At 39.1% G+C, this 72,089-nt stretch overlaps 3 protein-coding genes across 3 annotated transcripts; 2 read left to right on the plus strand and 1 right to left on the minus strand.

The window, feature by feature from the left end:
* Positions 1–800: 800 nt before the first annotated feature.
* LOC309381506 (large ribosomal subunit protein bL32m-like) lies at positions 801–5,591 on the minus strand. The gene is made up of 3 exons (XM_081932576.1): positions 5,459–5,591; positions 4,981–5,162; positions 801–1,435 (listed from the first exon to the last, which is right to left on the minus strand). The coding sequence occupies exons 1-3, from the start codon at positions 5,553–5,555 to the stop codon at positions 1,181–1,183; spliced, it is 534 nt and encodes a 177-aa protein (XP_081788702.1). The 5' UTR covers positions 5,556–5,591; the 3' UTR covers positions 801–1,180.
* Positions 5,592–5,866: 275 nt separating this feature from the next.
* PSMA2 (proteasome 20S subunit alpha 2) lies at positions 5,867–17,580 on the plus strand. Its single transcript, XM_081932575.1, has 8 exons — positions 5,867–6,006; positions 7,932–8,008; positions 8,978–9,110; positions 12,176–12,298; positions 13,124–13,205; positions 15,817–15,890; positions 17,068–17,125; positions 17,220–17,580. Exons 1-8 carry the CDS (start codon positions 5,966–5,968, stop codon positions 17,334–17,336), a joined length of 705 nt encoding a protein of 234 aa, XP_081788701.1. The 5' UTR covers positions 5,867–5,965; the 3' UTR covers positions 17,337–17,580.
* Positions 17,581–21,888: 4,308 nt separating this feature from the next.
* On the plus strand, positions 21,889–25,829 carry LOC309401843 (UPF0415 protein C7orf25). The gene is made up of 2 exons (XM_081971131.1): positions 21,889–22,020; positions 24,356–25,829. The coding sequence occupies exon 2, from the start codon at positions 24,369–24,371 to the stop codon at positions 25,611–25,613; it is 1,245 nt and encodes a 414-aa protein (XP_081827257.1). The 5' UTR covers positions 21,889–22,020; positions 24,356–24,368; the 3' UTR covers positions 25,614–25,829.
* Positions 25,830–72,089: the final 46,260 nt, after the last annotated feature.

Raw genomic sequence — 72,089 nt, forward strand, 5'->3', positions numbered from 1 at the left:
CCCCATGGCCTTCCCCACCTTGAGATACCTCATGTGCACTTAACGAAAGGCGCATTAGATTAGCAAATGCGTGTACATTGGTATTCTTTAATTGTGAGTTCTTAGGAAAGTATCCCATCCTTGTGTGTTGCAAACAGCCATTTCCAGCAGGGAAACAGGACAAAGCAGAGTAGGGAAAGGATTGGATCATGGCAGGGTCTCTACAGAAGAGCTCTTTTAAGGATTGTGTATTCATAGAAAAGCAAATAACTTACCTCTGTTCCTAAGTGCTAAAGCTGTTGCACATAGAAAGCAGAGCTCTGATCAACTATCACAGTTACCATTTTGACAGTTTTGCTGTATTGTTGTCTGGACGCACCCACAAAATGCAAGCATTGGATAAACTTAACGTGGTTTGTTCTCAAAGTGGCTACAAACTACTAGCAAAAAGGAGGCTTCGAGAAATGTTTTCCCTTTTACATTTGAGCATCCAAGAAGGGACAGGAAAGGAGAAAGAGGAAAGACAAAAATAAGGAAAGGGGAAGAGAGCAAGGGGAAAAAATAAGGAAAGAGGGGAAGAAAAAAATGAAGAGGGAAAGAAAAAGAAAAGGGAAAAAGGCACCAGCCCCGCTCAGGCATACTCCTTACACCAAGCGATGTTGAGTCTTACTTAAGTTGGAAAACTTGCTGCATATGAGCTTTATCACAATATTCTCCACAGCTCGAAAAATTGCCCACAAAATGGTAAGTCCCTTCGGGGAGAGGGGGCGGTTTATAAATTTAATAAACTGAAACTGAAAAATGAAACAATAGAGGACTCATGAAATTGAATATGCTTTAATTGCAAACACATTTTAAATTCATGTTGAAATAACATACAACACATCTTTGTATGCAGTTACACATTACTTCTGCAAATGATAAGTTATTTACCATATGTTACTATAAGGTTATGTTATCACTAGTTAACAGCCAATTCCCTATGCCATATAAATTCCAAATGTAGAATTAAATTCTGGGCAAATGTTAAAAGACAAAACAAAACCCAGACTCTTTAAAAAGTACAATGCACACTCACACAAGGTGCTGCAAATAGTATACTTAAGCAACTACCGTATAAAGTACAGTGCAGTCTTCTGGATGTATATTATCCAAAGTAGGATTTGTATAAGGGAATCAGTTATTCCATTGCAATGTCTGTTTAGTCCAGTGTGAACCAAGATGGACGTTTTCTGTTTCTTTCAATAATTCGCTTGTCTTCATCTTCATTTCTGGGTTTTTCTCCTGTATAGAGCACAACACTTTCTACAGTGGGAGCCTTATGTGGTCCATTTTCCAATAATCTAATTTGATTTTTTATGGCATAGGTTTCCTGTTTAACTTTTTCATAACAATAGCCACAAAGAACATGCTTCTCTTTCAGGTTGCCACATTCAGGACAAATATCTATGTTTCTCTAAAAGGAAAAAAAAATTCTTAAGATGCAGTAGTGAGAGAATATTTAACTATTTATAAAAATTCTGAACTTTTTTCATTAACGTAACAATGAAGTGGAGTACAAAATGGGATTAAGCCATATATCAAAATAGTAAAACCAACACAGCAAAAATAGTATTGCCCAATGCTATGCAGAAATCAATGTATATCTCCAGTTTAATATTTTAATATTTATTATAATATTTAATATTTATTCAATATATAATATTTAATAATATTATTTAGTAGGGATAGGCACTATTTGAAGGGTTGAATCTGGATCTCAGACCCCTGATGTGCTACAGGGCTGAAGGAGACTGTTTGGTCAAGAAACAGGAGTAAATTTATTTTAGCCTGTTTTTTCACTTTTGAGACAGCATGTGAAGGGAACTTTTAAACTTTCTAAGGGCAAAAATTCAAGAGTGACTGTAATTGATTCATTTGCTAGGAATTTCTTGTTCCTACTTTTAAGAAAAACCAGCCTGAAACAAGGCAGAAAAAAGTTGCCATGGTAATTAGATGAGTAGTTGTCTAGCTGAAACAATTTGTTTTCCATGGTGTTAGAAATTAGGGAAAACAAAATAAAAACGAAACCACAATTTTGGTTCCACATTTGCAGTTGGCAGGAATTTCATGCAGCCCACAGACTGCATAGATTTATATTCACAGCAAAACCGGGGATTGACTTCCGGTTAGCGCTGCAACGAGACAGACTGGGAAATGGCTCCCGAGGAACCCGTGGAATCCAGGCTGACAAACCATTGCCTGGGGGTCTTTTAGATCAGAACCTTCTTGGAGTGAAGGTGAAAAAAGAACAGCGTCTCAAACGGCCAAGAGGGAAGAAACTGGTTCCTCGAAAACCAGAGACTAGCTCTATGACCAGGCAATGGGGGAGGCAGACATGGCAAAATGTCTGTCATAAAGTTGGAGGTAACCGGGCTAAGCATGAGAACAGGAGTGATGGTTGGACAAAGCGACAAGATCGGGTGAGAAGATTTAAAAAACCCATCGATAGAATAAGAGTGGAGTTGTGATTAGGAGAGAATTCAAATGTAAACTAGCATAAATGGAGGAATTGGGAACTGCATGGAAAAATAAAGAGAAAGGAAAAAAGATGGCGGTTTAAAAACATTACAGCCCTAAAAGAATACGGAACATTTATCCAGCTTAGGAGGTGGAATTAAAAGGATTGAATATTTTAATAATAGAGAGAAAAAAAACTTCTCTCTAGTTGAACTTGAAACCTGGAAAGATTTTGGATTAATAGCAGGTAATTGGTAACTGATAAACCTCAAATCCCACGGAAACGTTATGAATGAGTTTAAGAATGGGGGGGGGGGACGACAACAACAACTCAATTTAAAACTGAATAATACCGCCCTCCCGCTTCTCTGCTGCAACTTGTATTCTGTGCTCCCATGGAGTTAAATATTAAAGATTAAAGTTTACATTTAAAACCTAAGATATTTCACTGGGAAAAAAAAGAAGTGGAAGCACTTACCACAAAACAACCATTACCAGGCAGAGACGAAATTGGGAACTGAAGGAGTGGGCAGCCAGAGTTTAACAATAAAAGCCAAGAGACTTGCTTTCAAAATGATTTCAACAGGATTTAGAATCTAAAGAAGAAATCCCCTCCCCTCTCTTACTCCTTTGTTATAATTTTCATTTTGTGTCTGAGTGGAGTTAAAGGTTACATTTACATTTCTACTAGAAAGATTCATTCGGAAGAATAAAAGAAAACGAAAGAACTGATTTTGACGGGGAATTGAACTGAGCACAAGCAGTTTAACTACTTTCTTTTACAATGAAACCCTCTTCCTTTTTTGTTTGAAGGGGGGAGGTTTGAAATGTAAAGAATCGGGAAACGACTTGAAGAAGGAAAATAGCAAATTAAAAGTCGGGCACTATGGAGGGGTGGGATCTTAAAGAAATATGCGAAATGTTGAAAAATATGCATGAATCATTTAGGTTGAGAAAGAATGATAGCCTGGATATTATGGAAAGAATTGAAAATGAAAAAAAAGCAGGAGAGTCAGGGAAATAATAAGCAAATAAAGGATATCATTGGACTTAATAGGGGCACAAAGAAAAGGGAAGAGCGTGTCCCAATAAAAAAACAAAAGAAAAGAAAAGAATGGAGCAGACAGGCAGCATGATAAAAGAAAGAAAAGAGTTTATTACAGGGGGAAAATATAATAAGAAAAGAAAAAGGGAAACTAGACTGAGGAGACAAAAGGAAATCCTGAAGAGGGCACGATGAATGGTACAACAAAAAGCTATAAAAATATTGGGAAGAAAAGATATATAAATAGCAGAGAGAGAAAGGAGAAGTTCAGAGATTGGGATTTAAGATTTTTAAAAAATAAATGGAAGGGGAAATAAAAATTGGTAGATGAGAGGGAGGGAAGGTGGAGAATGTTTGTAAAGCATATGCTATTGTGAACTTTAATTAACTGTAACACTGAAATGTAATATGTGTGTATGGTATAGAAAGGATTGCAAGCAAAAGAGAATCAAAGGTAAACTAATTAAGGTGAATAAAGATAGTAGATTAGCCGATATGTATTAATAGAGGAGGGGGAAAAATGGAGGGAAAAGATGAAAATACGCCTAATAATATACAGTTAAAATCATAAGATGAGATAAAATAGGGGTGCTTAATGATGTAAAAGTATGCAACAGCATTATGAGGATAGCGGGAAATTTGAATCCATCTTGCAATGAGTCCAAAAAAAGGTTGTTACCAGGGGGATGACGACGACAAATGGAATTCATATAAAGGTATACCTCTAAAAGAAAAACTAGCAATATGGAAAATATTTTTTTCCTTTTTCTTTGAGAATACAATTATTAATGCCGTTGACATTAAATGGGGTTTGCTAAAAGGCGGAAATACACTATGTAAAATAGAGAATGGAAGGGCAACAAAGAGAGGGAAAGAGAGAGAAAGGAGACAGGAGAGAGAAATAGAAGGGAGGGAAAGAGTAGGAGAGTGAAGGTGTGGAAGAAAAGGAGAGTAGAGGGAGAGAGCAAGGGGAAGTAGAGAAGAGAGAGAGGGTAGAGGGAAGAAAGAAGGTAGGGAGGAGAAGAGGAGATCTGAAGATGAAATAGACTATAATATGGAGTATGGAATGCAGAAGAGCAAATAAAAACTGAAGAGGCTTAATGGCAAAAGGAATTGATATATTATTGAATAATCCAAAAATGCTTATTAAGATACACTGGTATACTTTGGATTATATTATATGTATCATTAAAAAATATATTTTTTAATAAAAATAGCTACAAAGAACATGCTTCTCTTTCAGGTTGCCATATTCAGGACAAATATCTATGTTTCTCCAAAAGAAAAAACAGTCTTAAGGTGAGACATTCACAGTAAACCCACTATGAAACAAATGTTCAATTATATTTCTGAACTTGCTTGCAATTTACTCCTATTGATAGTGAAGAACGAAACATATAAAGCAAGGCAAGGGAAACAAAATCCAATTTTCTGCACAGGGAAATTTAACAAGTTACCTTTATTTTTATAAGATGGCCAGAATTCCTTCGTCTGCTGCGATTAACTTCAATTGTCCGCCTGGACTTTGGAGCTGGCATCCAAAGTATGCTGTCTAAAAAGCTGGGGTTTTCAAAATACTCAGTTTTCTCTTCCGCAGGATTGAATAAAGAATCTGGAGCTGGTATTGCTAAAGCAGGAGCTTAAAGAAAAGATATGAATTCAAATAGTGTCACATCTTAATCTAATTTAAAATAGTTTAAATTCAATATGGAATAGTAACTCCTTTTTTAATGGGATTCATTCTGAACTGACTAGCATTTATATTTTAAACCAACATCGGAAGCTGGATTGGTGCTGGAGCCCATCCGCAGGGAACTTCAACATATTTCTAAAAAGGCTTCAATTCCGTCCTTGGATTGAGCACTTCCAACGAGTAGAAATTTCCCACTGAGCTCTTGAGGGCTATCGGGATGGACAGCACTTTAGAAATCTTACCCCATGGCCCCGCGTGGCCGCCAAGTTGCCCCCAACAGCTTCGGAGAAGACGACGGAGTTTGGGGAAAGGTGATGAGAACATCAACACAGCAGCCATGCTCCTTCCTTTCCCGGGATCTCTCGCGGCTCCGCCCACAGGTTTTCTACGAAATCCGGGTGGTGGCCACCGCAAGGAATCCTGGGAAACCGAGTCAAACTACCCGCATCGTCATGTCACCGTCACACGTTTTTGGTGAACTACCGTTCTCGTTGTTCCACTTTTGACTTTCAAACTGCACCAGAGGCTACCCCTGAGAACACCTGTAGCCCTTCTCGCAAATTCACCATAATTAACGGCACTCCTAGAAATTCAGGGCCACGTGCTGCTTTCGGGAATTATCCGGCGAACTTCATTCGTCATAAAACTGCGGAAATCACGTGCCAGAAAGAAACCTTTCTCTGCGCACGCGTTAGACTCCCAGCGCAGTTAACCTGACGCGGCTGTGAGGATCGGTGGCGCGAGTTAAAATGGCGGAACGTGGCTACAGTTTTTCTCTCACCACTTTCAGGTAGCTGCTTTTCTTGAAAGGGAAACTGAGGCGAATCGTTTGAACGGCCAACTCACCCTATATGGGTTGTATCAGGAGTGAAAAAATCTATTTGCTTGATTGCTTGCTCTTTCTGGAATAATAGAAGGGGAAGTGATTTTGTGGAGTCACGGTTACTGCTGTTTGTTGCGCATTGTTGTAGAAAGAAATGGCAGGCAGGTACAATAATGAACTATGTTACAAACGAAAGGGGGAATTTGAGTTTATGGGGCTCTTTAAATGGACTTGATCAGTCTTTAGGGGTAAGATCATCTTTTTCCCCCTGTAATGCAAGACCGCATTGACTTTGGCAGATTGATTATTGGTGCTTGGTAATATATCAAATTAAGTAACGTTGCTACTTAATAGGGAAAATATAACAGGACTGCGATAAACTCTACTGTCGCTTTTTTTCTTCCTAAAATATGCAATCCGAGTTATAAAATGGCTCCGAGATACAGTTCTATGACTTTATTGTAATAACTAGGCCATCTACGGTATGACCCTTTGGGTCATTGATTCTGAGATAATTCTTACCAGATTCGTCAGTGCCTTTAATAATAGTTTCTAATATACAGGGGGGGAAATTTAAACTTCAGGGAGATATTCGGAGATAACTTGGTTGAAAAGGTTTTTCCCTTTGATGTCATTTTGCCCTGTTAACATTTATAGACATGATATTTTTTCAGGATATAAATAAGTTCATTTGTGATTGGCAATAAAAAGGATTGCACAGTTCATTGGTACATTGCTACAATGCTACATTAATGATACAGTATTAAAATTATGAAACATGACTACACTGAAGTCAGAATAACTTGTCACTATTTTGTGACAATAATCTTGGACTGGGCTACACATTTCAGTTTTATATAATTAAAGACTGAATATATTATAATTATGTTTTGTATGCCACTTAATAATTTCTCAATATGTTTTTTTCTATGATAGACTATAATGCAAAAATTAAATCCATATTTTTAAATATATATGGAACTTGGTTGAAGAATATGCCTCTCAGGTTTTTATTAGAAAAACACAAAACTAATCAGGGTTCATTCTTCAAATTAAGTGAACTTTGATTTCAGTCCTTCAAAAAAAAAAGTTGATACACAATATTCAATATGGTTTCATTCAGAAATATATATATATATGGAAAATATATATATATATATATATATATATATTGTTTTGTAAAGGCACTTGGTAACCCCAAATATGGGAGGGAGCATACTGTTTCTCTTTTGCCTTTCAGCTCTACCCTAGGAGCCTTCCAGGCCGAAACCATTTTGTATTGAATTTTTTTTGCTGATAAATAAATGTGTGTGTGTGTAATATTTATATGTATGTATATGTATGTATGTGTGTATGGTTGTATTAACCTCACATGTGTGAAGATTTTATGGAAAAATATATTGTTAGATTTTGTGAGGGATTCAGTGGAGATTACAATTAATTCAGATTATTTTTTTGAGGATTTGATCTTGGCAACTATACCTGATATTATGTTTATTCAACATCCTTTAGCATATGTAGGCATTTTGAGCTGTTAGTTGCATAGAACTTTGTAAAGAATCCCCCCCCCCCCAAATTTAAAAAATGAAATGACATCTTTTATTTAAAGCTTCCACTTAGGAATTAAAATGTCTGTGACTTTTCCTAAACATTACTATGTGTGAATTTGTTCCAGAGTAAATTATACTGAATTTATTAATTTCTATGAGAAAATTGTCTAACATTTTAGCTCTAGGCAAGTATTTTGCGGAAGGTAAGTTTTAATTTCTCGTATGTATTCTAATATACTATGCAATGTGCTCAGTATGTTTTTGTTTAAAATAAATTGTTGTTTTACAAACAAAATATTTTCTCCACAATATCCCATGAATGAATTGTATATATATTTTCAGTCCTTCTGGAAAGCTTGTTCAAATTGAATATGCTTTGGCAGCTGTTGCAGCAGGAGCTCCATCAGTTGGAATTAAAGGTATTAAATATGTTTTTTTAATTAATGTTTACTAACTTTTTTTTAGCATAAATGCTTTTTTCCCAAGCCCTTAATTGAGATATGAAGTAAGAAAAAAAATGATAAAATTTTGTTGTCTGCCTAAAAAAAGCTTTTGCTTGGCCCTGTGAAAACAGATTGCTAGAATAAATATTTGGCCCAATCACGCACAATTAAAATTTTGATAATTCATGCAAACTACTCAAGTTTCTAACATAAAGTGCATTACTCTTTTATGAGAGAGTAGTCCCTAATTTTAGAAGGACATTATGTCTGTATTATCACGTAGATATAAAGGGTATTTCCAGTGTTTTAAAATATGTATTTAAAACAAGTCAGAAAAACTGATGATTTAGCTGAACATTTATTTTCTATTTAAATAAACATTTCTAAGGAAATTAAAAAACAGTTATTACTTCATTTAATCCAGGATATTTTCTGGTTTATTTAAATATTTATATTCCACATTTCAGTTGGAAAGTTACTTAATCTTAGATAAATTAAATTTCTTTTTTTAATATATTCATTTATAAAATATATCAACATGTATACATTTAAAACAAAAGAAATGTAGTATTTAGGCACTGGATAATCTAAGAATTATAAGATGATATAATTAATGAATAGTAAATACAGAGAAAAAGCAACTACAACATGCATGAAAATCTGATGAGTCATTTTACACTGAGTCTTATTAAAGGGACCATACACTGTAGTTTGACTGGGAAAAGAAAAAGGATGAAATAGAATTTATAATGATTGCTTTTTTTGATATAATCTATTGAAATGGCAGTTGAATGGTTATAGAAAATATCTGATAAAATGTCTAGAGTATGAGACATAAAAATCGATCAGTTTATTGATTTATGTACTGAATATTTGAAATGTCACAAGGGAAGCAGTAGGAAGATTTTCTAATAGTATTAATTTAGTGCATTCTTTTTTATGTAGCTGCAAATGGTGTGGTACTAGCAACAGAGAAAAAGCAGAAATCTATACTGTATGAGGAACGGAGTGTACACAAAGTGGAACCTATTACTAAACACATAGGTTTGGTATATAGTGGCATGGGCCCTGATTACAGGTAAATGAGAAAAAATATTTAAAAATAATATTAAATGGAAATATTACCTTTGGCCTTTGAGCAGATTTGAGATAGGTGAAATCAAGTTGGTTAAAAATTATCTACAATTCAACAGGTTTTATACACTATGTTGTTTAGAAGGTATATTTGCTAAAAAGCTACATTTTTAGCCGCCTTTTAAAGATATATATTAGCAACCTGGCTTTGCATGATACTATTCTGGATTCCTCTGTACTCTGCAACAATGAATAAGTTGTTAACTGCCAAGGCTGTAATCCCAGATGTATTTCTTAATGTGAAAATTCAAACCCTTCATTAATAACAGCTAAGCCTTTTTCTGAAAACTGCATGTCATATATGTGTGTGTACATACATATATCAGCATTGTGAGACTGACCTGGTAGCCCAATCCATAAAGCTAATGAATTAGTCAATGTCTTTTTAAAAATAATTCTTGGAGATTTGTGGCGTATCACTTCTTAGAATAGTATAAAAATAATTGCTCTCCTACAGAAAATTTGTAAGTACTTATAAATGAACAAAGGAATTATTAGAAGCCAGCATTATTTTGGTTTGTTAACAAATCATGCTAAATAAACTTTGCATCCTCTTTTAATAAAGTGATTAAATTAGTGACCAGCAACATGTGGGGACATAGTATACTTGGACTTCAGTAAAGTATTTGACAAAGTAGATCACAGCTCATTTCTTGATAAATAGTATCATCACCAGATGGATTTGCAATTGATTGACCAACCACACTCAGTGGGTACTGCTCAGTGGAACTACATATACATGGAGGGAAGCATTTGTTGGGAGTTCCTCAAGTTTCTGTCTAGGGCCCAGTACTCTTCAACATCTTTATAAATGATCCAGATAAAGGATAGAAGGGAATTCATCAAATTTGCAGATGACACCAATCTGAGGTGAATTTCTAACAGTTTAGAAGATAGATTCAAGATTCAGAGGAATCTTGACAGAGGTGAGCACTGGCCCATATTATCCAACAAGATGCAGTTCATTGGTGACAAAAAGATGCAGAAAAAAATAAATGTAAAGATACAGAATAGCTGATACCTGGCTAAACAATAGTGACTATGAGAGAGATCTACTTGTCCTAGTGCAGTGATGGCGAACCTATGGCACGCGTGCCACAAGTGGCACGCGGAGCCATTTGTCAGGGCACACGGGGCGCTGCCCTGTTAGCTGGCCAGCGCGCATGTGCACGCTGGCCAGCTGAGTTCACCTTTTCAAAAGCTATTTTTCGCCTTCCCCAGGCTCCAGAGGCTTTATAGGAGTCTGGGGAGGGCGAAAAGAGCCTCCCCTGCCCCCCCCCCGGAGGCTTCAGGGACCGTCCCTGAAGCCTTCGGAACGCTTAAAACCACCCTCCGAGCAATCCAGAAGTGACTTCCGGTTTGCTCAGAGGGTCGTTTTAAGCGCTCCGAAGGCTTCAGGGACCGTCTGAGGCTTCCCTGATGCCTTTGGAGCACTTAAAACGACCTTACGAGCAACCCGGAAGTCACTTCCGGTTTGCTCGGAGGGTGGTTTTAAGTGCTCCAACGGCTTCAGGGAAGCCTCCAGACGGTCCCTGAAGCCTCTGGAGGGCCTCCGGGGGGGTGGGGGAGGCTCTTTTCGCCCTCCCCAGGCTCCTATAAAGCCCCTGGAGCCTGGGGAGGGCGAAAAAAGCATGTAAAAATGGGGGGGTGTCGCGCGTTGTGTGCGCATGCGCACTGGGGGGGATCGCGCGTTGCATTATGGGTGCGGCACACCCGCACACGACCCCCCTGTGCTCCCCCCACTTGTGGCACATGAGCCAAAAAAGGTTCGCCATCACTGTCCTAGTGGATTACTTAATTATGAACTAGCAGTGTGTGCTGCAGCTGCCAAAAAGCCAATACAGTCCTGAGCTGCATCAACAGAGGGATAATATCATGATTATGAGAAGAGATAATACCGCTTTATACTGCATTGGTAAGACCACATTTAGAATACTGCATAATAGTTTTGGTCACCATGATATGAAAAATGCTACAGCCCTAGAAAGTATACCGAGAAGAACAACAACAATAAAAGGTCTGGAGCTAGATATGTCTAGTCCAGGGATCAGCAAACTGTGGCTTGGAGCCGCATTTGACTCTTTCTTCCCTCTGCTGCGCCTCCGTCACTGGTCGGCGCCACAATTTTGAGAGGAGCATCGGGCGGGGGGGGGTGGACACAATGCGCCAGGAGAAGACTCTATGGCCAGGGGAGGGTTTTCCAGTTGTGTCCACAATTGATAGGGCTTTCGGTTATGACAGGTAGAGGAAAAAGTACGCCGTGCTTGGAGGAGAGACTATGGTGGGGGAACTGAACTTCCGGTCAGCTCCAGAATTGAACAGGGCGCTTCTGGTTAGGACCTTTGTGGCTCCCGGTGTTTTCTGTGGGAAATGGGTCCAAATGGCTCTTTGACTGTTTAAGTTTGCCGACCCCTGGTCTAGTCTATCAAAGAGAAGGATTAGGTGAGAAATGATAATTTCCAATACTAGGGCTATCATAGAAAAGAGGGGATTGACTTATTCTCCAAAGAACCAGAGGGGATGACAAGTAATGGGTGGAAGCTTGTTAAAGAGAAATCCAGTCTAGAAGTAAAAAAAATTCAACAACGAGAACAATTGATGAATAGAATAGCTTGTATCCCAAAGTTGGTGCTCCCTCACTAGAGGTTGCCAAAAGCAGACTATTTGACTGGAATAATATAAGATCTGCCTTGAGGTGCAGGTTGGACTAAAACATCTCAGATCCTTTCCACACTATGATTCTGTGTTCTATTATTCAGTAGGTTATACTGATGAAGAAGGTAAGTACCAAAGGCAAGCTAAACATGGTAAAACACACAGCCTGTTTTACTTTCTGCCAGAGTTATTTCTGGGTGATATGGCGGGCCTATTGATTTTACACATTATTTTTCTCCCTGTAACTTCAGTTTCTCCACCAACAATAAGTGCATACCAAAACCATGAAACAGATTTCCACTGTAATTTAATAATTTTTTTGCTTGTGTGTGTGTGTTTACTTTGTTTTGTTAGAGTACTTGTTCATAGAGCTCGTAAATTGGCTCAGCAGTACTACTTGGTTTATCAAGAGCCTATTCCAACAGCTCAGCTAGTGCAGAGGATCGCTTCTGTGATGCAAGAATACACTCAATCTGGGTATGTTACTTGCTTTTAAATATAATGCACTCATTTCTTTATTCTTCAAGTTATGCAGGTGGTGACTACACATTTTTTCTGATATACCAGAGAATAATTTTGTAGAGATTACTTAATAAGCATAACCTTGCCATATATAGGAATATGCAAACTCTTCCACTTGCTCTTTTCTAGTTCACAAGGAAACTATAAAAGAGCACCCTCATAAATAAACAAAAAAGAGGCTGCCTGATTATTAATATTGACAGGTATCTGCAGACCACATAATAAGTTTAATTTTTTTAAAGACATTTTTCATTTAGAGCATTTTAGTGGGTGGCAATCAATAGGGAATGACCAGGCACATTACATTGTAACTGCTCAGCTGTATCTACAGATAGTCCATGATTGTGGTAAAACTTGGTCATGTGATCAACCTGGTTTTATGATTTGTTTGCTCATAAGTGTGAACACTATAGTTGTTAAGCAAACTCATTTTTTCTTAGAATATGTTTCCTGACAAAGCAGTGAGTGCTGGATTTTTGCAAAACTGACATAAAAGATTATTGCAAATGGCCATAATTGCAGCAGTATTACCCAAAGTTCAGTAATGTGATTGCAGGGGGGGGGGGGGGAGGGCAATCCTTAATTTCTGCCTGAAAAGCTACTGCTAAAAATGGAGGAGCAGTATCAGCAGTGATAAATTTAAAATTATTAACTACATAATGTAAATCACATAGTGCTTTAAATTATAAATTGATAGGACTGTACAAAATAAATAAAAACAAATACCTCAACATCTTATTAAATCCTGCCTTTGTGTATTTCTGATGTCTTCCTTAATAGAGGTGTACGTCCATTTGGAGTGTCACTATTGATATGTGGATGGAATGAGGGGCGACCATATTTATTTCAGTCTGATCCATCTGTAAGTATTTAAAATGGAATTTCTTCATATCTTTGTATAAAAACCTGGTCTAGCTATTTGATTGAAGAACTTATGAACTGTTTTTCTGCAGTAAGTTTTAAGGAAGATATATGTATAATTGATGGTTAAAATTTCAGGCTAGAATGTTCACCGCTATTACACAGCTTGGGTGATGAGCTTTAAAATCTTATGAGGAGACTACTAGATCTGGGTAATGAGGTAGCATGTTCGATACCTTTGGTTCTGAGTTCCTAGATTATAAAAAAGCCAGACTTCTTTTTATTTTGTCAAGATTATTTGTAACTTCGTAGCCACAGGTGATTCAAATGATAATCTGTTATAAAATATATTTGTCCTGTCTAAGTCTCCTGTTTTTGATGATCTCTATTTATATGTATAGTGACATAAGAATGCTGCCACATATACTCATAAATAAGTCGATAATTTTTAAGTATCAGAATTCCCTCTCAAAATTGGGTTTGGCTTATCCACTGACAGGTTTTAAGTGCCCATACATCCAATATGTATTCTTGGATAAACACATCTGCAGATAAGCTAAGTCATAATGAAAAATAAACCAATGGATAAACTAATTATGAAAAATAAAATATACAAAAATTTTGATAATCATCTTATCCACAGATAGGCTTATATGTGACTATGTATGCTACTTTCTATGCCCATATTTTCAGAATCTTAGTACAGCTAGTCCTTGACTTTTTAAAGTTTAATTTAATTTATTATTTATTACATTTATTTGTCATATCTCATTTTGAAGCGACTCTGGATGGCTTTGCAGCATTAGAAGCATTAAAATAAAAGAAATATTTCTAAAACAATAAAAATGGAAACTAAAATGAAAAAACGGAATTATAGAAAGAAAATGGGGAGGGAAGGAGAAGGCTGTTCTGAGGGGAGGATGAATTGCCTTTCTATTCATCAACCACCTCCAGTGTGATCCCTCTCTGTTGGAGCGCCATGCCATCTGTCAGAGCCACGTCTTCAGGCTCTTGCAGAAGGACAGGAGGGTGGGAGCAAATTTTTTCCACAGGATATAATATTTCATAGAGCCGGTGCCATAGCAGAAAAGGTCCTTCTGGACCCTATCAGCCAAATTTCCTTGACTGATGGAGCCCACAGCATGCCTCTTTGCCAGCACAGGTGGGAAGAGATGGTTCCTCAAGTAACCTGGACCCATGCCATGCAGGGCTTTAAAGGTAATAAAGGATGCTTCAAAAATAATGGTCTGGGATGAGTGTTTTACAGCCTGTAAACACATCTGATCATCGCAAAACACTGCATACCCCAAAAGTCACATAGTTACAATCTGGGTACTTGAGAACCTGTTCATATGATGTTTGCTAAGTGATACATTATGTGATTGTCATTTGCAATCTGCATATTCTGCACAAAATAACTGCCTGTCCAAGGATTTCAACCCCAAACCCTCCTCCTGTGTGGGGGTGGGGGAGCAGGTGGTGGCAGGCTCCCACCAGTAGTCAGAATAATCCTGAGATAAAATTCCTTTTCTAGACTGTCAGAATGTTTATTACATTAGCCCATTATTATATCATTCATTTCACAACTGGAGAATACTAGTATTTTGCATAAAACATGTTTTTTATTTCAGACTTAAATCAAATTTGTTGCATTTTGGAAATTCTGCTGTAACAAAATCTGAAGGGGTCTTTCTAGATAGTAGAACAAGGCTGGTACACTTAAAGTACAGGATTTTGTCATTGATAGGATCTAAGTTGACTTCAAGTATGGCATATCCAATGACCTACTTACCTCTTCTGATTTTCATGCCTTTTCTGTATTTGTCTTTATCTGCTACTGTCGCTTTTTCTGTTCCTCTCTCCCCATTACGCCAATGCTTCTGCTTGGTGTATATGTCTATATCAGAACCAAATACATAATCTGGATTCAGAATGACTGCTCTGTGAGTAGAATGTTTGCAGATCTCCAGTGAATACTATTTCTCAAAAGCTTAAAAAATAAGTACAGATAGTCCTTGACCTATAACCACAATCAACCCCAAAATTCTGTTGCTAAGTAAGATAATTGTTAAGTGAGTTTTGCTCCATTTTACAATTCTTGCCACATTAAGTGAATTATTGAGATTGTTAAATTAGTAATATGGTCATTAAGTGAATTTGGTTTCCCCATTGATTTTGCTGCAAAAGGTAATCACATGACCTCAGGATGTTACAACCATCATAACTATGAGTCAATTGCCAAGCATCTAAATTATGAGCATGTGACCATGGGGATGCCACAACAATAATTTGTGTGAAAAAATATTGTCACTTTTTTTAGTGCATTGTAACTTTGAATAGTCCCTAAATGAATTGTTGTAGGAAGAGAACTACCTTTATTTGCCTGGTAGTATCATATGCCTCTCATCTCCTTGCATTCTGCTTTTATAACTTTTGTGTATGAATTTGCAGAGTTAGGAAGTTTCCAAGGAATTTCTAGTAATATAAGGTTATTTTTTTCTTTTCTCACTAAGTAGTAAATAATGTATATTATACATTATTTTTATACCTTATTATTAAGAAGATGGCTAGAATTTGAATATTTCTAATTTGCTGTACTTTTCACCTTCCAGGGAGCATACTTTGCATGGAAAGCAACTGCAATGGGGAAAAATTATGTAAATGGAAAGACATTTCTGGAGAAAAGGTAATGCAAAATAGAAATTCCGTAATCTAGTAAATTGTTACACACATTCTTATTTTAATTTTCCATTTCTGGATTGTTCTTTTTTAAGTTCTTGGATGGTTTATAGTTAAATGTTAGTAGTGTTATAAACTCATATACAACTGACTTTATCAAAATTCATCTTGATAGTGAATTTGGTCCACCAGCATCTTGGTTATTCTATAAGATAGGAATAAGCATCCCTTTCACTCTTAAAAAACAACAACAAAAAATTAAGTACTTTTATTTAAGAGAGGAAGCTATCATGCTAAAAGGAAAACCAGGGGTCACATTTTTCTTGTATTCTGTTAATATATTTACCATACTTCCTCTACTGAAATATCTTGAAGTGATTTACAATGCACAATGTAGCTATGTAAATAATATTTTAAAACAATGTTTGCTTTCTAGACATCAGTGTGGTCATTGCTGGTGATAGTAAGACATTACTAGAGCAGGGCAAGCAATTGTTTTGATTTTTAAAGTCAATTTTTAGAAGGAATAGAAGGGGTGTTCAGCAGCAAAATGATATCTCAGGACCATTTTGATCCTCGCCCAATCCTAGGGAAAAAACTGTAAGGTTTAATGTATCCATTCTGCCTCTTCAATCCAGTAATTCATACATAAAAAGGGAAGGTTGTAAACTGTTGAATTTGCCATTTTGCAGAAACTGAGGTCTATAAATGGAAATTAGGAGAAATATGCAACAGGTTTTCTACCATGCTGTAACAAAATATGAGTCTAGCACTCTCCTACTTTACAAGTATGACTTTAGACTGCACATGGTGTTTTTGAAAATAACAATAGTGATAGCAGGCCTGCACTTTGGATGCTGGTCCAGAACCAATGAGGGGGTCATAGGAAAATGTAGCAACTTTATCAGATTGTTTTCTAGTAAATTAATATTTTGTAATATTCTAATGAAAAGTCAATTTGTCACATTATATGGATTAGCAGGCTCTTCCAATTCAGTTACAGTTATATCTTCATGGCAGTCCCTGGTATAGTTTGAAAATTTCAAATATGTTTATTGGCACAACAATGACTGAAGAAATCTAAAAAAAATAATTCCTGAATTTATGGGGTAATTTTGCACATGTGCAATTTTAGTTATGGAGGGATATTTTAAATTTCTTAGAAAATGTCTGTTCTTTTGCAGATACAATGAAGACTTAGAGCTTGAAGATGCTATTCATACTGCTATCTTAACATTAAAGGTGAAAAATATTCATTTTAAATTTGATAAAATTTTCAAAGTTGATATTTTAATATTTAATTATTTAACAAAATTGTGCATCTTTTCATTATTAGGAAAGTTTTGAAGGACAGATGACTGAAGATAACATAGAAGTTGGAATCTGTAATGAGACAGGATTTAGAAGACTCACTCCAACTGAAGTTAAGGATTATCTGGCTGCAATTGCCTAATCTTGATTGACGAAAACATGCAACTGCTCTCACTTTTTAACTTCATTTATATTAGTGGCTTTGGATTTTAATTTCTACTTTATTAAACCTGTAGATTTTTTTTAAAGAAATATGGATTCATATGCCACTGAAATATAAAGCTAATTAAAACATTAAACAATGTACAAGAATATTTACACAATCTAAAAAAAATAAAAATTGGTATAACTTCTGATTAAATTTACAAAATACTTCATTATACTAACTTCAAGTGCTGCTATGATTATTTCAAAATTCAGATTTTGAGTCCACAAAGCTATTCAGATAACAAGTGGTTATTGTTCTGTAAAGTTTTATACCCATAGGGCTGCTTGAGTAAATCTAGGGTGCAAGGTTTTCCTAACAGAAATTATATTGGGAAGAATTTGTAAAAAAGAGCCAATGACATGTTTATACTGAAGGATTTTTTGAAATTTTTTTTTTAAATCTTGAACATTAAAAGGGGGAGGGACAAGAACCTGCTAAGCATCTAGACAACTATCTGTGAGTACATTGGGTATCCCAGGTTTACTTTGGTGATAGTTCTTCCATGTTTCAGTGGATTCTTTACCTTGAAGTGGCCAGAGACTGTATTTGCAACCACCTGTATGCAAATCAGAAGGCTGATTACCATATTTTTCAGAGTATAATACGCACCTTTTTACCCCCAAAAAGAGGGTGAAATTCTGGGTGAGTCTTATACTCTGAATGTAGCCCCACCCATCCGATCCACGCATCACATTTTTGGGTGGTTCCAGGTGGTTCTCCCCCCCCCCCCCCATACTTCCCATTACAAAGTTTCCTGGTAGGAGAACCACACGGATCGCTTCCCTGACAGCTTGCCTGCAAGGACTGGTGGGGATGGATCTAACACATTCTCTTTCCCCCTCGAACTCGAGCTCCCCTCTGAGCTGTTCCCCACCACGCGTGGACAAAGGCAAAGCAGCCAGTGGCAGGGGAGAGTGGGGAGCCCAGCGGTGGCAGCTTCCCCATCCAGGTGGAACACAATCAGAAGTGGAGGTAGTTTACTGTCCGCTCAAACAGGTCATGATAATAAAGCTATCCTATTGTATGAATATGTATGGAAGAGGGTTGTGGATCTTCAACCGGGCGTGCAGAAGGCAATGGATCTGAAACTAAGGCGTTCCAGACGTTGGAGATCACGGCAACTGCCTTACGCCTTCTGCGCAGTGCCTGCTTTGCCAACCGAATCCCGAGCCTCATGCTTCCCAGGGCCGCTTTGGGAAGCAGCAAAGATGGTGTGGGCTTGCTGGGAAGCCCGGCAACATGTTTATGAGATGGCAGCGCCCAGAAGGACTAATGTGCTTGCTGCAAGAAAGCCAGGCTTTCAATGCCTATAGTTATAGGTAGGAAGATGGGCGTCTTGTGAATGGAGCCTTCGGTGCCAAGTTCCTCCTCTTCCCCCATGAAAATCATACCCCACCCCATCCACCCTCTCCAGTTAAATAGCATAGAGTGATAGGGTTTGTTTTAAATGGATAAAAAGATTGTTATCAAAATCCGAGTGGAATTGAAGATGCCCACTGCCTGGAACCACTTGAAAATGCGAGGCACAAAGGCGGCGATGGTGTTTGGCAATCCCTGCAGCCTGGAACAGTTGATTGGGGGTATTCCACGCACTGCAGTTTGCTGCAAGGACCCTAGCCAGATTAATACTGATGGATGCTGGTAGGCAGAGGCAGAAACTTTTTTTCTTGTCCTCCAAAATGAAGGTGCGTCTTATATTCTGGTGCATCTTATACTCCGAAAAATATGGCAAGTATTCCCCTTTATTTTAATTTGGAAATCTGGGACGAGCATTCTGAACAGGGCAGCAACAGGGAATGGGGATCCCAGTGGGGATGGATAAAAATAAATATTGGCAATGATCTGGAACATCCTTTTTTTTAAAAAAAAAAACCTAGGTCATTCACCTTTAAAAAAAATAATACTTTGTTTGATTTGTTTTTATAATACATAGATGCTCTCAGAACTGCATGTATTATCCTGATGTTGCACATATTGTGCTTAGTTGCACATTTAATTTAAAAAATCTCAAATCACTTCTTCCCACCTGCTTAGATATAGCACTATTAAATTACTTTGCAGAATAGGCATGACTAAAACCTCCCAACTCTGCTGGGTTTTGGAGCATATGTATAACAGTTGGGCTTTCACTGTAATACACAAATATTTATTTTATATATTTTAATTTTTACATAATGTTTTAAAATTTAAATATTTATATGTTATATATTTAGTAATATATAAAGAGTTGTATTTATGAATCATTCTGTATAAAGTTGCTGGGTTTGGGTGGTCCTTGTACACGTTGTTGGGTATTTGGTTCATTTACAAAAACAATATAATTCTCTATACTCCAGACAAATTATTTGTGAAGGAATAGTAAAAAACAAAGGATGCTGGCAGCTGGGATAGAAAGGAAATGCTCTGCAGGATTTGTGGAAATGGCAAGTTGAGGGGATATAGTACGCTAACACCTTGATGGCCATATCTGAAGACAGAAAAATACTGGAAAAGTTGGTCAGCTCCAGGATATATTGCATGGGAGGGATGGGAAGATGGGGAGACTGATGGAATCTGCTGCTCTGAGAGCTAGAAAAGAAAAGAGCAGTTGAATTGAAAATCTGTACCTTAACTTGTCCTGTCTGAATTGCATTTTGTATGAATCCCAGAATAATCCAAACATCCAGGTTTGAGTTTTTTCACACTGTAGTTGACCCAAAATGGATTGTTAATACTTTAGGAACAATATTGTTTATATGGATTTGAATATATTCATTTTACGTGCACCCCTAATTAATAGACTGTTTTTAGAGTTAAAAGTCAATTTTTTAAAACCACGTTTACAGATAAAAAGGTAAAAAAATTACTGTTCAACCACAGCTCTACCAAAAGTCTGGATTTCTGAAACTTCATGTCTAACTAGAGCAGGAGTGTCAAATAAGGCCCATGGGCCAAATCTGGCCTGTTGAGCCATCCTGCAAATGTAAGGGGTTGGCCGGCATCGCTTCAGCCTGGTCTAGCTGTGTCACCTTGGCCCAGTCTACCCGCGTTGCTACAGCCTGGTCTACCCAATGTGAAGAAGAAATATTGGCCAGTGTGGCTTTGCCCGTCTACCCAGTGTCAAGAAATATCAGGCCAGCATGACTTCAGCCTGATCTACCCAATGCAGTGTTTATGTAAATCATAGTCTGATTTCTTTATATATTATTTTAGCACTAAGAAGCAGAAGGAGCCTTTAGAGAAGCTTGTAAGGCTGCATATAACTTCTACAATAGCTGTAGCTGTGTTTTAAAGGGAAGGTTAAGAATGAATATCATGATTGACTTGATAGGAGGAAAGTCCTTGCGAACATCTATGAATATGATAGCAGATGTTATGCTCTGAAACATTGCTTTTCCCTGAATTTAGTATGCTACCAACAACCCAAATATAAACAATTATTTTTATTTTATTTAAAATATAAACAATTATATTTTATTAATATACGGAAATTTGTAACAATTTATTCTAGAAAATGGAAACCATTTCCACTTTATATGTTTTTTTCTTTATTATTTTTATACTGTAAATAATGTAACAAGCATACTTAATATCCCTTCGTGCTCCTTTTTTTCCACAACAACACTGTGAGGTGGGCAGGGAGAAAATGACTGGCCAACAGTCACCCATCTGACTTTCATGCCTTATGCAGGACTAAAATTCACTGTCTCCTGATTTCTAGCCAGATGCCTTAGCCACTAAACCAAACTGGGTCTAATATACCATTATGTATACACAGTATGAGAGTGTATGTATCTAACGTACAATAACATAATAAGCTGTTGTTGGACATTTACACACTGATAAAATTCCTGCTTTTGATCTGATACAATTGTTAAAGAGATTTAAACTCATGCCACTATCTACTTCCTGCAAACATCTGGTTGAACTGGAATACATATGAATATAAAACTGCTGAGAGATGTACATAAATGTGAGATCCTCACTAAAGCAGGATGGAGAAAAATATGATGAATTCACAACTATTAATGATATCTTCAAGAGATTGGATATCACTAGATGGAGGATGCTGTTAATGAAAAATGGGAGTCAAGAAAAGGGATGGTTAAAAGAATGAAAATAACAGTGGTCAATAAAATAGAATGGCAAATAAACATCTAAAAATTGCCAATAAAAATCCAATCTCTATTGGGAGCATCTGCACTCACTGTTAAACAATAGTCTATTTTATTGGATTGGGTAGCATTGTATCTCGAGAAAAACCGGTGAAATCACATTCACTCATATACTGTATTTATAGCACTTATTGCAAGTGCATTATTGGGAGACTGATTATCTCGACCCATTGAATTATTCTAAACCCAGAGTTTATCCCAGCAAAAAGCAACATAATAATGAAGGCTGAAGATGTGACCATCTCAGTAATCACCATAGTAAAAGGGAGGTTCCCATCTTACAGATCTTTCAGACTGTTGCCCCGCATCCCCGCATATGGCGGCTTCTTAGCTAAACCGGAAGCGAGGCTGGCTGGAAAGCGTCCTTCGGAATGATTCACTGCTGTTTTTCGTGAGATAGAGAGGAAACCGAGGAAACTGCAGTCGGGCTCCTGCCGTAAAGGTCCTATTCTCCTGCCTTACTCGTGAGTATTGGTCACTCTTGAAACGTACAGGACGCGATGCGAATGAGGGCTTTGAAGCCCAAACGGCGGAAGTCTTACTGTAATTGGGAACGAGAGGTCAACCGTGGGATGTTTCTTTTCTGCTGATATTAGAAAGCCAGGATTCCAATCAGGGAAGCCTTGGTCAGGGCATAAATGTGAAACAGCTAAGTATCTTGCAATAACGAGTCAAATTTTTGAACAATTTGCAGCATCACGAAAGCAGGAATTGAGGTTTTGTTGTACCCCTCCCCCCAAAGCTGAGAAGGACGCCTGCTATTGCATCACATAAAACTGTGGCCTATATCAAACTCTCCCAATCATCTTTAAAATATAATTGAAAGAGCTTTTAAAATTCTGTGGGGTCTTTGGTGGGGTGAGTGGACACTGAGTGTTAGGAAGAAACAGTCTTGGCCAGTGATCGCAAACCTTTTTGGCATCGCGTGCCAAAAGCGGGAGGGGGCGGAGCACAGGGGGGTCGTGGGTGGGCGTGCCACACCCATATTCCTATGCGTGTGATCCCATGCACATGTGCATGCAGCCCCCACCCACCCATGCATGTGCATGTAACCCCCACCCTCTTTTGAGTCTGCAATGATCTCATTTTTCACCCTCTCCAGGCTCCAGAGGCTTTCTAGGAATCTGGGGAGGGCGAAAATGGCCTTCCTGAACCCCCCCCCAGGCCCTCCAAAGGCTTCCAGCACCTTCCACTTGCACCCACAGCACCCGCCGCTCCCCGCTGCCTTAAGAGGCAACAGAGGCAAACGCTACTCTTGGTGGGGCGGCTGTGCTCTCGCGGTCCTGGCCCGAAGCCTCATGACCACCACCACCCGCTGAGCCAAGCACGGCTCAACTGCGGCAGGAGGCATCTGGCAACACCAGCGGTCTCCCTGGTAGCCAGCAGGCAGTTGCAAGTGCAATGCCCCTGATGTCCAGTGTCTTCCACCAGCGCAGAAAGTGTGTGCTTTCTCTGCCTTTCTCCCATGGAGGAGGACATTCTGCCTCCTAGCTCAGGAACCAGTGGAGTTGGGGGGCGAGCCAGGCAGATGCAATGGTAATGGGGAGAAGGTTAGCACGCACCCATCCGCACCCACCACCTCTGCCAGTTCAGGGCAGCTGACTCATGTATGAGCTGCGTGTTGCAGAGGGGGTCCAGCCTTTGTCCGCATGACAAAGCATTCCCTGTCACTAAGGGGGAATGGGAGTACCCCAACAAGCAAAGGACCTGACACCAAACCGCCCGCCTGCACTCAAGTCAGGCTGCCTCTGTCCCTGCATGGGCTCTCTGGTCTCTGGCAAGACCGGATTCTTTCCTGCCCTGCTGCATCATCTCTCCGCACCCAGAGGTGGCTGGGGCAACAGTTCCGCCTCCCCTCTCCTCAAGCCCAGCAAGAAAGCCTGATCATCCCACCAGGAGAGAGAGCCGGTCTCAGCCAATCTGCTCTCCCCGATCTAGAAGCAGCAGTTAAGGGCCAAAAGGGCCAGAAACGAAGCAGCTGGCCAGCGCACGCATGTGCGCTGGAGCTGACAGGGCAAAGCCACGCGTGCCCTGACAAATGGCTGTGCATGCCACCTGCATAGGTTTGCCATCACTGGTATAGGCTCTTTAGATAACACTGAAATGGCATGAGGAATTCCTTTCTTCTATCAGTTGTGCTAGGGTATTATTTAAAAAGTGATCATACTGGTGCAACACAATTGCAGCATAGAAAATGTAATATATAGAGCAGAACTCTTAGAGATTAACAAATATTCCCAAACAAACACACTATTGGAGTTTGAACTCTCTTGGAAGTCTTGTTATGTAGAGATCTATAGAACAAAGCCTTCCTTGAACAGATGCTCATACCTGCCGTTCTCTGGCAGCCTGACAGCATGATTTTAAAAATGGAGGTACTGCTGCAGGGATACCATCTATATTTTGGCATCAATATGGATTCAAGGTTTTAAACAAAAATTATAAACAATGATGAAAAGTAATGTAAATCACATGGAAGCTAATGTTTGATATATGTATTGTACTAAGTTTGGGTAGTATTTGGAGAAAAGATGATGGAATCCCAGGGCTATAAGTTAGAGTAGTAAGTAAAAATGCTTCCTTACAGGTATGGATTCACTTAGATCAGGGGTGTCCAAACTTGGCAACTTTAAGACTTGTGGACTTCAACTCCCAGAATTCTGAATTCTGGGAGCTGCAGAATTCTGGGAGTTGAAGTCCACAAGTCTTAAAGTTGCCAAATTTGGACACCCCTGACTTAGATATTAGCATCACTGGAGGGATTCTTTATTTTTAATAACTACATTTTTTTATTCTTAGGAATGTTACCAAGATGTCTGCACATTCATTGTTGGATGAGAGAATTATCCTGGCTAAGGAGCTAATTAAAAGAGCAGAAGCTCTTTGCAGATCCCAAAAAGATGGCATAGAAGGTGGAGCAAAACTTTGCAATAAATTAAAGGCAGAACTAAAATTCTTGCAGAAAGTGGAAGCTGGTAGACTATGCATCAAAGAGTCTCATCTGCAGAGTACAAATCTCACTCATCTGCATGCTGTCATTGAATCAACAGAGAACTTGGAGGGTATTGTTGGTGTTCTCCGTGTTTTTACTTATAAGGACTCATTTGGTGAAAAACAAAATTTGGTGGTAGATGTAGTTGCAAATAATGGGCATACTTGGGTGAAAGCAGTTGGTCGGAAAGCTGAAGCTCTACATAACATTTGGTTGGGCAGGGGCCAGTATGGTGACAAGAGTATTATTAAACAAGCAGAGGATTTCCTACAAGCAAGCTGTCAACAACCAGTACAATATTGCAGCCCACACATTATTTTTGCTTTCTACAATGGTTTGTCCAGCCCAATGGCAGAAAGACTAAAAGAGATGGGTATATCTGTGCGGGGGGATATTATTGCTGTGAACTTATCAATGAACTGCCTTAAAGAAGATCACTGTTTAAGTTCTACTGAATCTGACAATGGGGATGAATGCTTTCAAGTGACTAAAGTAGATCGGGATATCTTAATAGCCAGTGTTGCATTTCCTACAATGTTGAAAGTAAATACATGCAATAGGGTTAATTTAGATATTACTACTCTGATTACATATGTCTCAGCCTTAAGCTATGAAGGCTGTTACTTTATATTCAAAGAGAAAGTTTTAACTGAACAGGCCTTACAAGAACGATGTGAGAGTGTTCTCCCACAACTGGAGGAATTCATGAAGGGCAAAGAATTGTTTGCTTGTGAAACTGCAATAAAAGATTTTCAGATTATTTTAGAAACTATAGGAGGTCCTGGAGAAAAACATAGAGCCACGTTGCTTATGGATAGAATCCATGTGGTCCCAGACCAACTCTCTGAATGTGCCTCAAGATTAGTACCTAGCTCTAAAATCAATAGCCGTTCTCTGATCATCTTTGGGACAGGAGATACTTTGAAAGCCATCACTATGACAGCAAACAGTGGCTTTGTTCGGGCAGCAGCAAATCAGGGAGTAAAGTTTAGTGTGTTTATTCATCAACCAAGGGCATTGACAGAAAGCAAAGAAGCTTCTGCCACACCTTTACTAAAGCACTAAGCTAATTCTAAATATTTATACTGTTTATAGCTGAAGGAATTTTAGAAATAGAATAGTGCAATTCATATAAATATTGATGTTATGTGGCCACAGTTTATTCATTTGACTGAACTGAACTGAAAGAAACTTAGGGCAGATATACTTTGTTGTGCTTCACCTGCTCATGTATAAGTTTGTATAAATGTTATACAACTTAATCGGGAGTGTCAAGCTCAATTTCATTGAGGGCTGCATCAGGGTTGGGGGGGAGGGCATGGCCAGCTTCCACTGCCTCAGGTTTGTGGCGGGGGCATGGCAGCTTCCAATGCTGCTGTGCTCACTCTCCTTGGCCAGGTTGCTCATGGTGGGGTGTATGGGGGGGGGGCGGACTGTGTGGGTCAGCTGGAGGCCCACTCCTCCTTCCAAGAAGATCTGGCTTTGTAACCAAAGGGTCTTTAGCAATAAGATGGGAGACCACCAGGAGAGTCAGGAGGAGGGGATAAGGGGATGGCAAAAGGCAACAGGGCCAAGTGCTAAGGCAGAATTTCCCTCCCTCTCCCTCATTATAACCTTCCTTCCGTCCTTCCTTCCGTCCGTCCTTCCTTCCTTCTCCTTTCCTCTTTCCCCTCTTTCTTTTTTCCTCCCTTGCTCTCTTCCCCTCTTTCCTTCTTTTTCTTTGTCTTCCCTCTTTCCCTTTCCCTTTCTCTTTCCCTGCCCCTTGGATGCTCAAATGCAAAAGAGGAAACATTTTTTGATGCCTTCTCGTCTTGTGATCAAATGCCACTTTTGCTAATAGTTTGTGGCCACTTAAAAACAGAGAACAAGCCAGGCTCAATTTATGCCATGCTTGCATTTCATGGGAGCCTCCACAGACAACAGTACACCAAAATTGTCAAATGTGTTTTTTTGTGTAACAACTTCAGTTTTTAAGAACAGAGGTAACACACAATCCTTAAGGGACTCTCCTGTAGGGACCCTGCCATAGTCTAATTGAGACTGCAAATATAGCAAAGGAAAATGTTTTTCCCCATTCTGCTTTGTCTTGTTTTTCCCACTGGAAACGGCTGGGTTTTTTTTACCATAGTCCTACAGACTACTTTAGTTGCTCTGCACTCAGTGGCCAAGAACTGGGGCTGTGTGTGTGTGTGTGCCTGCCTCCTGTGGACTTGCTGGGATTGTGTGTGTGTGTGGGGGAGGCGAAGATGCAGCCCGGTCCATTACACTTGCCAGGATGGCTGCATGGGCCAGATCTGATCTTATTGTGGGCCAGATGCAATCTGCTGGCCTTGAGTTTGACATCCCTGGTATAGATAGTTCTTGACATGACCACAGTGGAGCCCAAAATTTCTGTTGCTAACCAAGACAGTGATTAAGTGGATTGTGCCCTATTTTATGACTTTTCTTGCCACAGTTGCTAATTGAGTCACTGCAGTTGTTAAAATAACAACAGTTATTAAATACATCTAACTTCCACATTGATTTTGCTTGTTGGAGGTCACACAAGATGATCACATGACCCCAGGACATTGCAGCTATCATAAATATGTGCTAGTCGCATTGGTATTTTGATCATGTGATCTTGGGGATGCTGCAACAGTTGAAAGTCTGAAAAATGATTATAAGTTTTTTCAGTTCCATTGTCCTGCATAAAAATCATGGTCTTAAAAGATGTACCACTGCTTGAAGAAAGTATCTTTTTAAAACTGGCAGTAGGTTTGGGAATTGATTTTGAGTCCATCTTCAACCCGGAAAGGTCCAACTAGCTCATATTTAATAATACCAGTCCACACCAGTATCCCACCTTTACCTTGCTGGCTCTGAGTTTAAGTGGAGTTCTGTTCCTGTTACTGATCCAGCCATGGAGCCATTGATGTGGTCCATCAAGATCAATCTATGAAACCTTCGAAAAATCTGTCTTCAGATATTTCTTGGCCCAGTCTTGCCGTTTCAATTTATGTATCTTGTTCACTAGTGGTTGGGTTTCAGCTTTCCTTACCTTGGCCATGTCTCTGAGCACTGAACATCTTGAATTTCTGGGCACTCCAGGTTGGTTGTAGTTCTGGAATATGACAGAACTGGAGGATACTGGATTCCTGGTAGATTCACATTTGATTCTTCTCAAATTTTTGGCAGTTAATGTGCCAAAAAGCTGCCAAATAATTATGCACACCTTGATATAGTGTGCTGATCTCATTAGGCCACAGCCTCTCTCATTACACAAATACACATCACCTGACATGCTTATATCTATTAAGTATTCATGTTTATACAGCTTGGAGGTGGAACTATGCATAAAAATGATGATATGGTCAAAATACTCACTTGCCTAATAATTGTGCACACAATTATTGGGTCACTGCCCCCTCCCCCTGGTCTCATGGAAGTCCAAAGAAAGTCAAGCCATTTTAATGAACAGCAGAAAGATATTCACCTGAGAGCTGAAACAGCTATTCTAAATTATTTTCAAACATGTATAGCCCTAATAGGAGTAAATTTCAATGAATGTGGAAGGAATCTAAATAAATAGCCATGGAATTGTAAAGAGACTTCTGAAAATCAGGTTAGCAAGAATTATTGTACCCACAAGATATAAAAATGGAGGACATTTGTGTTGTTTTAAATAAAATATATGGGGATTCTCTTAAGTATTTTAATGCCAAATGTAATTTTAGTTTCTGCACAGCATTTTGCTGATGAAATGCTGTATCATTTTGCTTGGTTTATGCCAGTTTGAAGATTTTGCAAATCATGGTTGTCATGAAAATATTTACTATTTGCAAATAAGAGGAGAAAACAACAAATGCACTGTAATGGCAGCTTTGCATATCATTAGATGGGTTATTCTACTGAAATAACTGAATTCCATACAGCCAGGATCTGGAAAGGGGAAAACGTGATCCAAAAGTGGTTTACACAGATACAATTTGCACACCTACTTGAATCCAGATCACTGCACAACCATAGTCAACTATCCCTTTTGTGTATGCTGCTCAGATTGGTCTATTTTATTAATTATACTGTGCACAAAAATGACTTGTTTTTACACTTTTGAGTTAGTCATATGAAAAAATAAGTATACCCATGAAAATATTTTTTTTTTAAATGCAGGTAATTGAATTTTATCTTCTTAACTTACACAGTATATAAAGGTGATGTAATTGAAACAAAAATAACATAGGAAAAATTGAGATTGCAATCATTTATTCAATAAAAAAATTCTTTCTATTCAACTGGAAAGAGAACCCTGAAGTGGGCATTGCTTAGAATTATCTGCAAATCTCTCTGAAAAAATTATGAGAGGAACGTTTTCCCACTTCCTAGATTTTTCCCCAACTTTGTGATGTTTGAGAGTTTCTTGCTGCGCAGCCTATTTCAAATCATCCCACAGCAGCACAGTGGGATATAGATATGGGCTTTTTAGAGCAGGGGTGTCTAACTCAAGGCCCGCTGGCCAGATCTGACCCACAGGACCACCCTGGAAACAGCAAAGGACCGGCTGTGGTGCCTTTGCTAGAGAAAACAGAGCTAGGGTTAGGGGCACATACAGTCCCCCCCCCCCATTTTCAGCCATGATAGCCTCCTGCAGCCTTTTGCCAGTGAAAATGGAGCTCTGTTTTAATTGGCAGAGGGCTACAGGAGGCTGTCACAGCCGAAAACAGCCTCCTCTCTGGGCTCCATATTGACTGACAGAGGGCTAGCAAAACAAACTAAAAGCAAAACAAAACAAAAAGAAGTGTTTCCTCTTTTGCATTTGAGCATCCAAGAAGGGGCAAGAAAGGAGAAAGGGAAAGAGAAAAGAAAAAGAAAAAGAAGGAAAGATGGGAACATAGCAAGGAAGAAAAAATAAGGAAAGAGGGAAAGGAAGAAGAAAGAATGAAGAGGGAAGGAAAAGGAAAGAAGGAAGGTGATTATAATGGGAGGGAGGGAGACTCTGAGGGAAGTCCCGCCTTAGCACTTGGCCACCACAGGTGCCCCTGATATGAATGATGTTGAGCTGGCCACACCCTCCGTGGTTACGGCCACCTGCAGCCCTCAATGAGTTTGATACCTCTGTTCTAGAGCTTCCCTTTTTCTCTCAACCAGTAGTAGATTTGGTAGATTTACTAGAATGTGTAGGGTCATTGTCATGCTGCCAGGACCATATTTGAATGAGCTTCAATCTTCTAACAGATAATCTCGCATTATCTTCAAGCATTCTATAGGACAAAGAAAAACTTGTTGGGGATTCTAAGCTGCCATATCCTGATGCAGCAAAGCAACCTATATAACTTTTTAATCACAATGCTTTAGAATTGTTATCAGTTCTTCTGATAAAATGTTATCTTTGATTTCATCAAATATGTTTTCTAGGACTGTGGCCAAATCATTATCATTGCTTTGCCTGTCAAGAGCACATTATTTTGGAAGTCCTGGTCTTCGCTTAGGTGTTGAAGAGCAAAGTTACTTTTGCACTGGTGCTCTTTTGGACATCAACAATTTCTTCCTAATACACCTCCCACATGAATCTAATTTGTGGAGCTTCTTTCTAATGGCAGACTTATGCAATTTGGCATGAACTACCTGGTGAAATTTTGAGGACAAGCTAAAATGTGTGAGGTGCAACTGATTCTAGCTTTAGGTATCTGAAATAGTGATAAATGTAAGGGCAAACTTACTTTGCCAAGATGCAAAATTTACATTTATGTTTTAACAATAAACTACAAAATGTAAATAGTACAATATTTGTTATATTCCATTATTATTGTTGTTGTAATGAAGAGTAAATATCTGTATGTTGAAAAAGTGAACAATTTCAATGTGATGTACTTTTTCACATGACTGTATTTTGGCATTTATAAATTGTATGCCAAATTTAAATTTATATATAACTTGAAAGTCTTCCTAACCAATTTTGCTTTCTTGCCAATTGAAAAGTGCCCAGTATTGCATGTTTATATAGTAGTTGGTACACACTGGTTCTTATGCAATGTCAAGATTTTGACTTATTTAGAATTGTACAAAATTAACATCCCTTTAAGTAAGTGGCATTGCAATCCTACTCAACTTAGATAAGAGTAGGACAAATTGACCACAATATTAACACAGTAGGAACATACCTCCAAGAGGTTCAATCTTATATTCTAGAAACTTTCAAGCAGTATTTCCATCAAATCTTATATCTTCATAATCACTGCTCATTTAAAAAACTGCAGCTTGAGGAATACATGCTAGCAGTTGCATCTTATTAAAAATATTGGGCTAGATAATTCAAAATACTATTGGACACTCAGTGGATTTGTAGCATTTACACAGGAAGCTACTATAGTTTAAAATTATTTTTATTTTATGTTTACTGCAATGCATTCTGTACATTTTAGCTAACTTATAAGGGGCTATCAAATGTAAATGTGAAAGTGAGGCAGAAAGGATAACAGATTAAGACAGTCTAGTTGATGCAAGAGACTTGTAATTTTCTGAGACATCATCCACTTAATAAATAGCAAAGAGAAAAAAGAAGCAGGTTTGTGTTTCATTGAAGCTCAAGAATTAACTCTGTGGTTTTCCAAACTAGAACTTTCCATTATTTTCATCCATGGAGAAGCTGCTTAAGAAAACCATCAATACATTTTTGTACTGAGATTGCTGCTGTATTACTCTAAAGAAAAGAAAGAAAGAAAAACTAAAAACCACAAAAGAAGTTTACATAATAGTTTTACAATGAAAATGACATTTTAAAATTAGCTATAGATATTGGTTAAGTATGACCATTTAAAATTTGAGCATTTACCCTTCTCAATTACAATTCAATGCTATTAACAAATTAGAAAAAAAAATGACAGGAAATTCTTCTGAAATAACTAGAGCTAGGACCAGATAGTATTCAACTTCTGGATTTCAGAAGTGGTATTTCTTCCATGCTGGCTAGTCCTATTATACATCTTTGCCAGTGGGTTGGCCTCAGGACTCCTTTACATTCTTAAAAATGATTGATGATTCCAAAGAGCTTTGATGTGTGTGAGTTATATCTTTCAATATGTACTATATTAGAAATAAAAACAGAAATGTTAAACTATTTCTTTATTTGACTTTGCATACTCTTTAAAAACTATGTTGGCTTTGTACCTAAAACACAACTAGAACATATGATCTCCCAGTTTGGCATGCAATGATACATTAACTGATACATTTAGTTGACTTTATCACCTGTATAATAAGATTACCAAAATCAGACAGCCTTTCCACAATAGGCATGGTAATTTGGGAAAAATTAGGCTGCCAGAATTTCTGCTTTTCCTGAAATTAATAAAGGTACAATAATTCTGCCAGGGTAAGTGATGTCACATTGCTGGGATGCTAAAACTTTAATCACCTGGATTAAACATTAATATTTAAAACATTAGGTTTTAAAAATCTATCTAACTAGGAGTTACAACATCAATGCAAAAATCAAGCATTCCACAGTCTAGCTGGAAGAAAAGAAGGTAGTTATGAAGAGTTTTAGATACATGTGTTTTCCCTGTCTTACTCCATTTTGACCATCAGGAGATATGTCTAGTGACCAGGCCATCTTGTATTTGCCAAAACCAGAGCATTTGTCAAAAATGTAATAACCAGATGGCCTTCATCCTATATACCGGTAGTTAGGATTCTAGTTTTTCATAGAATCTACATGCTGTTATAATCTACATTTAAATAAAGCATATAAAAACCAACTCATTCATGTCATGGGTTGGCATTTGTATTGCTTAGTTGTGGTACTGGGTTGATGAGCTTGATGGTCAAGGCAGATAATTTAAGATTAGTTAACTAAATAATCTCTCCTATACATTGTATACAGTGTAAACAGGCCTTCACAGGATGTAGGAATTTCTAGTTTCTCTTAATGAGCCATGAAATATACTTGCAAATCAACACTGTTGAAAGCAAGAAGGATTAATTATAGCAATGACACGGTGTGATTCAATTTTTTTTACTACCAGTTCTGTGGGTGTGGCTTGGTGGGCATGGCTTGGGTGGTGGTGGCAGGGAAGGATACTGTAAAAATCTCCATTCCTACCCCACTCCAGGAATAGTAGTCTGTAAAATCTCCATTCCCCCCACACTCCAGGGAAGGATACTGCAAAACCCCCATTTCCTTTTGATTAACTGGGACTCAGGAGGCAGACAATAGATCGCGGTGGGGCCAGTCATGGGTGGTATTTACCGGTTCTCCAAAGTACTCAAAATTTCCACTACTGGTTCTCCAGAACTTGTCAGAACCTGCCAAATACCATCTCTGGAGTGACATTCAGATCAGTTCAATACTTTTAAGAAAATATATACATATCCCCCCCAAAGATTCACTTTTCCTGCTGCTGGAAATTAGTAAGAGACTTGCTAGTTTATATATTAAGCTAACTATATAGTGGCATTCCCATGTTAAATTCCTCATACCCCTTAATATGTAATATGGTTAATTGGTTCTGGGAGACATGATGAGTATAAAAAACTATGAGTACCAAACACATTTTCCCATTGGGAATCATGCAGTGAGTCACAAGGCAGTTGACACTGACATGTTCTACTTTATGTATTGAGTACCAAACAAACCATGAGTACCAGGTCAACATTTTCAAGTCAAAATCAGAGGTGGGTTGGTCCCGGTTCGCCCCAGTTTGGCTGAACCACTAGTGGCAGCTATGGGAGGCTCTGCCCACCCGATCAGATGCTTCTGCACATGCACAGAAGTGTTGCATGCAAGCACATGCGCACACACGAGCAAACCGGTAGTAAACTGGTTAGCAATTCACCACTGGTCAAAATGGATTGAATACCAAATTAAATGAGTTTCAAAGCAACTTAGTGCCAAGATACCACTGTAATATAGTTATTGAATAAATGTTATATAATTGTAAGGTAAAAAATTATTTTAAAGGATTCTAAATGTCATGTAAACATAATATTATAGATCAGTTCAAAAAGATTATAGTCAAATTAACTTACAAAGCATTTCTCTTTACTCAGTGCCTGTTGTTGGTTGCAAGAGAGATACCATGGTTGTCTGTATAATTTTATCCTCATATGATTCTTTACTTGGAAGTATATTGGAAAAATCACTTGGTTCTAGGTTGAATTCCAGGCTAGGTTCCCCAGTTGGTGCTGTATTTGACCCCTCGGCTGCTACATCACTTGCCTCTACTGTGGATCCTTCACTTGGTTCTGTGCTTGGTTCAACAGTTATTTCTCCTCCCCCACTGGATTCTCCACTTGAATCCCCACTTAGATCTTCCATTGGTTGCATGCTGGGTTGCTCACTTGGTTCTAAGTTTGGTTCCTCACTTGGTTGAGTATTGCTTAATTTTGAGGTTGAATCAACTGTTGGCACCTCTCCTGGTTCAATGCTTGGTTTCTCAGTCATTGGTGCAACAGATCCTTCTGGAATATTAAAAATGGTGAACACACTATGCAAAGTGATCATTCTATTACTAATATTAAACACTTGGTTGCAGACATGCAACATATTAAGGTGATCATGTTGGAGTGGAATAGTCTGATTTTTGTTTCTTTCAGTAGAAACCCTGGGACCAACGAGTGTGTTTTTAATTGATAGTTACAGAGCCTCTATTTTAGACTTTTCAGTCCTACGAAAATAAATCATGATTTTCAAATTATTACTAGCTAAGAACACTTGTGGATTCCTCTGTTTTTATCAACAATTTTCACTGTTCATTGAATGATTGTTAACAAAAAAATCTAGACATCCTTGCCTAAAAAATAAATAGAGTGTTGTAGGATGGTATTCAATTTGTAAGATTTTTGTAACCTGAATATTTTTTCTACTTCAACAAATGTAATTAAGCACACATTTGTAAGATTCTGTTTTCTCTTGTATGAATTTTGACCATCAATAAATGTTAGGTAGTCCAATCTCTCTCCATCCATTGAATTAGATTCCTCTTTTGTAACAGAACTTTAAAATATTTTAATGACAGTTTAAGTTATAAAGTTGCTTAAGCAGAAAAAAATCTCAGTGAAGGATATTAAGGAATCACTCTAGCTCAAAACTGTAAACATTGCTTTTATATGAACAAACTTAAAACATAATATTTTCCTATTGCTATCGATTAGATTGACTTTATTGCACATAATGCTTTGTATGACAGCATGCAGAGCCTAGCCATCTTTATGCATTTGGCCAAGAGACTGGCAGATCACAATTTACTTTTTATCTGTTTGTGTCAGAGTACTCTTAAAATATTCAAAGCATAATCTTTTAAACTCTATATTAACAATCTGTAAAAAGCATAGTTAATAATTCCAATAATGTCCCAAGCTGAGTGTTATAATACATTGCCTTACCTTGTACTATCAGTAAAAAAAGGATTGCTGAGAAGATTGACTTTTTTCTCAACATAATTTCTTGTTGCTTATGAAATAAAACGATACAGAAGCAGACTAAAAAGCTGTGGAAACAGAATGTTGACTCTATTTATTTAGGCAAATCCTTGACCACAACTTTCTCCAAAACCTCATCTTTGACCTCAAAGGTTACAAGAAATCCATCCCCCAGCTCTTAAATTAAAGGTCTCTCAATAGAAACAGGAACTAAGTGTTGTTGGTAAAATTCCATTTCATTATCTCAGAATAAGGTAACATTTACAACACTCTGCTTGAAGGAAAATTACAAGTGTTTATATGGTGAGAAAGGATGAGTCATGGAAAAGATTACTGTCAAGCAAGACTCACAAGGATGTGCTTCTGGCAAATTTCTCAAGACAACTATCTTTTGCTCTCCAGGTATTCAGTACTGCTATTCTGACAACTATCCAACTGAAAGTGCTCTGGGCACTAGGTAGGAGGTGAACAGTAGACTAGAGTTTGCTGTACCTTTTGCTATTGTATCGTAAGAGGATAATCATGGTATCGAAACTATAAACCAAATTTAGGTTTGGGATGGAGTGTCTGTCCTAATGTGCACCCATTCTTAGCATTTTAAATGATCCAGGGTGCCCATATTCATATAGATTTGTCATTCTTTCTTAATGATGTCTTTAAGATCAAAGGAGTGGAAATTTCTCCTGGAAAAAAAAAGCTTAGTAACATATATTATTTCAATTTTGTTCAGTGCTCACTGTTGGCTGGCAGGCCACAACAGGCCCCATTCACATGAGTATAGGATGGGGAGGAGATACAGCACTATCACACTTGCAAGATTCTTTTATTTTTGCTATTCTTGATAAAATTAGTCTTGGATTTCCTATGGATTCCTGTTCTCATTTGCCTTGCTAAGGCTAATGCAATTGTCCACCCAAGAGAACAGCAGCTGAGGATCATTTAAAACCATTGCTAGACCTAACTGGTTAGTTGCATCCATGGAGTCTTTGGTGCTTTTTAGCTTCATTTGTTTGCTTCATTATCCAAGTAGGTTATATCATCAGTGCTTGAGAGTCTAGGATGTGTTCCCTGTTAATGTACAGTGACATAACAATAGAACAATCATTATTAACTAAAATTGTATTAAAGTTTAAATTAAATTAATTGAAATCATTATTGTAATAAATTGTTTTAACAGATGTTTTAGATTTATATATTTTAAACAATCTAGCAGGGAGCAGGGGTATGCAAATGTTGTTAAAATTAATATTATATTTCCTTTCTAATATTTCAATCTGGTTTTTTACCTGCTTTCCTAATTCAGTTTTTAGTATCAGGAAAAAAATGAGCTAGGTCATTATCCTTTGTCGATCTATAGTAAGGACAGTTGTAGTCATTATGTTATGGTTTGATAATGTTATGTTATGTTTTGCCCCCCCAATCAAAGCCCAATTTCTATCTAAGCATTTTCAGGCCACTCTATTCTTCGTATTTTTTTTTCTAAGCAAGGTCATGCTGTTTTATTTATCCTATTCCAGCGATGGCGAACCTTTTTTGGCTCGCGTGCCATAAGTAGGGGGAGTGCAGGGTGGTCGTGTGGGGGCATGCCGCACCCATAATGCAATGCGTGATCCCCCAGTGCGCATGCACGTACTACAGGCGCTCCCCCCATTTTTACATGCTTTTTTGCCCTCCCCAGGCTCCAGAGGCTTTATAGGAGCTTGGGGATGGCGAAAATAGGGCGTCAGGGAAGCCTCTGGAGGCTTCCCCGATGCCTTCGGAGCGCTCAAAACGACTCTCTGAGCAATCCGGAAGTCACTTCCGGTTTGCTCGGAGGGTTGTTTTGAGAGCTCCGAAGGCGTCAGGGAAGCTCATGAAGCCTCCGGAGGGCCTCCGGGGGTGGCGGGGGAGGCTTTTTTTGCCCTTCCCAGGCTCCTATAAATCCTCTGGAGCCTGGGGAGGGCGAAAAATGGCTTCAAAAAAACGGTGAACTCAGCTGGCCAACGCGTGCATGCGCACTGGCCAGCTGATAGGGCAGCGCCTCGTGTGCCCTGACAAATGGCTCCGCGTGCCATAGGTTCGCCATTACTGCCCTATTCTATGCTACTTTGCCTGCTAATGTACTGGTGCTGTCCTTATCCTCTCAGCTAGGAGGGACATGCAGAGAATTAACATATAGTTAGATTTTCTTTTCTCTTAATTCACAATCTTCATTCTTTTCCTTCCTTCCTTCCTTCCTTCCTTCCTTCCTTCCTTCCTTCCTTCCTTCCTTCCTTCCTTCCTTCCCTCCCTCCCTCCCTTCCTGCCTCCCTGCCTCCCTCCCTCCCTCCCTCCTTTAGTCTTCAGTTGTTCTCCTCTATGAGTTGCATCTTCCCCAACCTTCCTGGCTATAAAGAACATCACCCAAGCTCTTCCTGGACGATATATCATCTTCCATTTATTTCTATAAGAACATAAAGATATGTTTAGCCACAGTTATAACTGAGTTACATATTACATTTTTAATGCAGAAATGCTCATTGTGTGGCTAAGGCGTATAAAGAAAATCTTTATAATCTGTTCTACAGATGGCATCTCCCCCCAGCATGGCTCTCCAAAATGTTTAAAATTCTGGCCTCAAATTGTTGGAAGTCCCAAAAAACACCAGGTACTTTTTATCATATGTGGTGGATGTGCAATGAGGCAAAAAAATATTGGAAAATGATTCAATTATGCTTAGAACAAATTGTGGGAACCAAATCTGGTCTAAACCAGAAATTTTTTTCCTAGATATAACACCAGAGGGGTTTAAGAAAGATACACTTTGTCTAATTATACATGTACTAACTGCAGCGCGCATAACTTATGCACAATATTGGAAAAAAGAAAATGCACCATCAGAGCTAGATATAATCAGAAAGGTGTTGGCCTGTGCGGAAGCAGATAGGCTCACTCTTGAACTTAAAAATAAAGGGGAATCAGAATATTTTGAAGTGTGGAACAGATTTTATGATTGGTATAAGACAGCGATAGTGAAACTTTTTTGGCTCGCATGCCATAAGTGGGGGGAGCGCAGGGGGGTCATGTGCGGGTGTGCCCAACCCATAATGCAATGTGTGATCCCCAGTGTGCATGCACGCACTACAGGCACTCCCCCTATTTTTACATGCTTTTTTCACCCTCCCCAGGCTCCAGAGGCTTTATAGGAGCCTGGGGAGGGCGAAAACAGCCTCCCCCGCCCCCCCGGACGCCTTCCGGAGGCATCAGGGAAGCCTCCAGACAGTCCCTGACGCCTTCGGAGTGCTCAAAATGACCCTCCGAGCAAACCAGAAGTCACTTCCTATTTGCTTGGAGGGTCATTTTAAGCATTCCGAAGGCTTCAGGGAAGCTTCCAGACGGTCCCTGAAGCCTTCGGAGCTCAAAACGACCTCCGAGCAAACCGGAAGTCATGCTCGGAGGATTGTTTTGAGTGCTCTGAAGGCTTCAGGGACTGTCCGGAGGCTTCCCTGACGCCTCCGGAGGGCGTCCAGGGGGGCGGGGGAGGCTGTTTTCGCCCTCCCCAGGTTCTATAGGAGCCTGCGGAGGGTGAAAAATGGCTTTAAAAAAGGGTGAACTCAGTTGGCCAGCGTGCGCATGCCCGCTGGCCAGCTGACAGGGCAGCGCCTCGCGTGCCCTGACAAATAGCTCCGCGTGCTACCTGTGGCACGCATGCCATAGGTTCGCCATCACTGGTATAAGACAAGCTGACAAGACTGGAACAAACTGTATATATTGTGATTGGACAGAAGGATAGATAATGTATTAAGTAGGCTAATTGTTAATGGTTGAGACTAGCTGTATATAATGTGAATGTATGGTCACTTCGACTTCGTGGTACTGTATTGTTTTAAATGTAAAAATAATAAAAATATATTCCAACAGAAATTCTCATTGTGTACTTGACATAAAAACCAGTAAAACTAGTGGATTGGAGTTTTCCACTGATGTTCCTGGTGGAAAATTTTCCTAACAGGATAGGCTGCAAAAATCTGAACAATCACTAAATGGCAGCAAAGCACAATAAAAGTTATAGTTGCTGATTCATTGAAGCCAACATATGATAGCTCTATGAATAGGTATTTCACTTAATAATTTTAAAGAAATTCCCCAGATTATTTTCCTTCAAATTGCTTTAAAACATATTGTCGTGTTCTGTATTTAATTGTCTATGGGTTTAGTTGTTTATTTTATGTTTTATGATAACTTCCACCCCCTACATCTAGTAAAAAAAATGTTTAATTGCTGATAAAGTGGTATTTTTGGATCCCCTGTGTATCCTACTTTTCCGGTTTGCAAAATAATGAGCTTCTATTATCTTGTAGGTCAGCTTGGAATGTTTACTTTTGGAAAGCACTGAATATATTTATTTAATATTAATACATAAAAGCTTACTGATTGCTCATTTCTGTTCAGAAATACATGATATGTAATTGTGCGTATACAAAATATAGTTTTATACTTCCTGCTCATGACATCACTGTATATTGTGCAACTATAAAATTTAGGGTTAGGAGTCTGTTTTCCCAACATTCACAAGACACAGCTTGCTCATTTGTTCCATTAAGTAGTGAACAAATCATTCACTTCTGCAGGTTAATCAATCTATTTGGGTTTTTGTTTGTATAAAAAAATTGTTTGGATGCTGTCACAAGAGCACTGCCTGGGGAAGGAAGACAAGCAGGGCTAACTCATTCAGCAGAACCAGCCAGCTTTTCTGGAAAGGTGAGAGAGGTGATGACAGCATATAATTCCTTTCTTATCAGTTGTGGACAATAATCGGCCCAAAACATCCACTGCAGGGTTAAAATGGCTCAGGCCAAAGGGAGTTCAATTACTCTCCTCAAATAGTTTATAAACTAAGATCAGATTTCAGCTGGTTAGTAATACTGTTAACAGAAAAAACAAATTATAATGAAATCTTTAGTTTGCAATTCTCTCCTTTCGTTCTTGTGATTTCTGTTTCTATTCTCTTAAGAATACAAAAAATATTTGGGTGTTATTTTTAAATCCAATTTTTAATGATAGAAAATCAGGTTTCCTATAGATATGCTTCAATATAGAGGGCTGGTCTCATTCGAGACAACAACAAATCTGCATACAGACAGGAAGTTGAACAATTAGCCTTGTGATGTAACTGAAACAATGAACTAAACACACTCAAAACTGTAGAAATGATGGTAGATTTTAGGAGACTACTATCTCCTAAAACTCCTATACTACCACCTCTTACATTACTAGACAACACAGTAACAATAATAGAGACCTTCAGGTTTCTAGGTTCTATCATATCTCAAGACTTAAAATAGACAACTAACATCAAAAATGTCATCATAAAAGCACAACAAAGAATATTCTTTCTGTGCCAACTCAGAAAGCTCAGACTAAGGAGCTGCTGATACAGTTCTACAGAGGAATTATTGAGTCTATCATATGCACCCCTATAACTGTCTGGTTTGGTTCTGAAATCAATCAAGACAATAACAGACTTTAACGGAACAACAGAAAAAACAATTGCTACCAACCTGCCTTCCATTGAGAATCTGTATACTGCATGAGTCAAAAAGAGGGCTGTGACAATATCTACAGATACCTCACATCCTGGACATAAATTGTTTCAACTTCTACCCTTAAAATGACGCTATAAGGCACTGTTCTATTCTATTCTATTCTATTCTATTCTATTCTGTTCTGTTCTGTTCTGTTATGTATGTATGTATGTATGTATGTATGTATGTATGTATGTATGTATGTATGTATACTCTGCGCTCAAAACTATTCAAAACTGGACTAAAAATTTATATTTCTCAATTTTTATTTTTAAGCCAGGCAACTGTTACCTGTGTTTAATATAGAAAAAACACTTTTTAAGGGCCGTGGCATCAATGAAAAAAAAGTAAAGAATGCGGTTATAATTACACAGAATCCCTGCTCCTTTTAAAAGTTCCACACACAACCCGTCTAAAATATGTGCAAGGCTTTGATTGCAGAAATTACTTTTTCGACACACCATAGAGACCCCACTTATGCCTTGTCATTTCTCTCTTAATGTTCAATATTTTGAATATAGGACTATGCTGAATATTATGTTATTTTCATTTTTGGGACAAAAATGTTTTTAAAGGTCTAAAAATGTGTAAAAAGCAAGTAGGACAATTTTTTTTGTAAATAATCACTATTTCTATTGTTTGTGGGAAAGCAAGTTATGATGACACTTTTCAATTAAGGAAATCTTACAGAGTTTTGCATTACAGCTTATCAAATAGGCAATTGCCTCTTCAACTATGGACAGATGATTATTAAATGCCTTTGGGGTTTGGCTTGAATCCTTATATTATTAGTCAGAATTTTTTTTTACTTCATGCCTTCCCTTCTTTTCCTAGATCAATAGGAAATGCTCTCTTTGGCTACTATGGACGCAAGAGCTCTATGGGCTCAGGAAAACAGCAAGGAATCCTTAGATAACATCTAAATTCCTAAATAACTGAAAGATCATCCTTGTCCCATTCCCAATGCCCACTAACGTGACAGCTCTCAAATTAAACAATTGAATGTGAACATCACCCCAACTTTCAGATTAAGAACAAAATAGGACAGAAAGGAAATGAGAATAGATTTACTTATCCTTGTCTTTCTTTTACTTAAATATCTACATCTTTGATTAAATACATTTTAAAGATATTTTTACACTTTGTGTCTTTATTTTAAAAAGAAATAGCAGAGAGATAGAAGAGCCCCAGATTTAGGAAAATAAACAATGGATTACCCATGTTGTATCCAAGATAAACAAATAAACATTTTATCACCATCCACAGTATTTTAAGGTAGTAGTTGGATGCTCTTGGGTTGATGTAGCAATTAACCATGATCTAATTGCTCTGCTAGGAACATTCATTTACGTTTGGATCAGTGGTGGGATTCAAATAATTTAACAACCAGTTCTCTGCCCTAATACCAGCTGGGTAGATAGGGCTTGGTGGTCATGTGACTGGGTGGGTGTGGCCAACTCAACGTCACTCAGTTGATGGGTGCTTCGCCTTAACTGTTACAATGTAATAAGTCTTAACCAGAGAGGCAGTTTCTGTAAGCAGGGCAATAAAGATTAGGCTAGAACAGAGGTTCCCAATCTTTTTCGGTTTGCGGCTCCCATAACACTTTGGATTTTTTCCGCGGCTCCCTTAATAGGTACATCCAATTTTTTTTAATTTTTGACTTTTTAAGGATTTGGAAATCTACTTTTTAGTTCGTTAAGGTTAGGTTAATTGAAAAATAAATTAAACACGAGCTTTAAATTCACAATTTATTGAACATCGTTTAATGATTTAAAATTATTAATGGGATGGATGGGCTTGTTGTTCGCTGCACAACTTCTCAAATCTTGGATCAGAAAAATAGCTTTTGAAAAGTAACTTAACCACCACACTAGCCCAGTGGTGGGCAACCTTTTTTTTCAACTGAGCCAAATCTCGCCAAAACCACAATTGAAATTTATTTGGAGAGCCGCTCTTGCTTAGCAACCAAAATTTTGGGCTCAATTGTGGTCATATGTTGTTTTTCTTTCTTTCTTTCATCTCTCTCTCCCACTTTCTTTCTTTTTTCCTTTTTCTTTCTCTCTCTCTCTCTGGCTCTTTGTCTCTCTCTCTCCCTCCCTCCCTCTCTGTCTCCCTCTGTCATTTTCTCTGGGTGTCTATCTGTCTCTCTCTCTCTCTCTCTGTATCTCTGTCTCTCTCTCCTCCTTCCCCCAGCTCTGTCACTCTGTGTGTGTGGGTGTGTCTGTCTCTCACTCATTCACTTAATCACTCAGTCTCTGTGTGTCTCTCTGTCTATCTTTCTCTCCCTCCCTCCCCCTCTCTGTCTCTGTCTCTCTCTCTCTCTGTGTGCGTGTGTGTGTGTGTGTGTGTGTCTCCCTCTGTCTCTCTCCCCTCCCTTCCTCTCTCTCTGTCACTCTATGTATGTGGGTGTGTCTGTCTCTCACTCATTCACTTAATCACTCACTCTGTGTGTGTCTCTCTCTCTCTGTCTGTCTATCTTTCTCTCCCTCCCTCCCCCTGTGTGTGTGTGTGTGTGTGTGTGTGTGTCTGTCTGTCTGTCAGTCTCTCTCTGATTCCCTCCCTCACTCCCTCTCTCTGTTCCTCTCTCTGTCTGTCTGTCTCACTCACACACACACACACTGTGGTCACCACAGTGTGTGTGTGTGTGTGTGTGAGTGAGACAGACAGACAGAGAGAGGAACAGAGAGAGGGAGTGAGAGAGGGAATCAGAGAGAGACTGACAGAGACGAATCAGAGACGTACTTTTAGCTACCTGGCAGCGGCGTTTTGCCTTGGGGGGCTCCTCAGAACTTCCCAAGACTTCGGAGGGAAGTTTACAGCCCTCCCTCGGAACGCTTCGGAGGGAAGCTTCTGCCAAGGCGAGTGGCAACAAGTCTCCCAGGCTTTAATTTGCCGAGCTGTGCGCACGCGCCTGTTTTCCACGGCGTGGAGCAGCGGCGAGATTCTGGGCGGCAGGCGATGATTCCAGGGGCCATCCGGGAAGATGAGGAACGCGAGGGGGACCCTGCCCCCCCACTGATGCCCCCCGGAATCATCGCTCGCCGCCCAGAATCTCGCCGCTGCTCCACACCGTGGAAAACAGGCGCGCGCGTACAGCTCGGCAAATTTCAGCCTGGGAGACTTGTCATGCCCAGGCTTTTGCAGAAGCTTCCCTCCAAAGCCCGAGAGGAGGGAGGGAAGCGGGCACCCAGCTTCGCGGCGCCCTTATGACGATAGCGCGGCTCCCCAGGGAGCCGCGGCGCACACTTTGGGAATCACTGGGCTAGAAACAACACCAGAATGTTTCCTTCCTTTCAGGATTAGCCCTGTAAAGTAGAAAAAAACAAAATGAGATTTCTTTCAACAACCACTTTTCTGAACTGCTTAGAAAGTTAACAACCAGTGCTCCCTAATAGGTGGGAACTGGCTGAATCACACCACTGGTTTGGATTCTAAAAGTCTTCATGTTGTATTAGGGTTCCTGATCACAATTCTATTCACGTTCATACAAACACAATAGAACATGCTGCTTTTTATGAAAGATCTTTTGATGAACCTAATGGCAATAAATGGAGGTTATATTTCAAACTGGGAAATCAAAAATATCTGGTAGGCGACAAGATTAGCCACTTATTTACTAGAGCTCCCAAAAAAACCTACATAGCTGTATCCAAGAAATTAGCAGGACTCAAACTTGATCCAATGACTTTTTAAAAAAGTATTAATACTAATATAGGGAACTATGATTCTCTATTCTGCAAAATAACTCCAGGAAAATTTCTTTCTCTCTTTGCCTTTCTTTTCTCTCTTTCTCTCCCTCCCTCTCTTTCTTTATCTCTCTTTTGTTCATACTACATTCTTAATATATGTTATAATTTCTAAAGTTTCCCCAAAATTACATTACTTAATTTTGATTATATTTATTTCCTTTTGGGTATACTTTGAAATTCTAAATCCAAGTCTTAATCATAGTATAATTAAACAGTACTATAGCCAGGCTTTTTGAAGTAATAAATCTCTCCATTTCAAGAGTGCTATACTGTAAATCATGACAATTCAACAAGTCTTCAGCCAAATAAGTGAGATCAGTATTTGTGATTTCTCAAGTTTTATGACTTCTCTAAAATGTTTGTGCTGATTGTATTTAATTTAGCACATTTATTGTTGCTTTTTAGAAGAAACTGTTTTCTTTTAAAAGCACTAAGGCTCATTTATTGAATACATGGTAACGTGCAATAATTAATGTATAAATAAGTGGTTTTACTAAACTGCAAATCTTATGCTGAAGAAGCAAGACAAGAAAACAAGAAAGATGAGAGATACACATTTTTATACTGTTTTCCAAGAAACATATATTTTTAGTTAGAGATCCTGACTGTTTTCCTGGGAACTCAGAGGACCTGAATTTTCCTATTGGATCACATATGCTGCCGTTTATATTTTCCGTTTATATTTTCTATTGTTAGGATCTATATACCACTGGTCCCCAACCTTTGTGCTTTAGCGGCCTGACAGGTGGAGGGGAGAGGGGAACTGAATTGTGTGAGTGGTGGATTGTTGCACACAGGTGTGTGCAGCTCAACTTGCTTCTTGACCTCTGATATAACCCTCATGCTTCTCCTGTGTATACACTCTGCTAGCTGCCTCTATGGCATGTTTCATGCATCTCTCTATTGATTGGGCATGACAGGGCCACTGTGGTACTTGCATTGGTTCCTCAATGAAAACTGCTTAGCTTCTTTCCACATGCACATGCAATATGAACATATTAATATTAACTACATAGGAGAATAAAAATAGTTTCGCTTTGTACTAAAAAAGCCATAAAATAGCACCAGTGTAGTTTGGTGAGAACCAGTGGTGGGTTCCAGATTCCATTCCAACCATTACGGTTGGAACGGCCCTGGGGTCAGCCACATGGATGCGCACATGCATCACACTTGCCTGCGACGCTTCTGCAAGCCTCTGCAATTGAAGTGGGGCTTAGATAAGAAATGGGAGGTACAAGAAGGGACATTCTTTCTAATACTATGATGATCCACCTATGGCCAGTCCTGGTGTTTGTGCACATCATTTATTACATTTTTAGAAGACCTATTGTGACTCATGCCTGACAAACATATAAAGCCAGAGAGATATAATTATTAGGTTGATCTTGCACACCAAGTAGATGTAATGTTCATCCTTAATGCCTGCAGAAGCAGATCAAAGACATGCATCTTAATTTGCAATATTTTAAGAAAACCACTGGAAACTCAGTCTTCAGTGTAAACTAATTATTCTTCAAAGGTCCAAGCAAAAGAAGGGGAAAAAATACTGACAACCTTCAGTAATCTTCAACGGCATGTAACCTAAACTGGATAATAGACATTTTGATCTAGCTAATAGATTTCACTTCCTATAAATTCTTGGAAACTTTTTCAGTTTTATAATTGGACTGATTAAAATCCATGGGGTTGCATGAAATATATAAAGCAAAAATACAAATAAAAGCTGATAGCTAAACTAACTTTGGTTTACTGTTTTATGTTTCCATCACAAAAGAAAGATGAATGTTGAAGTTTTACTATAGATAGAAATCTATCATGTCAGTAGTTCCTAACCTCTTGTCCAAGGACTCTAAATGATTGTTCAAGGTATGTATTTATGTAAGTAAGTAAGTTTATATATATTCATATCCCACCTTTATTATTTTTTCAAATAACTCAAAGTGTGAACTTACACAATGCACTTTTCTCCTTTCCCCCCCTCTAACCACAGCTCTTTGAGGTAGGTTGGACTGAGAGAGAGTGACTGGCCCTAGGTCACTCAGCTGACTTTCATAGCTAGGGCAGTACTTGAACCCATGATCTTCTGCTTTCCAGCTTTGTGTCTTAACTGCTAGATCAAACTGCCTCTAAAAATATTAGAGCTGATTTCCAGTACAGTACATGCATACATGTGCACAGGTGTATCTGTAATTTTTATAGACTTTGCATAACTTCTTGTTGTGTGCCAACTGCATTCTTTCCTGGATTGTGAGACGTGTGCAGACACTTATAATCTGGTAATTTCTCCTTGGATAACTCATACTTTTACATGGGTTATCCTTGAAGAATATTTGGAAGCTACAAATGGTACAGAATGCAGCAATGAAGACAGTTCTGGAGGCTTCTGGGGTGGTGCATGTAAATCACTATTGGGCAAGCTGCACTGGTTGCCAGTCAGGCTCTAGGTATTTCAAAGTGTTAATTTTTACTTTAAAGCTCTTTAAGGCACAGGTACAGGCAGTGGTGGGATTCAAATAATTTAACAACAGATTCTGTAGGCATGGCTAGGTGAGCATGGCTAGCCTCATGCTGCGTGGGCCAGATTAATTGCTTTGGTGGGCTGTAGTTTGAGGATCCCTGCTCTAAGGCACCAGCCAAGGTGTGCAAGGCCAATAAGTAGTGGCTGGGTGGGGCCAGGCCAGCCAGCAATTTAACAACCGGTTTGGCCAAAGTGATGTGAACTGGTTGAATCCCACTACTGGGTACAGGGCTATCTTGCCCAATAGGAGTGAACTGTCCATTTATTCTGATGGAAGAAGGCCTATTTTGGATCCCATCAGCCAAAAGTTTGGCTGGTGGAGTCAAGAGAAGAACTTTTTTCCCCTGTGCCTCTTGCCTCCTGAACTTTGGAATATTCTTCTGCTAGAGGTGAGGTCAACTCCTAGTCTTCCAGAAGAGCCTTAAAATCTGTCTCTAGAGTCTGGACACCCCCCCCCCCCAATAGGGATACTCTATACTGGACATAGAAGGTGAGTTCCTACCTGCATTGGTACCGGTTAGCTTCATGTGTGCTTCACGTGCACACACACGCTTTGCTTGCGTGCAGGCCTGATGCTCGCTGTGCATGTGTCACACAATTGTTCTGTGCATGTGCAAAGACCATGAAATACTAATAAAAAACATGCCAGCAATAGCAGCGAAGACCAGGGAACTGGTTTGGGGGCATGGCTGGCCTGAGTTGCTGTCGGTTCTGCAACCCAGGCCGAATTACTATTACCGGTTCACCCAAACTGTTGAGGACCGGTAGGAACCCACCTCTTGCTGGACATGGCTGATGGGATAGAGAGAAGATACCCCCCCCCCATGTCACATATCTTCTTGGTTTTAGTCCTTATTTAATGTTTCATAATTTTATTTGGGGCTTCCCTTGGGACGCGCCCGGAGACTGCAGCTAGTCCAGAACGCGGCCGTGCGGGTTGTCATGGGGAGCTCTAGATACTCCCATGTAACACCTCTCCTGCGCGAGCTGCACTGGCTACCTGTAGTTTTTCGGGTGCGTTTCAAGGTCCTGATTACCATCTTTAAAGCGCTCCATGGCACAGGACCTAGTTACTTGCGGGATCGCATCCTCCCACATACATCCCTGCGGCCAATCCGCTCTCACAGGGAGGGGCTTCTCCAGGTGCCGTCCACTAGGCAATGCCAGCGGGCGACGCCAGGGAGTAGGGCCTTCTCTGTGATGGGCCCAACCCTCTGGAATGACCTCCCCCCCCGATATCAGAACCACCACAGACTTCCGCTCCTTCCGACAAAAATTGAAGACTCACCTGTTTCGATTAGCTGGCCTGGCATAATTATAATTGTGACAACTGTTACCTCCTGGAAACATATTCTTACCTGGTTATTTATAGGGTACGGTTTTAAATTTAACTGATTTTAGGGTTTTTAGAACCAGATTTATATTCTTCCGTACAGTTCTTTTTAAATTTTTAACCTCCTCCTTATGTGTATTTATATCTGTATTTATATTTGTATTTGATACTTATTGTTTGTTGTGTGGACTGTACACCGCCCCGAGTCCTTTTCGGGAGAGGGGGCGGTCTAGAAATTCAAAGAAAATAAAAAAAATAATTTTAATAGTTCTGTATTATCTTTTTTATCATTTTATAAACTGCAACAGAGAAATAGGAAGCAAGCAAACATACAAATAAACAAAATGTACCATTGAACATGAATGTGGGCAAACTCTAGGAGACAGTGGAGGAGCCTGGTGCACTATGGTCCATGGGGTTGTGAAGAGTTGGACATGACTTAGCAACTGAACAACAACAAAATCATGCAATTAATAAATCTCCCAAGTTTCTCACATTCATGTTTAAGATTCATGAAATATTGGCACTCCTTTTTTTGGATCTTCTAATATTTCAGATAGATATACCAACTTCTTGTGAAATTTGAGAATTCAAAACTGATCATTAAAAAAAATTGTGTGTGTATAAAGCCAGCCATTGGTCTAACATTTTGAAATTTCAAAATGTTTATAAAATAATATTATGGGCTGTATCAAAGCTTAGTTAGTTATATATATATTTCTGCTGAAATAAGTATGAATTAAGATATTTCTCTTTACTTTCTTGCTCTTCAAATCCTTCACTGCATGCTCTTTCAAATTATTCATTGTATGGCCTGTTCATATTAAAGCATATTTAAATGTCATCAAATGTTGCAAAAAATCCAAACATGTATCTAAATTTATGATGTGCCCAAGATGATTTTGGACTGCTACGATTTATTCAGTGGCAAATCTTGTCAGATTTTCCCTTCACATGCATTGTGAGCCCAAATTAAACAGTTTACTTTAGCAATTTATATTTTTTCAAAAAGTGAAAATAAATAAAAATCCACCAGAGGGAGCCATTTATTAAAACAAGGCAGAAGATTAGATTGTCCACCCCCCTCCCGTTTATGAATTCTTATTCTAAACATTATAAACTTTTATTCAATAAAAATGAAACTAAGTCAACTGAACATTTAAAAATGCATCATAAACACCATTGACTGGTGCTAATGGTTGATATGGGTTGCTGCCAGCTTCCTAAGTATCACCAAGTACCTTCTTAACATGTATGATGTTCTGAATAGTGCAGTTTTTTGCAGTTCTGCTGGTGTTATTGCAGGAGGCTGCAATTTCTTGATGTATTTTATAAAATTCTTGGACATGGCATCAAGTGCCCAAATGACAATGGGTATCACTGTTACATGTTTCATCCATAATCATGTAGTTTCTATGGCCAGGTTGCGATATTTTGTGAGTTTTTCCAGTTCTTTTTCTTCGACTCTGGCATCTCCTGGTACCGCGATATCAATAAATTTTATGATTCTGTTTTCGACAACTGTGATATCTGGCATGTTGTGTTCCAAATGACGATCTATATATATCTATATTTGAAAGTCCTTCTCATTTTTGATAATTTTTTCCACTTTATGTTCCCATGACTTTTGGATACAGGTAAGTCATATTTTTTACATAATGACCAGTAGATTAATTCAGCAACTTGGTCGTGTCTAGTATTGTAATCAGTTTGTGCGATTTTACTGCATTCACATATTTTTATTTTTTATTTTACTTTAGAATAGAATTCTTTATTGGCCAAGTGTGATTGGACACACAAGGAATTTGTCTTTGGTGCATATGCTGTCAGTGTACATAAAAATACAAGATACATTCGTCAAGAATTATAAGTTACAGCATTTAATGATAGTCATAGGGTACAAATAAGGAATCAGGAAACAATATCAATATAAATCGTAAGGATACATGCAACAAAGTTACAGTCCTGTTGTAATGCGTGGGAGAAGATGGTGATAGGAACGATAAGAAGAGTAATAGTAATAGTAATGCAGCCTTAGTGAATGGTTTGACAATGGTGAAGAAATTCCATTTTTATCATATGATTTTCAAATTCTCTATTCCCCTTCTAGACAATCTTAACCTCCTCCCTCAGCCCAGTCATGTCTTCCTCCAGTACACCTATTCTCTGTTTATTTTGTGTTGCTTGCTGTTGCATTTCTCTGAGCTGATCATTTAAGTCTGCCAGTTGTTTTTTCAGTTCGTCTTGTCCCATCATAATAGTTTGAAACATTTGGGCAACAGATAAGTCCTTTGAACTCTCTTCAGTTGTTTTAGGTTGTAGAAATGAGGCCATTTGTGTCTGTTGAATAATCGGGCTAGACATAGAAGATGTCGGGGCCGAGGATGCCTTACCAGGCGGTGGCTTTTTAGGACCCATGTTAAGTTCAGATATAGCTATAAGTCTTAACAGAAGAAATGGCGTCTGTGGAATGCACAACTGGGAGAGATCGTGAGGCAAACAAGCCCAGAAGTGAAAGTTAGTCTTCCTATACAGCTCCAAGCCAAAAAATAAGAATCAAATGTTCCAAATCCAAGAGGACCACATAAGAAGAGAGGCTCCAGGAGATCTCTGGGGCGTAGGGTAATATAAAGCCAGAAATCCTTTCAAAGGGGAAACTTCATTTGTAAAAGCAAAGAAGAAGGAGGAAGTTGGCCATCTTGGCTTTGCCTTCACAGAGGATCAGAAAGCAACATATCCAAAGTTTCCAAAAAGTAGTTTAAAAGAATCAACTCAGCAGTCATCTCTTGCAATTGTTGCAAAAGTCATTCTCCCATTGCTTAGTGGAAGTGAAAGTTAATTTTTAACTCTCTCTCTCTCCTCAGAGAGAGAGAGAGATATTCCGAGTGCCGCTTTTCCAAGGGGGTGGTGGAAAATCCCCCCTCCAATCTTAACACTTCAAAGGATTGAATCCACAATTTAGAAAGGCTGCTGCTCATCAATTAGGTAGATTTAAAAGAGATTGAGGGAAACTTTCCACCTCACCGCACTTCAGCTGTAGCATCTGATTAATTGTTTCCTTCCAGGTTCCATTCGGTGAAGGCGCACAGCGACAGCAAGCGCAGCCATGCACCCCTCATGCTCCCCGGCTCCTGGGGCAAGGTTGGAAACCCCCCTGCGGCTGCCACCAATCCAGGGGGTCCCAATGAGCCACCCTACGGCAGGGAGCCCCTCCAAGGCCCCCTGTGCTCCTAAAAAGAGCCCACCGAAGAGACAAGCGGTGGACACACAGGTCCATCACCTTCGGGGCTGGAAGTCGTCTCGACTTTTAAAAATCTTGTCAGCCTTCTTGTCATATATTAGATAAGCATGCCAGCCATATACCAGATCATAACCCTCAATATTCAATATTCTATCCTCTGTTAGGTTAATCCAATTGCTAATTGTTGTTAAAACTGCTGCTTCATAGTATAATTTTAAGTTGGGCATTTTTAAGCCTCCTCTTTTGCGTATATCTTGCATTATTTTAAGTTTTATTCTCGGTTTCTTTCCTGCCCAAACAAAGTTGGTAATACCTTTCTGCCATTCTTCCAAATTTGCATCTTTTTAAAGTATTGGTATCATTTGAAAGAAAAATAGAAACTTGGGCAAAACCTCCATTTAATTCTTCTTTCAGTATTCCACTCTTTCCTTTTTCAGAGACAAATCAATCGCTATATATTTATATCAGCAATTTTAATTTCTTTATATTTATTTTCCTCTTTGATTTTTAGGATTTTAACCGTCACTTTTTCCATTTGATTAGCATCTTCAACTTCTTCATCATATTTTGCTGTTAGTTGCACTAAAACTTCCAACTTCTTCTCTATCCTCTCACGTGTATCTGATAATTTCTGTATTTCTGAAGTATCTTTTGCAGACTTAAAACTTCTTTCTGCTGTTGAAATTATGCCATTATCTCCAGCTAACAAACACTGCTATTCTAGCTTAGAAGATTTTAACAGAATTAAGCATCACAATAACATTTCACCTTTACTTCAAAGGAACATCTCTATGCTTTTCTTTTTAATACTCTCTATAAACAAACTGTGAAACCTTGGAGTGCCAAGCCAGGATAATCAGTAAAAAAAGTGTTTCGTTTTCCAATACACAAACTTCTAGCCACTGAGTAGCAGTGTTACAATGTATTTCTTTGTTTCTTTTTGTGTTTTTTTTTGTATTTCAAGTTTTAAAAAGTCCTATTCTTAAATGAGTTAGAAAAACACTCACAGTAATGAAAGAGGAGAATTTTAGTCCATAGATTACAGAGAGTAGTAAAGTCCAAAGTTCATTTTGATGTCACTGCTGAACAGTTGAACTGTGTTGAGTATTGATTTAAGTTCAGTGGAGCTTTTCGCATACATTTTAAAGTCATCCATGTATAGTAGATGGTTTATCTTGCCATGTTGACTTGAGATTTGATATCCCAGTTTTGTGTTTTGTAGGATTATTGTCAGTGGAATTAATGCAATGTTGAACAGTAGTGGTGAAAGTGGAAGATTCCTCATCTGATGTTGACTTCACCAATGTTCTCCCCATTTTCTGTTAGAACTATTTTCCATTTTTGCATATTTGCTTTCAAAAATGTACCAATATTTTTGCTGATTCCAAAGTTTTCCAGAAGGTGTTAATCCAGCTGTGGGGTATTGAGTCAAATGCCTTCTTGTAATCAATCCATGCCATATTTAAATTCATTTTTCTTTGTTTTGCATTTTTAATACCATTTTGTTAATGAGCAGCTGATCTTTTGTTCCTCTTCATTTTTTATAATTTCCTTTTTGTTCTACTGGATACAAACTGTTTTCCATCAGACAACTGAATACTGAATTTGCCAATATTCTTGTAAATAGTTGCTTGGTTCTGTGCCCTTTTCTGGATCTTTCATTATCAGGTATGTTTGGCCAACTGTTAACCATTCTTTGCTTGTTGCATTTTGAAACATTTCATCAAATTGAGTGGCCATAGGGTGATGGAGGCTGTTCTGGTGTTTTAGCCAGTATCCATGCAGTTCATCCAGGCCAGGTGCACTCTAGTTCTTGACCTTTGCTTGTTTTGTAACCATGTCAGTTGTTATTACAATATTCTCCATTCTGTTTTGTGTTGCTTGCTTTTTAATATCTTTGATCCAGGAGACAGTTTTATAGTATTCCACAGGTTTTCCCACAGTTCTTTCCAAAACTTCAAAGTTTTTTATTTACATGGGTGAACATTAGTTGGACTTGATTTTCATCAAGGGACTGGTAGAAGAGGTGGGTTTTTTTTTCTGAACTGGACGTTTTCACGATATTGTTTTATTTGTCCTTTATATCTTTCTATTTTCTTTGCTGTTGGTGTTACATGTTGTTTTAGTTCTTCCATGATTTTTGTTATTGTTTTTTCATCCAGGTTACATTTTTTGCATAAACTATTTTTCAGCTTTTCATTCTTTAATTTTCCTTCTTTCAAGTATTTCAAATTGCTGACATCTCCTCGTAGTTTTTTTAAATTTTATTTCAAATTGAATTTTCCACTTTGTGTTCCAGTGGGATTTTTTTTGGCATTTTATAACCCAGTTCTGCAGTTATAATGGTGGCTGTGCTGTACATTAGTTTCCTGTAGTATGCTGGATGGGATGGAAGTTAAAATGTTCTTCATGGCATTTAATAGATCTTTCACTCGTTTGCTAGGCACTTCACAAATGGCAGGCAGTCTTTTTCTTTCTGTATTTTTTTAAGTTTTTAGTTTTAAACAAACATAAACAAACAACATAAAGCCATCTTCAATTACAAACAGTGTGTCAGTTGTTACAAGGTTTCTGTACATCACTTCCATAGTCATTACTTACAATTCATGTATAGTCACCAATTATCCAGTCGAAAACATTTATATACATTGTTATTATTATACCTCATTTATTTGACTATCAACTTTATTCTTCATTTTCCACTAAATATATCCAGTATTGGGATTATTTACATAGCAATTCAGTATTACCATCTCAGATATTTCCAGTAGTAAAATATTTTTATTTTATATTGTATATCGTTCAATAGTTCTTATATTTACCACATTCTCTAGTAACTTTCATTACCATATATTTTGTCTAACCATGAATAAAATAAATCCCAAATCCTATAAAATTGTTTATCTTCTTGATTTCTAACTTCAAATATCAATCTACTCATTTCAGCACATTCCATTATTTTATGAATGACTTCCTCCTGCGTTGGTATTTTCTCATTTCTCCAATTTTTAGCAAGTACAATTCTAGCAGCTGTTAACACATTTAAAATCAAATATTGCAATTCTCTACTGTATATTTCTGGTAAAATTCCCCCCCAAAAATCTCTGGTTTAAAGTCTATCTGTTTATGTATCATTTTCTCTAACGAAGTGTGGATTTTAGTCCAGTATCTTTTAGCTTCTGTACAAGTCCACCACATATGATAATATGAACCCGGTATCTGATGACATTTCCAGCACTTTTCAGATTTGTTCTTGAATATTCTTGCTATTCTTGTCGGGGGTAGATGCCACATGTAAAACATCTTATACAAATTTTCTTTATATGCTGTTGACATTGTCATTTTATAATTTTGAGACTATAATTTCTGCCACTTATCTAAGTCAATTCCACGTCCAAAGTTTTCCCCCCAAGCTATCATAGATTCTTTGACTTGTTCTTCTTCTAGTTTAACCTCTAATAAGTATCCATATGGTTTTTTAATTACCTTTTCATCAGTACCTGTCAAAATTTTATCTAGCTCAGCCATTTTATCATAAAAACCTTCCGTTTTGAGATCTTTATCATAACTAGACTTTATTTGCACATATGAAAACCAATTCATCTTTATGCCTTCCTGTTCTAATTCTTGCATAGATTTGAGTTCACCCTCTGCATTCAATATTTCACCTTATCTAACTGTTTGTTCCTTTTTATATATTACTGGGTATGAAAATGCTTCAATAGTTGATAACCAGACTGGAAATTTTAAGTAATGTTGCTTTTTAATCTTCTCCCAGTTTAATAGCAGAGCCTCCCATATATAATGTCTTCTGAAATACCCCTGCGTTTTGGTTCCCTTGTACCAGTGGTGGGTTTCAAAAATTTTTGGAACCTACTCTGTGGGTGTGGCCTCCTTTGTGGGAGTGGCTTGCCAGCCATGTGACCTGGTGGGAGTGGCTTGCCATCCATGTGACTGGGTGGGAGTGGCTTGGCAGTCATGTGACCGGATGGGAGTGGCCAAGACAATGTCACTGAATTTTTTGCCCCAATGAATGAACTACAAAAAGAAGATATCAAAAAGGAAATTTATTATTTTGTGCACTTACTACTTAAATAAGATTAAAATAAGTACACAAAACAATAAAAGAGATACTTACAGAAGGTAAGTAGCTTACTACTTACTACTTGCATTTCAAAGGAAATAAATACATATTTAATTTTACACATGTTAACAGCTGTTGGAATTGTGTTTGCACAACAGTGGAAAAAACAAAGATATGAAAATGAATAAATATTAGAATGTGCAAGAATGAATAAATTGACAATTAAAACCAAGAAGGCTTTGAATACTTTTTCACGTGGAATTTGTTTTATCAATTGCTAACTAACAGAAACAGCAATTAGAAATCTAAAAGTATGAAAGAAAACACCAATTATGAAAGGAAAGGTCATTAAAATGTATAAGGAAATATTATTAGTACTTGATCATTATTAATGTGTAGATAACTGCAGGACATTACATACCCACAAACACAAACTATGACAGTGCCAGGAAAACACACACACAGACACACACACACAAAAACAATTTCCCCCCAAAAGACTGCAGATGAAACCAGTTTTTTCCCCTAACCCTAAGAACAGGAAAGACAAAGCCACAGGAATAAAAACCATCAAGGCATTGTGGGAAATTATAAAGGACAGTGCCAGGAAGCTCACAGAACCAGCAACCACCTCACAATTACCTAAACAACCAGGTATCACACAGAAACACACAAAATCTGGCAAAGCTGCCTTGCACCAACCTGGCCTGCCCATAGAAAAGAAGCCACCTTGAGACACATACCATACACCAACCTGTACACTTAAAAGCAACATATTGCATCACAAATAAAACATTTGCAAAAAGGAATAACATTTCTTGTAATAAACATTCTATAAACAATAAATAAATAAAATTTCCCTAAAAATAATTAAAAACCACCAGGTTCAGAGAACACCAAAGGACCCCACAGTCCTCTCCCTTATCTTTTTCCTTTTTGTCCTTCGACTTCTCCTTTTCCTCCTTTCCCCACAACCCCATCTAGCACTGATGATGTTACCTAGTTTGGTAGTGAAATGTCTGTAAAAAAAACCCACGAAGCTCAGAAAGCAGCAAGGATCCCACTTTCCCCCACCTCTTTCCCTCTTTCTCCTTTTTGTCCCCCCCCCCAAAGACTGCAAATGAAACCAGTGTTTTTTCCCCCCTAACCCTAAGGACAGGAAAGACAAAGCCACTGGAATAAAAACCATCAAGGCATTGTGGGAAATTATAAAGGACAGTGCCAGGAAGCTCACAGAACCAGCAACCACCTCAGAATTACCTAAACAACCAGGGTGAAACACATTAAACGTGGCAAAGCTGCCTTGCACCAACCTGGCCTGCCCATAGAAAAGCAGCCACTTTGAGATATATAAACCTGGTCTGAACACTTTTAAGCAACATATTGCACCACAAAGAAAACATTTGCAAAAAGGAATAACATTTCTTGTAGTAAATATATTTTATAAACAATTAAAACATAAAAATTCCCAAACAATAATTTAAAAAAGATATTCTATAAATAAAAAAAATCCTTAAAAACCATTGTTAAGTATTCCACCAGCAATAATTTATACTATAACTATTTTAAGGTATTGTACCAACTGTAACCATTATTCCACCAGCAATAATTTATACTGTAACCATTTCAAACTATTCCACACACAATAATTTAAAATGAAACCATTAAAAACATTCAATACACAATAAATTACAATAAAACAATTTAAAACAATTCTATACACAATACATTTTAAAGTATTGAGTATAGAATATTTTAAAATGGTTTATTTTAATTTATTTTGGATAGAATCTTTTTTTAAATAGTCTGAGACAATTTAAAAAAAGAATCCATACACAATAAATTGAAGTAAACCATTTAAAAATATTCTATACTCAATACTTTTAAGTAAAAATATTTAAAAAAATTCTATGCACAATAAATAAAATATTATTTTAAAATACATTAAAAAAATAAAAGAAAAAAAAACCAGGTTACTTACCAGCAGGCAGAATCAGCAGCTCTCCGATGCGATGGATGGATGCAACAGGCAGCAGACAGGCAGAGAGGCAGGAGGACAGGTAAGACTGTTTAAGACTGCTTAGGCTTAGCCAGCCAGGCGAGGCTGGAGAGGGGAGGGTGGGGGGCTTTTGGCCTAGCCTCGCGGAGGCTTGCCACCCACGACAGCCCAGTGCTTCATCGAGGAAAGGCCCAGGGGCCTTTCCTGGGTGAAGCAAGCTTCCCGGCGGCCGCGGGTTCCACGCGACGCCGGTGCTTCGTCCCGGAAAGGCCCCTGGGCCTTTCCTGGGTGAAGCAAGCTTCCCGGCGGCCGCGCGTTCCACGCAACGCCGGTGCTTCATCCCGGAAAGGCCCCTGGGCCTTTCTGGGTGAAGCTAGCTTCCCGGCGGCCGCGCGTTCCACGCGACGCCGGCGCTTCGTCCCAGAAAGGCCCAGAGGCCTTTCCTGGGTGAAGCTAGCTGCCCGCCGCCCGCACGGCCCATGCCAGCCCGCCGCTTCAGTGGGGGAAGGCCTAGAGGCCTTTCCTCGCCAAAGCTAGCTTCCCGCCCCCCCCTCGCGCTTAGTTGCTTACCTGAGGGAAGCAGCAAGCTCCTGGAAGGCGAAGAGAAGGGAGTTTTGAAATGGAGGACCCGCTTTTAAACGGGTCACCTCCAGCCCGCTCACTGATTGGCTGGACTCCAGCCAATCAGTGAGCGGCTGGCTGGGCTAGCTAGTTTAGTGCGGATGGGCGGGGGAGCGAGCGAGCTGCATTGGGACGGCAAGGGCGATTGAGCGACAGGACCAGGGCCGGTTCCCAGAAGTTACTTCCGGGTCCGGTTACTTCCGGGTTCTGTCGCCAACCGGTTTGCGCGATCCGGTGCGAACCAGTAGGAACCCACCACTGCCTTGTACCATAAGAAAGCATGCCATCCCTACAACAAATCATGTCCCTGTACCGTCAGTTTTCTAGAATTTCTTAATGTTATCCACTCTTTGACCCATATTAAGCTTGTTGCTTGATAGTATAATTCCCAGTTAGGCAGACCAAATCCTCCTCTTATTCTAGCATCTTGTAATAATTTTAGTTTTATTCTTGCTTTCTTTCCCTGCCGATTATATTTCAGCACCATTTTATTTAAGTCATCAAAATAGTCTTTCCCAAGTCTGATTAGAATTATCTGAAACAAATATAAAATTCTTGGGAATATATTCATTTTGATTGTAGATATTCTCCCTATCATTGATATTTGTAGATTTTCCCATTTTGTCAAGTCTTTGGCAATCTGTTGCTTAAGCTTATAGTAATTGTTCTCTTTAAGTGTACCACATCTTGCTGTCAAATATATTCCCAAATATTTGACCTTGTTCATGACTTGGATCTTCAAAGCTTCTGCTAATTCTTCTTTTTGTCTTGATGTTATATTTTTTGTCAAAATCTTTGTTTTTTTATCTTTATTTATTTTCAGACCTGCTACTTTCCCATATTTTTTCTATCAATTTAGGTGCAGTTTCTGATGGATCCTCTAAAATGAAGACCAGGTCATCTGCAAATGCTTGTAATTTGTATTCTTCCTTTTTGATTTTCATTTCTTTTATGTCTTTTTCTTCTCCAATATTTCTTTTTGAAACTTCTAATATTAAGACAAATAATAAAGGGGATAGTGGGCAGCCTTGTCTTGTCCCTTTCCTTATTTCAATAGAATCTGTCAATTCTCCATTTATCATTATTCTTGCTATTTGCTTATGGTATATAGCAGCGATGGCGAACCTTTTTTGATTTGCGTGCCATAAGTGGGGGGAGCGGAGGGGGGGTCGTGTGCAGGCATGCCGCACCCATAATGCAATGTGTGACCCCCCCAGTGTGCATGCATGCACTACAGGTGCTCCCCCCCATTTTTTGCATGCTTTTTTTGCCCTCCCCAGGCTCCAGAGGCTTTATAGAAGCCTGGGGAGGGCAAAAATAGCCTCCCCCGCCCCCCGGAAGCCCTCAGGAGGCTTGAGGGACCTTCAGGACACTTCCCTGAAGCCTCCAGAGCAGTCAAAACGAACCTCTGAGCAAACCAGAAATGACTTCCAGTTTGCTCAGAGGTTCATTTTGAGCACTCAAGTGGCTTGAGGGACCTTCGGGACACTTCCCTGAAGCCTACGGAGCAGTCAAAACAAACCTCCAAGCAAACCGGAAGTACATTCCCGAACTTCTGGTTTGCCCGTAGGGCCGGTTTTTTGCACTCTGGAGGCTTCAGGGAAGCTCATGAAGCCTCCGGAGGGCCTTCGGGGGGGGGCGTGGTAGGCTCTTTTCGCCCTCCCCAGGCTCCTATAAAGGCTCTGGAGCCTGGGGAGGGTGAAAAATGGCTTTAAAAAAGGGTGAACCCAGCTGGCCAGCGCGCACATGCATGCTGGCCAGCTGACAGGGCAGCGCCTCACGTGCCCTGACAAATGGCTCCGTGTGACACTTGTGGCACGCGTGCCATAGGTTCGCCATCACTGGTATATAGTTTGTATGGCTTGGGTAAATTTCTTACCAAAGCCCATCTGTTCCAGTTGTAATGACATAAATTGCCAATTCATATTATCCAAAGCTTTCTGTGCATCTACAAACATCAGAGCCATTTGTTTTTTGGGATGTGTCTCATAATATTCCAAAATGTCTAAAATTATTCTCATATTATGTTTAATTTGTCTCTTTGGTAAGAAACCATTTTGGTCAGGATGAATAAAATTGTTTAGATACTTTTTAAGGAGTTCGGCCAATATTAAAGCAAATAGCTTATAGTCTGCATTTAGCAAGGAAATAGATCTATAGTTCTTAATTTGAAGTGGGTCCGCCTCCTCCTTTGGCACAAGTGTGATATAAACTTCTGACCATGATTTGGGTATCCTCCTCTCTAACATAACCTCATTCATTACTTCTAGAAATGGGAGACACAACGATTCTTGCAATGTCTTGTAAAATTCCACTGGTAGTCCATCTGGGCCTGGTGCCTTTCCATTATTTTGTTTTTTAAGTGTTTCAGTTAACTCCATCATTATTATTTTGCTTTCTAGCATTGTTTCCATTTCTTTAGATATTTGGGGTAAATTGGCTTTCTGCAAATATTGTTTAACTCTTTCCTCCTCTATGTTCTCTTGTTGATAAGAGTTTACCATAATAATCTTTTATAATTTTTTTCTCTTTATTTCCATAACAAATTTGCCCTTGATCATTTGTTAATTGCAATATTTTCCTTGATTCTCTCTTTTTTCAATTTGCACGCCAACCATGTACCTGGTTTATTTGCATTTTCAAAATAGTTCTGTTTAGTGCCTTGGATTTTTTGTTCTAATTCTTCCTTTTCCATTAGCCCAGCCACAGGAACCCAACTTCCCTTTGGTGTCAGGAAGGCAGGATCAGGTATGGGGTGAGGAGGAAAGCAGCCCAACTTCCCTTTGGTGTCAGAAAAGCATGATCAGGTATTAGGTGGGATGGGGAGGAAAGAAGAATGTTGTTGTTCACACTGTCCGTCATCTATTTAGACTGGGTTTGGCATTTTTGTCTATCTATCAAGTTTCCTTTCCAAGAAACTGGGATAGGCAGATATTGTTTGATGGTGTTAAATGGTGTCACAAGCTGTAAACTGTTCCAAGGACAGCTGCCTTGTGCAATTGACTGGTACTGATTTTGTCAATGCTGATGGTATTGAAGTGGTGTGCCAGATTATTATCTCCAGTTCTTTCTCTTCTATTTTGCTGTCTCCTGACACTGCCATCAACATCCACCATGCAGATTCTTTTTGTCTTTTTTTACTAACAATGTTTATTCTGGGGTGTTATGTGGCAAGTGCCCTTTGAATTCTAATGTCTCAGACGAGTTTAGCTACTTCATTTTCTATTATTTAGTCTTATGTTGTAGTCCCACTAGTTGTTGCTCACAGGCAAATAATATTTCTTAAAACTATTCCAATGCACCACTGTTGCTATTTTGTTTTGTTATTGTTTATAGATAGAGGTAGTCCGTGCAGTCATCTTGCAGCAGCTAACCAAGTGGCCCACTATTTCTATTATTTCTTCAACTTATTTGCAGAGTCTGCACTTGCTGTCTGTTGCTATCTTCTCAATTCTGTATGCATTTGTTCTTAAGGCTTGGTCTTGTGCAGCCAGAATTAGTGGCTTTGTCTCATTTTTTGACTTCCTTGCTCTTAGCCATTGCTGGGTCTTGTTATTATCTGCTTTGTTTCTTTTTAATATACTGGCCATGTAATATTTGTTTTGTCATGCATCGTTTTGGTTCTTCATTTGATCTTTCTTGTAGACCAATTTGGTCTGTCCAGTACTCAGGAAGCCTTCCTGGTTATACCAGCTTCAGTGCATCTTCTTTGTGCTCTTTCAGATATCCTTCCAAGGCCCTTTTATTTCTTCAGCTGTCTGGTATATTTGCAACATTCTACCCTCACCTATTCCCCTTGGTAAGTATAATCTATCAACAATATTTCACGGAATATGATTTATGTGCATTTTTTTATTTTTATTATCCAGTGCTTTTAATTCTGCTTGGGACCAGTCCACTATTTCAGCTGGATATCTAGTCACTAGAATTGCCCAGGTGTTCATTACTTTTCTGGCATTTCCTCCATTGATATTAGACTTGAAGATCATCTTCACTTTTCTAATTTATTCGCTACTAAACTTCCTCTTGACTTTAGTATGCTTGATGTTATTAGGCAAAAGAATGTGCAGGTATTTGTAGTGACCGTCTTCATCCAGAATCTTGATGTTATTTTCATAGGCCATTTTGATTCTTTTGGTTTTAACTATTTTATGTTGAGGGTAACAGATTTGTCCAGTCCTAACTCCATTGTAATATCTTGACTGCATTTATGGATAGTGTTGATCAAGGGTTCTATTAAAGATGGTATTTTTCTATACAGCTTCAGATCATCCATGAAAAGGAGGTAAAATAGGTTAGTGATGTTTTTGAATGTTTGATAGTCATGCCCTGTCTCTGCTCAGTTTATTGACAAAGGAAATAGAGCAATTACAGAGTTTCCTTGAAAGGTTCCTCTCTTGATATTAATCTTTCCCATTGTATCACCATTAATCAGCAACTGTATCTTCCATTGTTCCTATTGATTTTTACACAAAGCTTCTGATGTTTCTCCTGACTACAGTTATTTCAAAGCATTTGATTATCTAAACATACGGCAGGGGCCAAATGCCTTCTTGTAATCAGCCCAAGCTACATTCAAATTAGTTTTCCTTCTTTTTTATTTTTCAAAACTTTTTTGTTGGTTAGGAGTTGATGTTTGTTCCTCTGCTGTTGGAAGGTGGAAAGAGCTTGTTTTCAGGTAGACATTGTTGGACTGCAACAACTATCACACTAGTTAGCAGTTTGAAAGCTATTAGTATGCAAGTAATTGACTTGTAGTTGCCCCCTTTTTTTGGATCTTTCTTTATCTGGTAGATTTTTGCCAGAGGTTAATCAATCTTCAATGTCTCCTCCGTCCAAAAATAGTGTTTTCTTCTAGGAAATAATAATATACTCTCTTTAATGTTCTGACTAAAAAATTTAGAATCAGCAATGGAATAATCTGTTTTCCATTTCCTCCTGACTTTATCCTCATCAGATGCAATACTGATACAAGTCTATTATTCTTACATTTCATTTTAAAAAGCATAGAACTGAACTGAATTTTGGGGCAATTCTGTAGAATGAGTGACAGAAATGAAATGTGAAACTTGAATACAAGAGATGATAAGAATAAAAAAGCTGAACTGAAATAATAAAAACATAAATGTTAGAGAAAGGGACAAGGAAGATTAAGAAATGGTCAGCCCGAGGTGAAGATGAACTGAATGGATTTTGGTCGAAACATCTGACTCTTCTACACTCACTCATTGCCAAGCAGTTTAACAATATCGTGCAAGGAGGTAAAATTGAAAATTGGTAACATCTGGTACATCCTAACTGATACTAAAAGATTGAACTTTCCCCCATTATATTTCCCAAACAATAGTGCAAACATTTCCAGAAACATTTTGTGAATCTCTTTCAAAGTTCAGCAGTAATTGTTGGGAAATGTCAGCAAGAAAGGGGAATATTTTCCAGAGATCTCTGTGGATTGACTGGGCAGAGACTGCAAAGTAGATAGTGTTATGATCCAGGGTGGAGCATGTAAGCAACACTAGCGATGCAAAGGATGGAATCCCCTTTTATTGAACCAACCTTCCCCAAAATACCCACAGCTCACTGTAAGCCCAAGAGCAAGGGTCTAAAATGTGCACACACCTCCAACAGTTCCTCGAAGCAAGAAGTGTATGTGTGAGAGAGAAGCACAATTCTGAGAACAAAGTTCTCAGTTCAGGACCCTTGGTCATGTCCATCTTTGTTGCAGAGAGAGTTCACCAGGGCTGTGGCACAACCCGGAGCCGAGCTGGGTCACTGCAATCTGCACATGGCAAGGCTAGACAAGACAAGGTGAGGCGAACAAGGCCAAGCAAGGCAGAGCAAGTCAAAGCAAAACAAGGCTGTGAGTCATCCACTACAGCAAGGCTTCTTGAATCATGGCAAGTGTTGCTGGCAAGTACCACACTTGTTCCTGACAAAAGCCCCTCTCCCTGGCATCGCCTTAAATCCTATTTCTTAGGTGAGCCTTGTAAAGAGGGGTAGGGCACCCTCCTGCCAAGTAGATGGGTCACCCTGTTCTGACTCCATCTTCTCTCTATTCTCTGCACTCAGAAATCAGATGGGGGAGGCAGTTGCTTGTCTCTGGAGCTCTGATGCTCCTCTGCTCCACTTTCTGCCCTTTTCATCTTCTCCCCCAATACTCGATTATCCTGCACCATCTTTTTCTCTTTGGTGATCCTTTTGAGGCTCGAGGGACATGGTACCGCTTTGTCCTGCTTCTCTGGTTGTTTCTCCTGGGCCAGAGAGGTTGCGCCCTCTTCTTCCAGCTCTTCTTCCAGTCCTGGCTCCCTCTCGTCCTCCTCGGAACTGGGCTCTGTTGAGGCCATGAGAGGTAGGCTTTAGGACTGACTGAGTAAAAATGAGAATATCCTCTTGTGCCAGTGGTATTTTAAAAAATTCCCCCACAAAGGCAGAGAAAAGCATGCAAAACCTTTCCTCAGACTGATAAAGCTTGGCATCTTTTTCATTTGCAGTAGCATATGAATACTTCACTGTGATCTGACCAAAAGATACATAAAGGATAACAGAGTTATATGGCTGTTCACTAGGTTTCTGGCAGTGACGTGCGGTGAAGTTTATGGCTTGTGAGGCAGCAATTTTTTTAGACTTGTGGACTTCAACTCGCAGAATTCCACAGCCAAGCATGCTCAGTTCCGATTTAAAGCAACAGCTTTAAACTTATTTAAATAAGTTTTCTACCTTGTTTTTCTTTTTCTTTTATCTTCCCCTCCTTCCTCCCTCTCTCCCCCCTCCCCCTCTCAAACACACAAACATACACACACACACACACACACAAAGAGAAGTTGGATTATAGTGTTTAATTCCATGTAGCTGATTTCCAGGGTAAAGGAGGAGTTATTTTTGCCCTGTCCAATGGCATTTTCTTTGATAAAAGGGAAGGAAAGATTGTCTTTGGGTTCCCTCCTTGAATGAGAGAATCCATTTTAGTCAAAACGTTCAAATGTAATAAAATGATCTTCCTGTCTTGATCTATTTCATTGGAAAAGATGCCTGCCTGAGGAAAGAGCCTTTCACGTCTCTGAAAGCCAGCCCAGGGTGGGATCTCTTCAGGATGGGCGCAAGACCGATCCATTTTCACCAGCAAAGGGCAAAACTCTCTTCCATGGCCTCATTTCCCACCCGAAGCTTCCCCGTTTCTTCTCCATTCTTTTGCTTTCCGCAAAAACAGGGGCACGCTTTGGGAAGGCGGGAGCCCAGAGGAGCCCACCAGCGCCCGCACCGCCCGCTCTGGAAGCCAAACTGCCGGTCGGGACTTCCCAGCTGCTTCCCGGGTGGGTGGCGCCTGCCAGACGGGCCGACAGGAGCTGTGAGGGAGCACGGGCTCCAGGGGCTCTGAGCGTCCACCTGCCTGAGCTGTGCCGCGGGTGAAAGAAAGCGCTTTAGTTAGTGGGGTGTCAGGGGAGAGGATAGAATCTCTCCTCCTCTTCCCCCGACACCCCACTGACTAAAGCGCTTTCTTTCGCCCGCCTGAGCTCTTCTGTGGGCGAAAGAAAGTGCTTTAGTCAGTGAGGTATCAGGGGAGAGGATAGAATCTCTCCTCCTCTTCCCCCGACACCCCACTGACTAAAGCGCTTTCTTTCGCCCACCTGAGCTCTTCCGCGGGCAAAAGAAAGTTCTTTAGTCAGTGAGGTGTCAGGGGAGAGGATAGAATCTCTCCTCCTCTCCCCTGGCACCCCACTGACTAAAGCGCTTTCTTTCGCCCGCGGAAGAGCTCAGGCGGGCGAAAGGAAGCGCTTTAGTCAGCAGGGTGTGGGGGAGAGGAGAGAATGCTCAGGCATTCTCCCCTCCTCTCCCCCATACCCCGCTGACTAAAGTGCTTCCTTTTGCCCGCCTGAGCTCCTCTTCCTCTTATATATATGAAACTCCCTTGTGGATATTATTATTTTATATATTATTATTTCATGATGAGAGGGGAGGCTCTGCCTCCCCTGCCTCCAATGACCGCACGTCCCTGGTTTCTGGTATTCTCATATGAGGTTCCATCACACAGCATTCCATTACACTGAACGTGAAGCCAATTCTTATATCAATGTGAATAAGAACTAAAAGGGTCTTTTAATTTTTGCCAGTATTGATACTGATACTTCTTGCTACCGGGGGGAAAGATATTCTTTTATTTTAGCCACACAACTCTTCTTACAAAGCTGTTAACGTAGCACAATGTTGGGGGGGGGCACGGTGGCACTGAAACCCATTGTTTTTGTAACTGTGCGTGATATTATATGATGTAATTCATGGTTTTCTGTGAAATTTTGATGCTGCTTATGTTCAAAATCAATGGAGGCTTCATAGCATGGGGCTTCCCAGTGAATTCTGTCAGCAGCTCAGGTTTTAGTTCCCTTGGCTAGATGTCACAGTGGCACAGGGATTCTTTCATGGTGTCTTTGCAGCATTTATGTGGTTGACCACAAGGTGCCTTCCCATATTCTTCTACATGATAGAATAATTGACAAGACATATGACGCTCATCCATTCTGACATGTCTACTTTATCTCATCTGGGTTTTGGTAAATAAAGTGCCAGGGCTACCTCTGTTCAATCCCTAGGAAAGAAAAACCCTTGGCTCCATGAATTTAGAGAAAAGATACTTTCACTAGGAAAGAACTAGATATAGCAGAAGTCAGGCAAGATCTGGAGCAAAACTGCCCGAAGCATCAAATTGACACAAACCTTAGTGTTCACCCCCTTGTAGCTAGGCAACCAAAGTTCAATAATCAACCTGAAGATGTTTTGGGAAAGTCTCTGAGTTAGTTAAATTTATATTTACTAACAAAGAAATAGAGGAGACTAATATAGATCTATTTCAGGCTATTTAGCTTTCGTCAGTTAGCCATACAATTCTGGGATTCAAACCTGGGCTACTTACATATTGGGTAGATTTATTAATCTCTAAGTTACAGGCTCTCCTTGCTTTGTCGGATATACCAGGGGAGAGATTAGGTGTGTTTTTTTTAATCAGGGCAACCTGGTTGAACCAAATATGAGACAAAGCATACTGCTTCCATCTTTCAGCCTCAATCCATTAGCCTTTGCAGGCAGTCACTTTAGCAAAAAACTATTTTTGTGTTAAATTTATATTTACAAATTTACCCTTTATTTCTTTGTCAGTAAATATAAGTTTAACACAAAAATAGTTCGTCATGAAAGCAACTGCCTGTGAAGGCTCCTGGATTGGGATGAAAAGGCAAAAATGGAAGCAGTATGCTCTGTCCCATATTTGGGTAGGCCAGGTTGCCCTGATTAAAAAAACACTTAATCTCTTAGATGACTTCCGGCAGCCGAAGGCGACGGTCGCGTGCGTCCGCCTTCTCCCTGCTTCGGTGGGCTCCCCTGAATCCTAGGGGGAGCACAGGGTGCCTTGGAGGGGCGCCCTGCTGTAGGGGCAGCTTGCTAGGACCCCCTGGAGCAGTGGCGGCCACGGGGGGTCTCCAGCTTTGCCCCAGGAGCCAGAGAGCGTAGGGAGTGCGCGGAATGCCACCGCACGTTTCGCCTAACGCAGCCTGGAAGGAAATGATTAATTTGAATGCAACAGATGAAGCGCGGTGAGGTGGGGGGTCTCCCCAGGTCTTTTACAGTTTATTACTCTATTGACTGATCTGCAGTTTTTTGAGGGGGACTTTGTTTCAACCCTTGGAGGAGTTAAGATTGCAGGGGGGGGAAAATTTCCACCCCCCCTTGGAAAAGCGGCACTTGGAAAATCTCTCCCTTGTAAGGGAGAGAGAGAAAGTTTAAAATCTACTTTCACTTCCTTTAAATAATGGGGGGGAAATCTCTTTTTTTTCTTTTGACCACAACTGTGAGAGAAAGGATGGCTGAACTGATTCTTCTCTAAACTATGCATGGGAACTTTGATTTTGTTGTTTCCTGACCACCTGTACTGGCTGAGCCAATATGGCCAACTTCCTTCTTCTTCTTTGTCTTTGTGCATGAGACTCCTCCCTTGAAAAATTTTATGGTTTTGAACTAATTTCTACCCCAGAGACCTTCAGGAGCCTCTTCAAATAAGTTTTTCCCCTGGATTTGGAATATTTTGATCCACCTATCTGCTCTAGTTTTGTATTAAACGATTTATTCTCCTTTGGACCTGCCTGTCTGGTGATCTCTACCGGCTGTGCTTTCCCACGGACACCATTCCTCTGTACAGAACAATAACTATCTCCGAGCTTCATGATGGGTCCTAAGAAGTTACCGCCTGGAAAGGCCTCATCAGCCCCAACATCTTCTACGTCCAGCCCCATTGCTCACCAGTCACAACTGGGATCTTTTTTACAACCTAAAGCCCCTGAAGAGAATTCAAAGGATTTGTCCATTCATCAGGTGCTTCAAGCCACCATAAAGGGACAGGACAAAATGAAAAAAACAACTGCAGGACTTAAATGATCAGCTCAGAGAGATGCAACAACAAACCACACGGAATGAGCAGAGGATAGGTGTACTGGAGGAGGGTGCAGTTGGGATGAGAGACGACCTGAAGACAATCCAAAGCGGGAATGTAGAATTTGAGAATCGTGATAAAGATGGAATTTGAAAGGATGTCTTTTTTCCTTAGGTTCCAAAACTTGCCAGAAGTTGAGAATGAAGATCTTAAGGAGATTATGACCACAATGTTAGCAGAATATATTAACAGAGACAAACAACAGCTTTGGTGGAATATTGACCTGATCTATAGGATTAATTCAGCCTATGCAAGAACACACAATGTTCCAAGGGAAGTTCATGTTAAATTTCTTAGAAAAACCACAAGAGATGAGGTTCTAGGAGCTCAAAGGGGAGGACCATTAAAATATAAGGATAAAGAAATAACCATTCTTAAGCAGATCCCAAAGAAAGTAAGAGATAAGAGAAGGAAATATTCCTTCTTAGCAAAAAAATTATAGAATAATGGGGTTTGGTTTAGGTGGTTGTTACCAGAAGGCATGTTGATTTTTTGGGAGGGCAGTAGAATTAGAATTAACACAGTTGTGGAAGCAGAGGCTTTCACTAAAAAACACAGTGCTCTCTTAGGTGACATGGGGGATGTTACACAAGAAACAAAGGAGGGAGGGGCTGAGGCTCTGCCAGTGGACGGGAGGGGGGAAGGATGCGACAACTAGAAGACTCAGATCACAAAAGTGATTTGAAACATTATTGCAAATGTTGTTACAATGTACCTCAAGGTGCCTTCCCATATTCTTCTACATGATAGAATAATTGACAAGACATATGACGCTCATCCATTCTGACATGTCTACTTTATCTCATCTGGGTTTTGGTAAATAAAGTGCCAGGGCTACCTCTGTTCAATCCCTAGGAAAGAAAAACCCTTGGCTCCATGAATTTAGAGAAAAGATACTTTCACTAGGAAAGAACTAGATATAGCAGAAGTCAGGCAAGATCTGGAGCAAAACTGCCCGAAGCATCAAATTGACACAAACCTTAGTGTTCACCCCCTTGTAGCTAGGCAACCAAAGTTCAATAATCAACCTGAAGATGTTTTGGGAAAGTCTCTGAGTTAGTTAAATTTATATTTACTAACAAAGAAATAGAGGGAGACTAATATAGATCTATTTCAGGCTATTTAGCTTTCGTCAGTTAGCCATACAATTCTGGGATTCAAACCTGGGCTACTTACATATTGGGTAGATTTATTAATCTCTAAGTTACATGCTCTCCTTGCTTTGTCGGATATACCAGGGGAGAGATTAAGTGTTTTTTTTTAATCAGGGCAACCTGATTGAACCAAATATGAGACAAAGCATACTGCTTCCATCTTTCAGCCTCAATCCAGGAGCCTTTGCAGGCAGTCACTTTAGCAAAAAACTATTTTTGTGTTAAATTTATATTTACAAATTTACCCTTTATTTCTTTGTCAGTAAATATAAGTTTAACACAAAAATAGTTCATCATGAAAGCAACTGCCTGTGAAGGCTCCTGGATTGGGATGAAAAGGCAAAAGTGGAAGCAGTATGCTCTGTCCCATATTTGGGTAGGCCAGGTTGCCCTGATTAAAAAAACACTTAATCTCTGCATTGTCTCTGCCTTCTGAAGCCGGATAAAACAACTTTGAAAAAATAAGCAAAGACTGAGCTGGCTATTGCAAAGCTTCATGAAAAATTTCCACTGTCTCTACCTGCATGCCTTCTCTCTCAAAGGCTCCCCCCTTCTCTCCATTGCTATGGCAGCTGACAGCAAGCAAGCGAAGATGGAGGCTGACATAAACGGGTTTTGCTCACAAAAAAAGAGGGTGCATAAGTAAAACAAAGCAACACATCACCAAAGAGCAATACTGCTTCATTCAGGGTTTGTCAAGATATTTCCTGTGAAAGATTTGGAGGAGTTTAGGTGCATGGACATGTGTAATATATACCATTAGGACTGTGAAAGGAGAAAGTGTTTCCATGCGACTAGGTATTGAACCCTCTGTCTGTCTGTTTCCTCGAATCTAGAATTTCCTTAACTTCACAATGCTGCTCCCCTTCAATTAGAATGGGCATAGGTGGGGTGTCAGGTGCAAGGCAACAAGGTGACACAGTTTCAAGTTTCAACAAGTGGCAGTGAAACACAGAGTGAATATGTTTAGATTCTTAGATAACTCCAGTTGTACAGTGACTGAGTTAATTACTTTAACAATAGGGAATGAGCACATGTATTTAGAACCCACTTTCTTCAACTGTTGGGTGGACTGTAAGTATTTTATGGATAAGTAACTCTATAAGCCACCTTAAATTCTTTTGGCTTCACAATCTTTTGGCCTGTTTTCTAGCTAATAGAAATCGTGCATCACAGCTGGTTGTCGGAAAAACTGGTTCGCCCAAATTGGTAGTATTTTTTTTACTACCGGTTCGGGCGAACCAGTAGCATTTTTACTATTGGTTCAGGCAAACCGATCCAAACCAGTAGCATTTCACCCCTGATTGGTACCCAATATACAATCTCTTCTTCAGACCCTGGACAGTATGTGATACCTTGCAAGTGAAGAACAGATTGAATAGGAATGGGGCTCACATCCAACTTTTTTTTGCCTCTTTAGAAATGGCAAATGCAGCTGACATATTATTGTTGTAAAGAACCTGTCCTGTAATTTTGTTCTGGAGTAACTGAATCAACTTCATGGATTTTCTTGGGCATTTTTAACATCTGATCCCTGTGTACAGTATCAAATGCCTTTGTAAGGTCAATCAAGAGAGAGTAAAGAAGCTTTTTCTGCTCAAAGCATGTCTCTTGAACTAAATGGCCTATAATAAGGTTCAATAAAGCATTTGGGTTTTTATGATCATAGGTTTAAATTATAAGAAGGAACATTTTTGGCATTGCATTTATCCTTATCATAAGCTAGCTGTCCATTAGAAAAAATGGACAACTTTTTTATCAAAATAGTTGGAAGGTGTAAAATATGATTCTTCAGTATATGCACTTTGGAGTAATTTGACTTTTAAATGTGAACTTTCAAATAATTTTTGAAATAGATCATTTAAATAATCACTCCTATTTCCACATTGCAATAATATACACAATAAGGTGAATATTCTATATTCAAGGATATAATTACATTTTATGCAATAGTTTCTAGGAGTTATATTTAATATGGTTGTAATTTAGCTAAATGAGCTGTAGAAAGTAAAAGTTCTCACTACAAAAGTTAAGGTCTAATTTCAGATTTGCCACTATTGAAACTCTATCAAAATTATGATTATAGCAGGCAAACCGCCTTTTACTTTGAGGCTAGTACTGAAAGATGAGAAAAGATTGGTAAATTTACTTCCCACCAGATGAGACATAAAGCACTAAGAAAACTAAACAGACTTGAAGAGCGGATCCTTAAATCTTGAGTACAATAAATCCGATAGTTTCTAAAGAGCAGGAACTGATGGATTACGAAGAGTTATTTCCACTCTTTGTTGTGATAATAGTAAAATACAATGTAGTCTACTTTTTTGTACTAATAATTTGCTTAAAATACTGCTTACGATTTTGTTTTTGTTTTTCTAATCTAAATAAAATCAGTGCCATGTTTCTTTTCTAACAGGACACATG

Source organism: Natrix helvetica, assembly GCF_964273705.1.
Source record: "Natrix helvetica genome assembly, chromosome: Z".
Taxonomy (NCBI): Eukaryota; Metazoa; Chordata; class Lepidosauria; order Squamata; family Natricidae; genus Natrix; species Natrix helvetica.

Bases quoted from the DNA above. Each gene is read 5' to 3' on its own strand.
- PSMA2 (XM_081932575.1), top strand. From the start codon at position 5,966: ATGGCGGAACGTGGCTACAGTTTTTCTCTCACCACTTTCAG. The intron at 12,299-13,123 runs GTATGTTACTTG...CTTCCTTAATAG, and splicing joins CAAGAATACACTCAATCTGG to AGGTGTACGTCCATTTGGAG. The intron at 17,126-17,219 runs GTGAAAAATATT...TTTCATTATTAG, and splicing joins CTGCTATCTTAACATTAAAG to GAAAGTTTTGAAGGACAGAT.
- LOC309401843 (XM_081971131.1), top strand. From the start codon at position 24,369: ATGTCTGCACATTCATTGTTGGATGAGAGAATTATCCTGGCTAAGGAG.
- LOC309381506 (XM_081932576.1), bottom strand. From the start codon at position 5,555: ATGGCTGCTGTGTTGATGTTCTCATCACCTTTCCCCAAACTCCGTCGT. The intron at 5,163-5,458 runs GTAAGATTTCTA...CTTTTCTTTAAG, and splicing joins CGGCCACGCGGGGCCATGGG to CTCCTGCTTTAGCAATACCA. The intron at 1,436-4,980 runs GTAACTTGTTAA...TTTTCCTTTTAG, and splicing joins GCCATCTTATAAAAATAAAG to AGAAACATAGATATTTGTCC.